Source organism: Mytilus trossulus, chromosome 6, assembly GCF_036588685.1.
Source record: "Mytilus trossulus isolate FHL-02 chromosome 6, PNRI_Mtr1.1.1.hap1, whole genome shotgun sequence".
NCBI lineage: Eukaryota > Metazoa > Mollusca > Bivalvia > Mytilida > Mytilidae > Mytilus > Mytilus trossulus.
In genome coordinates this window covers 69,746,746-69,818,834 of record NC_086378.1, presented here as the reverse complement: position 1 = coordinate 69,818,834, position 72,089 = coordinate 69,746,746, and the positions used below count along the sequence as shown (strand labels likewise).

Here is a 72,089-nt window from a genome sequence, read left to right as displayed (position 1 = left end):
TACCAGAACATCCCTATTATTAAGATAAATTTATACTTTTACAAACAGTAAATTGTATAAGATGACCATATAAAAATATAAACATGATAAAACTGAAGTATTAAATCATTACAGGAAACAACCGAAATACATATCAAAACCTGACAAAATCCAAAACAAAAAAAGACACATCAAAATTAGTCAAAACCTCAACGCCAAGTGACGTCATATCTGAAATTGTAAACAAGGGGGGGAAAATGACGTCACATTTGAATTTGTAAAACACAACATCAAAAATGAAAAATGACGTCACATTTGAAGCTATATTTGTACTAAATACTGATATATCATTAAATAACAATGCAAATTGCAATACTGAGGTAGCAAATTGACAAATACCTATATTCTTTATCCGGTAAATTCAAAATCAAACTGAAACCGTAATGCATTGTACAAATTACGCTGAATCAAATCAAATTTTATAAATTTTATTTCACATAACACATGAATATAACCGAAAAGACGTCAAGACATTTGACATAATCAAATGAGAATTAAAAATATAACATCAACATTAAATACATGTACATGAATTTGGGATAGACAAGTACCGTAAACCGTCTTATAACAATGCGAATTCACATTCAGCAAAACAGTCACAATCGGGATCAAGTCACGTTTGGTAATTAAAAGATAGGATGACGTAATGACAAGCTACAATCTAACAGGTGGTAAAAATGTTCTTAGCTGGTTTTGTCAAATATATATTTTAAATGTCCTTGAAATTGAAATACAACGATCGGGTAATGAGTTTTTTGCTGGACATTGTTTCAAGGAATCTGTCATTTTCTCCTCACCCCTACCTTAACACTTTTTTTCAAATGGACCAGTCTAGTCTATTTATTGAATCTACATAATAATTGATGCTGACTGTAATCGTTATTACTATTTCAGTATTATAGTCCAAACTATGGTCCTCCAAGGCGTTACAGAGGTGGCAAATATGGCGGATACCATGGGTATCCCAGCGGTTATGGTTGGAGTAAAGGCTGGAACAAAGGCTGGAATAAAGAATATGGACGAAAATATTGGTAGAGGAATAAATAAGCGGTCAACAATTATTTAAATAATAGATCATAAAGTTTTCTTAATTCCATTTTTGTGTACTCTTAATTGTTGTGATTGATTAATTTGTATAAGCACCTTGTCACGTCTAATCTGTGATTTGTTATATTTCTATTTGTATCCATCTGGTTAGAAAAGCCTATTTCAACTTATTTCATTAGTTTGCTCTTTCTGCTGGTAAAAAAAAACATAGTTGTCTTTTAATTTATTTTTTAACTTCTAGTAACAAATATAACTTTCAATATATGTTTTACAGTATGTTTAGTTACAAGAGAACAATAATATTGGTTTTTACTCATGTTTCTTGAAAGAAAACTTAACAAAATTGTGTCAAATATTTACCTAAGGAAAGTAAAAAAATCAGGGCTCCGATTATTTTCAACATTGAGTAAAGAGTTAGATTACCGTAAACAATACTTCTACAAGAATTGGGATATTCTACTGCACGATAAGAATACGAAAATGGAATCGAAACAGTGGCTAAAATTTATCCAAGATATATGGCTGATAATTATGTATGCAAAATGCTCTTTTCGCCTGCATAAGACTCAGCAATGATTTTTTCATCAAACGAGTTCGAATCTAGAAGAATTCTTAATCTATATAACACACACACACATAGATGTTTTCTATAGCAAAGTGGGATTTCTTTATTTTCATTATTTTGATATTGAGCTTTTTTCTTTGATACCTTTGATAACTTTTTTGTAATGCACGCTAACGTGCATATATTATATCAATCTTGGTATCTATGATGAGTTTATTTATCTATGATGAGTTTATTTATCCGGTAATGATGGTTGAAAAACCTGAAATATCTTCTCCATGACGGTCGTAAGATGTGTTTCAATTGTTTCCTAGTAAGTAGCAACTCTATATCAAGGAAATCTTGATAGGAAAGGAAAGTTCTGTAAGGTCATAAATTATCCCGTTGTCGTATAGTTTAGTTCTTTAACGATTTTCATTGATGATCACTACATAAGAGTAAAGGAATGAGAGACGTAACTATATCAGTGGACTATTAAATATTCAGTTCTATCCAATAGATGCCTTTAGCGAAGTCACTAAATTTATCAGCAGCAAATACTGCAAGAATAGGTACCAAGACTAAAACCATGTTTGCTTATACTATAGGTAATTACTTTATTGCTTCGTTTTTAAAACAGAGATGATGGTGTCTTAACCCTTTAACGTTCCTATCGGTCAACCTGACCGATAAGCCAAATTTTTGGAGGATTAGCTTGCATGAAGATTGGTATCGTTGACATTTTTTGACGTACATATGTGGTTGGGGACTCAAATTAATGATCAGAATACCACCAACTTGATTTTTGGTGTCTGAAACCAACAAAATGCAATGCATTATGTCAATTTGCCCTATGTTGACAAGAATATATTTTGGGAAAACAATTTTATTTTTAATTTTAAATAGAATATTTTCACACAATGTCACAAGACAAATTGTTGCTGTTTTTCGTTTTAACATGACAATTTTATAACTATGCCGTGATCATTTACAAGAATACTATCAAAACTGTAAGCAAAACCCATACACATATAAAAAATCTGATTGACAGAGTATCAACACTGAAACAAAACTCAAATCACAACGAATGTTCATGTTTTGTTTTGTCAGTTTTTAAAGCAAAAGAGATAATAACATCTAAAATGTCTTAAAAAGTGTTAGCCAAGTCGGAATAGCAATAACAAATCTTTGTTTCTTAAGTGTCTGGTTATGAGGATGTTGGATATCGTATCGCTAAGATATAGAAATAGTGACATATCGACGAAAAAACCGAACATTTCTGAATAAGTCTCTTACATATTTGCTTGAAAACATAGTAATTTTCAAAAACTAGCTTCATTAGAAAAAGAAGTTGGATTATGTTCTCCCAAACATAATTTCTATTCTTACAGAGAAGGTGACTAAAATGCTAAAATTTCATTTGTTTTACAATGGTTTCTGTGGCTCAGTGGTAAGCTGCACAGTCTGACACCAGAATGAACGCGTGTTCAAACCTCACTGCCGGAGGGTAAAAAAATAAATTTCTATATTAAATGTAACTAAACTTTACTTTACTTTCAATTTCAATTAAGATAACTGAAATACATGATTACTTTCAATTTCAATTAAGACAACTGAAATACATGATTAAATCAAAAAGAGAAACTTACCCCCCCCCCCCCTTTTCTCCTCTCTCTCTCTCTGTTTTTGTTACATTCTTAGCCTGGGCACTCAATAATACCAGATTTTCATTAAATATTTACACAAAATTAGTTCCTAAAGGCTCATTCTGTAAGCAGTTATGAATAGTACATCTTTAACATAAACTTGGGCCAGCAATTTCTTTGACTTTGACAAAAATTCTCAAAAAATCCACTACTTTTCGGTGTTTCAAGTCTTATATTTCTACCTATCAGACAGGTTTTGCATCTTTCTGCAGAAAGTTTTCACCGATAACGTTTCCAAAAGTCTTCGTGCATTAATTTAACACTAAACATATGTTCTATTTTTGTCACTAAATGTCTGTACAACCGCTGTTCCGCATGAATTTTACTTTTTTTTACTTTAATTCAGCGTGTCACGTGACTTTTTGAGAGATATCACGTGACCAACGTAAAAATATTTTTTCTTAAATCAAGTTTTCTTGAAACCTTGGTCAATTATCTATCAGATGAGTCTAAATTGTCCTTTGAGTGAGCTTTGTATCGAAATGTGCAATTGATTAAAAACAGATATCCTTTATTCGGGTAGAAAAGGTAAAAATCCTTGAATGTTAAAGGGTTAAGAAAACGAATGTTCACGGAAAAATTCAGGCTAATTATGATTTCAAACACGGAGATGAATGTTTGACTATCCGTTATTTTACAGAATGAATGTAATGACATAAAATGAACATCATGAATATGGTTTCATTTCAGTGCAAATAATCCAGTGTTTAATATGTAACAAACTTTTCAAAAGGAGATTGCTATGAAATTATCCCTATTTGTATGATATCTTTTTCAAGTTACATTTAAACCCACTCAAAAAGAAAATAACAATAAGTAAACTCTTTAACTGTTCATATAGGTATTCCTGTCACATTGTATATTTTTGTCAAGCGTCATGAACCTTAATTCAGTAGTTTTTTTTGTGGTTTTTTTTGTAGGGGGTGTTCTGTAAGACTTTTGTTTTTTTCGTTGACTGTTTTGTCTCTGGTGGAGAGATGTCTCAATGTCAATCATATTACATCTTCATGCTTTTATTTTATAAATTGTTCAGATAGGACAATACTATACGTCGAGAAACATAAATTCGTTGGTAAGGTCAGCAGTAACGTCAGACAGGTCGTGAATTTTATAGTTCAGCTTACTTGACCAAATGTATAAGTGTGCTATCTGTATAATTTGACGTTCATCGACCGTCGCCGTCGCATATATATATATATTTTTTAAATTATCATTTTTGAGACTTCTTATACAACGAAACCAAACTAAGCCAAAATAACCGAAGGGAAATCTCAATTCAGAAATGTGTTTGAAAAACCTGTCAATTTACCAACAAAGGTGACATGGCTAAAACAGAACAAACTTTTAAGGTTCAATAGTTCATGTGTATTTAAAATCTTGAAAACTGCTTTAGATCGAGAAAATCCGACGAGCAGATATGTTCAAACTGTTGCTGCGGTCCTAGTGTCTCATCTTTTTTTGCAACTTTGTTTAGAAGCGATTTTGGTATAAAAAAGTATATTGAAACTTTAAAAGATGGAGAAAAATAAATCATGGCAAAACTTGACTACAAGATAAGATCTACAAATAATATAACCGAAATCGTCTCATTTTCGGTTTTTGAAAAAAAATATGATTTCAGCTTCCAAATTTCCCCAATTTTCGATGTAGAATTTTTCCAACAGCACCTGAATACGAACTACAAAGAAGCCAATAAAAGAGTGGCAAAAGACACCAGAGGGACAGTCAAACTCATAAATCGAAAATAAACTGACAACACCATGGCTAAGAATGAACACGACAGACAGACAAACAAAAATACACATTACACAACATAGAAAACTAAAGAAGAAACAACACGTACCCGTCGTGTTACTTACAAAAAAATGTATGCGATAACAAATCCGGTAAATAGCATAGTTTGGTAGGTCACATTTATGAAAAAGAAGGGGATAGTATTTAAATGATAAACAATTAACGACTCCTTAAAGAGAACATGGCCTTTAAAAGACATTTTAAGAACTGTTTTAATATTTGCAGATAAAAAATCATTTTTATATTTTGGTATTTCAAAAATTCTTTATTTTCATGCTTGCATCTAATTCGACAACGAATAAAGATTATGTCAATGTGTTGACATTTTAAATCTAATCTTATTGTACTAGGAACTCGTGTGTAATTGTTTTTTTCCTCTCCATTTGCAATGGATTAATTGAACAATGTATATAAAAGGGAGATAATTATTATCCTGATTATCAGCTTTCGCCTTTCTCTTGTGAACAGTGTCATTGTAATAGAAGCAATGAACAAATTCTGTGTCTCAGTGTTTGTGGCTTTAGTCCTTCTTGGACTATTTTATGTCAAAAGCGGTGAGTAAAAGTTTGATTTGTATATATTGTACATCATATTTTATTCTCTAAAAAATATCCATTAATTGTCAGAAAAAGACTTTTGAACTGTTGAAGTATAATGTATGTCGGATTTTTAAATAACGACGGAAACAACCAAGCTATCAATTTCTTTTGAGAAGGATTCGTCTTTTTTGGAATAACGCTCAAGCTCTTTGAAAGACTAAGAGAAGTCTTGTTGTTCAACCAAACTAGATAAGCAGAAACATTAATAAATAGAAAAATGAAAAAGAGCTACACCGTTATAATATTCCTTATTATTGTTACTGTTTCGTCTTTATAGTTGGTGGCACATAACGAATTGTCATAAGAGATTTACTTACACTTTGATTCGGATATACATTTCGTTTTCAAATATCAATGTTCATTTGAAGGTGAAAATTTCAGACAACAATAACAAATATGTTTTTGAAGACAAAATAAAGATTATGAATATTTAAAATGTTGGGTTTTTTTTCAGATGCAGGTTATGTAAGTTTTCAAATACCTGAAGTCTGATATATAGTTTATATATTCAATAATTATTTCTTAATTTAAACTGTTAGTTTTAGACCAAAACAAGAAAAAAAACCTGTAAAAGTCACTTAGGATGCAGTTCAATTCAACAATCAACTTAAGTTATTTTAGGTACGCAGTTTTCAAATTTTCGTTTTATCTCAAACTTTATACCGACTTCACACATCATCATATAGCTCCGACGTACGCGTGTAAATAAAATGTACGCATGCATTAAACCTGTCAATCATATCTTTAACGTGTGCACAACGAGCTTCAAGCGTGTATTTGGCGTACGAGAAGCTTATGTTGGTGAATGTCTTGCGTTTTTCTAACGTAGATGGAATGCGCGCTACGAAGGAAATAAGTTTCTTAAATGTATTTGAGACACGTCTTGGACTTTCTATTATGGGGTCATTGTTACATACACCCGCATACGATTTAGTTAAAGTCAAACGATCTTGAAGCATATACAACCTGCATTAAACGTATCTCAAACATATCTGTAGCGCGTTTAACGCGGTTGTAGCGTACAGGTTTACGCTGGACACACGCTTGAACTTCTTTTGCTGCATCAATATTTTCTCAAGTCGTAGCGTTCACCAAGCGTATACCTTTGTATTTCGACGTACTTCAAACTTATGCAACGCGCGTTTAACGATTGCTTAGCGTTCTTCTGGCGTGCAACAAACGCATACCGACTTTATCAATTTTCTCTGTACGTTTGGTGCACACTGGTCTGTATGCCAATGTGTGACGCCAGCATTACAAAGAGGATATATTATTTGTAATTCAATTTTATATGTGTATATAATAAAGTGTAAATCATATATTCTTTTCAATATCACTCCATGTTTCAACCCCAATCAGTATAATCCGTCAACTGAAGGCGGTGATGTTGAAATAGTCATATATTATTATCAATAAATGTAAATATTTCGAATTGAGAGCTAAGAGCCATTCTATACTGTAAAATGTAATTACTAATTACATAAATGAATTGTATCAATTAAATCGATGGTTATTACGCATTCCAAATATTTCCAAATACACTGGGGTTTTTTTTTTTTTGTAAGTTAAATATATCCTGTACTTTTACTGTAATAAGATATAAGATTTGTAGGTCGTACTGTGACATTTCGTTGTTCCCACTCTCGTCCTTTGGTCTTTTGTTGTAAATGGTATCACCCTGTAAGCATTCTTCATCTCCATATTCCTTTATTAGGCATTTGTGTTGCAGTTAAAATAGATATAGCTTTATGTTCAACTGTCGGTCACAAATGATAGAAGCAGGTGCAGTAGGGTCGACTTCGATGAAGGGTTTGACATCAACGACCCAGACCTACTGCGCACATAACCACACACATCGCCCGTCATTAACACAAAATCGAAAGATGCAATACAAACAGCCATGCTAGAACAAAGACATGATACTCCGTACCAGCAACAACAACGCAGTTGGAGTAAAATGAAGGCCAAACGACAAACAGACACCAGTCTGTAAAATAGTTTTTCCAGTCCGCAATATCCAGACAGGATAGCCGGACGTGAAACATCCTCACTGTCGGTCCCAATTCGTTATCAGAATCATCGTCAGCGGTTGATAGTTACATATCTACATTTATACCTTAGAGTGTTGTGTTTTATACATTATTTTGGCGTTCTCGTTTCAATGTTGTACATTTAGCTTTGAGTTGGTTTCGTACTTTACATAATGATATGTATATAGATTGTTCAATTGTAAATGACAGTATTTTAACTACTTGATGTCCAGTTTGTTACTCTAATCATTGACGTTTAATGAACATCGGTTTTAATGAACTGTTCCGGACCATATGAGTATTTAGACCATGCACGTTTGGTCATGACCATATGGGCATAAACTCATATGGTTCGACCGTACGCGTATGGTCAGGCCTGGTATTTAACAGGTTTACTTTTATACTTTAAAACTCGTCTTATAACCCTTATAGTTGTCACGTCTTTAAATAAAAGACACTACCAAAGGTTATTTTTTTATAAATCTATTGTTAAAAGAATTAATAATAAGATTTACTAAATAAAATTCAGTTTCACACTGTAAATTTAATCACTAGTCAAAACGATAGGTAACACATTTACACCTATGGTCATTTATAAATACCGATATGTTATTACGAGTGAATCGCAAAATATCGACTTGGGAAGATAACTTCTAAAAATATATGTTACAAAAGAAGTAAACTGTTTTCTTATAAACTGACCTAAGGTATGGTATGGTGTGAAAGTAAATGTCATCCTACGCATACATGAAAGAACACAATTAGAAATGAAAACTAATTTTGGCATTAATATTTTTTATGTAGATATAGGAAGATGTGGTGTGAGTGCCAATGAGACAACTCTCCATCCAAATAACAATTTAAAAATTAAACCATTATAGGTTAAAGTACGGCCTTCAACACGGAGCCTTGGCTCACACCGAACAACAAGCTATAAAGGGCCCCAAAATTACTAGTGTAAAACCATTCAAACGGGAAAACCAACGGTCTAATATGTCTATGTATTGTAAATAAAATATTTTCATGTAGCCATCATTTTTTTTTTAGTTTCTGTGTGTTGCATTGTCGTTTGGTATTTTTTTCGTTGCGTTTAAGGGTTTCTGTTGATTCGTTGTTTTCCTCTTATATTGGATGTGTTTTTCACAGCTTAAGTTAGTAACCAGCATTACTTTTTTCTCAATCGATTTTTTTCTTTTCACGTCATTGTCCGTTTTTCCTTATGAATAATATCATCATTGCCATGGATATTTCATACACATTTTGTTGTAATAGATGCATTTAACAAAGTCTCAAAATATATAAGCTACGAGGAAAGGTAGCAAGACTAAAACAAAAATCATGCTTGCTGAAACTATAGGCACTAACTGTATTGCAAAGATATTTTTTATACACTGTTGGTAACTAATATAATAAAATTTCAAGAAACATTCAAGCGGATTGTAATTTACAAGATGTATGTGTTCGCTTGATTTCAGAGTATGAATATAATGATATAATATTTACATCATGATTATTTTGCATTTATATTTATGAACCCTGTATTGTAATAACAATGTCAGATTATTGTTCTACAAGGAAGTTGTTCAAAACACATGCTGACTAGGTTCACTACAAATGATGCATTTTTTGTACTTGTAATTAACGTAACGAGACTCAAAAATACATAAGACCTTGCAAGAAATATGGCCTTATTGCATATTCACAATATTCATTTTCATTTACATTTAAACCCATCATAGGTTTATATATGCTTGCCTGTCACTCTCCGTATGTGCCTATCCCAAAGTCAGGAGCATGTAAATCAGTGGGTGCGTTTATTGCACTACCAGTATATGATTTTTTTTTTTATTGTCATTATGTCATTAGGTCTTCGGTGGGGGATGTTTCATTTGCACTGATACCACGTATTTCTATTTTACTTTATTATACGATTTGAAAATACAGGCCGACAAGAAATACTGATTTTCGTTAGAAACGTCGCACGAAACTGGTGTCACCTAACTTTACACACTCAAAGACGTAAGACAAAATAAAAGCGTTGGAATGCATGTTGTTCAGATGGCTTTTTACAATAAATTTTAAGGGATTGATTTTTTTTTCCTAAGAAAGGATTTTTTTCTTAGATAAAAGAGATTAAGTTTTAGTTTATTAACAAATTAAAAATAAAAAAGTAACTTGAATTGGAACCATTTAATTATATACATTTTAATTATAAGGGCAATCGATTTTTTTTTATGGATAAACTATGCAGTTGCAAATGCATTCATTTTTGCACTCCAGAATGTCAAGGCAAAGGGACTACGGCGTATCTAGCATGGCAGTTCTGCACAACTTGAATATATGCAATGGAATTAGCGGGAACAATTATTATAGCTGTTTTTCTTCTATTAATTTGTATAATAGCGGATCCGACTATTAAAGTCCGGAAAACACTTCAGTTCCGCGAGGAAATCTCTCTCCCCACCCCTTCTTTGTGAATCGGTAGAGCTTCAAAATAAAACATTAATCTTAAAGTTTTCTTATTAAGCAACAAAATAAAATAGCCGTATTCTAAATCGTCTGTGAAAACTGCAATCATGACAATTAGACGGAACGTTAGAAGCATATTTTATTAAATAACGTCAAAATCGTATGTGGGGACATTGTATCGGACATTTTAGTTTTATCTGATATCTTGTATATAAGATTTAATGTATGGGAATTTCATATTAAAACAGAGATAAATGTATGTACTTTTATCCATTATAAAAAAAAGAATGTAGCGAATGGCACTGTATTAACTAAACATCATGAAAACATAGAAAACATAACCCTACGTTTAATTTGGTTTGAAGGGGACAAAGTGTCGGACATCGCTAATCAACTTGGATAAAAAGAATTTGTTTTAAAATTTCCTGTTTATTGCATGAGGTAAACGTGTGATCTTTGTACAAATTACTAGTATAAGAATTATTTACTTTCGACATGGGGATTGCTCTGGAATTCCCTTTTTGGGACAATTTAAAAAAAAATTAAGGCAATCTTTCTTGCATGGGACACATAATTTGTATCATCTTGATCACTTTTTCTTATATTTTCGTCTTTTCGAGAGAGAAAAATCGACATTACGTCATCGCCCACTTATAAATTGCTTGTTCTAGACAGACTTTTATATCGTTTGGAAAAAAAGATTATATGTTTTTTACGGTATTCAGAAACTCACAAAACTAAAAGTGTAACGCGGGACAAGGAAATCACATTGCAAAATAAAGGTTTTATTGAGTTTTAATTAATGGAAATGGTCTGTTACATAAACAAAATTGCAATAATCTGAAAGAAGAGTTTAAAAGATTTAAAATGATATACAACACTTTATAATATCATTGTTTATGTTTAAAAATTAACAAGATGAATGTGTCTTGTCCGTGATTTCACCAAAGTAACACCAGTAGCGTGCCACGTTTCTTAGTTAAAAAAAAACTGTAACGCTAGATTAGCTGTGCATTTCATTTTAAAGCTATTTTGACCAAATGTTCAAGTGTGCAATTCTCAAAATTTTAAAGCCGTTGTCCGTCGTTGTCGTACATTCGTTTGTTTTTATCTTCATCTTCATATTTCCTAGGCTTATATATATGTTACAGTAAATAGGTGAAATTAGGAAATACATGTAATCACTAAAATTTAGGGATTACATGTAATTCCTGATGCACTTAGTATATACATGTAATTCCTGAAACTGCCCAGTTATTACCAGTAATAACTAATTTTGAAACGAATTTATACAGCTATTTACTAACTGTTGAAAACAACATGTATTCTTCCATTCTTTTAATACTTAAAGCAAAGAATGCTCATCTGCACAATAGTATGTGATTCAATAATATCAGTTTAAGGTGGTACCCAACACCTTGACTAAATTAGTTTGGCTCGTTTAATATTCATAAAATTTTGAATAAATATTTACTTTGACCATCTGACAAAAAGATAAAAATTTCAAAAAATTTGAACCAAGCATTTTATCAGAAAAATTACACTGGTTATATAGCAGTTTGGGAAACACTAATTTTGATCATTGAAAAGCTTTTGATTCCCTTACAACACAAAGTCATTAAAACGTTTAGCTGATCTTACAGAGTTATCTCCCTGTAGTGTTAGGTACCACCTTAAAAAATATTAAAAAAAACAACATAATGTACCCTTGCCAAATAAATTAAAATATTTGAAAGTATCTATTTTTGAAAATGTTTATTGTGTGACTCGTAACTAAACATATACATGTACAACTAAAAATTGCCAGAATCTATTTAGGGATCGTAGCTATCATAGAGGTAACCTGATCTTCTATCTAAAATATCTGCAAATGGTTAGAACGTTGTAAGCCAAAGCTCTGTGTTGAAGGCCATACTTTGACCTAAAATGGTTATTTTTTACAAATTGTGACTTGGAGGGAGAGTTCTGTCATTAACACTCATACCACAACTTCTTGTATCTATAAAACAAAAACCTTGAAAACAAATACACTGTTATTCCAGTACATTATAACTTTCACGTAGTTTTCAAAATTTGAATGTTGAAGTGTTAAAAATTAATTTTGTTTTATGAAATGTTTCTTCTGGCAGATTCAGTTTGCATTTCTAAAAAGTAAAATAATAAGAATACCGAACTCAATGGAAAGGAGTAGGTTCAGTAAGACCCCTTTTTGCCCCAAAATTTAGCAGTTTTACAAAATTGTTAAAATGTAAACTTTTAGTTATTTATTGGACAGTAAAATGCTTCTGCTAAATAAATATGAGTTGTTTTTGACGAGACAATGCACATGCATTGGGTACTAGCACCACAAAGTCGTGCTAAATTACTGAAATCTTCATAAATCTAGCATTTTAGTTAAATTTTAGACGGTTTTCGTGTAAAACGAAAGTGGTCGCATTCGTGTTCATCCTTAATATTGAAATGTAAGTTGTATTTTATGATATAAATACATAACATATATATAAGGTTGAGGATGAACGCAGATGCGGCCACTTTCATTTTTGACAAAAAACCATCTGAAAAGTGACGTTTTTCGGTATATTTGGTAGATTTGCCATATTTCAGCTTGAATCTGTACGTTTTATAAAATCAGTTAAAATCTTTCACATAAACTAATTGATTCAAATAAAATAGACACTGAAGTGTTTAAGAAGTGGTCAAAATCAATCGTCAGATGAACTTGAAATTTGAGGCCAAAATTGGCCCTAACCGTACCTACTCCTTTACAGACGGAGAGTCCTCTAACTTTTACCTCCAACTGGTAAATTAAAAAGTTGAAACATATCATATGGTTAACCATAAAATTTCTGACTTGGTACATGCATTTCCCTGTGTAGACAATGGTGGAGTAACTAATTCCAAGGTAGTCGGTGCTACAAGCAGAGCAGAATCTGCTAACCTATTAGCAGCACATATGGTCACCTACATACTGCTGTGTGTTCCTTAGTCTTTAGTTATATGTATATATTTGACTCTCCAGTCTAATAGCTTAAGACTTGAGATTTAGACTTACGGCCTTTCAAAAATGACCAAGGCTTTAATATTTGTTCCAGATAAGAGAGAAGTTTGGTACCATTCAAACGTTTTGCACCTGTCCTAATAGTCAAAGGTACCTTAGTCAGGAATTTGATGTTCAGAAGTTGTCGTTTGTTGATGTGGTTCATAAGTGTTTCCTGGTGGGTTTTTTTAAAATAACAGTTGGTTTTCCCGTTTGAATGGTTTCATACTTGTCATTTTTTGGGGCTCTTTATAGCTTGATGTTGTTGTGAGCCAACTTAGATGGATAGTTGTCTTATTGGCACTTATACCACATCTTCCTATATCTATTAAACAAATTCAAGTATGTGAAAATATTCAAATATTAAGATGATGCTTATGATTTTAATGAAATTACCGCTTTTCTACCTTGCTCAGGTCAGTGTTTCTGAGTTTCAAAAAGTACCTTTATAAATCATAATCAACAGTACTCTTACATTTCTTAGTTACAAAACCCATAATCAATGTGAAATACATTACCATCAAAATACCATTCTTCTTCTGCCATTGCATAACAACCTAGATTCATAATAACATAATTTGTGCGATGGAATTGTTAAACTCCATTTACGAGTGTACAACGAAATTGTGTCTAATAAAATTGAAAATGAAAATGTGACAAAGACGTAAAACTCTATCAAAGAGTAAAAAACAGCCACTAGCCACCATTGGGCGATTTTAATTGTATACCAGTACCTTTTACAGAACCAGAAAACAATTATAACATCGGCATACATAAATAAAGGCAATCCACAGTACATCATGTGGCGATTTACCATTGCTTAAAAATTCCCTTTCAAAATCATTCACATACAATGAAAATCTTATTTTATATTTTGTCTCTCTTGAAGAATGATTTGAAGTGATAAAGAATTCCCAATTAATATTAATCCGGATTTTATGAAGTAAAAACCATGCATTAATTTTTTTATAAGGATTCTTGAATTATCATCAATATGTCAAAAATATCAAAACATCAATACCAAGTCAGTAAATAGCTGTAAAAATGACAAAATAAATCAGCAATTACCTGTAATCACTGAACAAATCAGTAAATACATGTAATTACTAAATTGACTAGTAATTACAGGTATTAACTGAATTGTACAGTACTTACATGTAATTCCTAATTTCATCTATTTACTGTAACATATATAAGCCAAAACAATCATTCGTAAATCTTAATTCAAAATGTGTCCGAATACACAGGCTTCTTACTTTCATGGGTGACATGGGTAAAATTAAACTTACGATTTAAAATGTCGTTAGCTTTATAATTTTGAAAAACCGCTATGAATTGAGGACATTTGACGGACACAAATGTTTAATGTGTCCTACTGTCCATTTTATATCACATCTTTCTGCCGACGTTTCATAAAATAAATTACCTTTTTTTCATTTTTAACTTTGAAATAGAAACTTTATCAGCAAGTCAGGATCTACAAATTATCTGACATTAACAGTCGTTCATAATCTCCTTTATTGGGATTATGTATTTAGAGTAGATAGGGTGTCTTCCTCCACTTTGGATTTTGAAATACCAGAAAACAAGATCTAGATTTTTGATAAAATGTGCAAATTTTGAAATTAGTATGTAATTCATGTGTAATTTTTTTCATTATGATATAGAAAATGCAATGTTTTATCATATTTATGGTTGTTATTTACCAAAAAAACAAATACTTTTGTTTCGTTCATTTTTTTCCAACTTTGCCAAATAAGGGGGAAACAACTCATATACAAGGGCAGATAATTCAGATAGTGTTACTTTTACAATAGAATGTGTTAGGAATTTTCCCATTTTATAATGTACCAAGAAAACGAGTCCGGTAACCCAATTTTTATTCTTCTCATCTGAAAGAATAATATTTGAGCTATCTTCTCATATTTTATCTCAAAATTCTATGGTGTAGATTTAATTTTAAAACCGAAAATTGGGTTTTCCATGCATAATCTATACAAAATTTGACAATTTTGCACAATCTGTAGTGTGAAATTACATTCTTTTTATTAATGTTCATAAACAAGCAGGATATACATTTTGGCAAATTATTAAGAAACTCTATGGATTATAATTTAGACAGCCCATATACCTTAAAAGCGATTTTTACCATTTTTTGCGTGATTGTCTTTTAACTTTTCCTGCATAAAAAGATTTTCAGATATAAGGCGGCAATATCAGCAAGACAATACCTACAATTGATTCAATGACCGAAATTATAAAAAAAAAATTCATTGCCACTTTGTTTGTAGAAAAAAGACGGAGAATCTAATCATAGCAATAAACCACGTATTAGATTAACGACACCAACGAAACAGCTATATATTTTGAATATTTCATTAACACGGGTAGTAAGGTCGTCATATCGAGGAGCGTTTAGTACAGTGGTTTTGTCATAGTTTGGACAAGTTTGACATGACGGTGTTAAGTCTTTTTAATGACAATCAATGCAAAAATGTAAACATTGGGATATTTTGTAAACGGAACTTCTGATCATTAATTCAAACTGGTTGGTACCTTTGTATAAAGTAAATATGTTAGTAAATCACAATTTGTATCATATGGTTAATGATTTAACACAGAACAAAGCTTGCGTATGTCAAAATTTAAAACTTGCTAATTGGTTTATCGTGCACAAAAAAAAGTTATTTTCTTACAGTCTGGTACATCACATATATGTTCGTGATATAACACTGCGGTCAATTATTCTGAAAAATACCTACTTTTGCAATAAATTCAAAATAACTAAAATATCTGTGTCATGGTTTGGTTCATTCGTGTCATGGTTAAGTTCATGTTCGACATGGTTCAGTTATGTAATTCGTGTCGTGTATAATGAAGAGTTACTATTAAAATTAACAAAAATGGTTGCATTTGAAACACAAAAGGACATAAGAACGCGTATACAATGTAGTAATATGTTATAAGTAGATGCAATATGATTTCCAATGATATAACTATCCATCTGAGATCAAATGACGTAGATGTTAGCAGCTTTTTGTCATCAAGAGGCCTTCAACGTTCAACAATGAGCAAAACCATATTTCTTAGCAATATATAAAAGGCTGCGACAAAATTCAATGTATAGGAATTCCAATTAGGAAACCATCAGCCTAATTTCTGTCCAAAATAAATAGCAATGAGACAACTATCCACAAAAGACCAAAATGACACAAACATTTAGAACTATAGGTCACCGTACGACCTTCAACAATGAGCAAAGCCCATACCGCATAGTCAGCTATAAAAAGAATCGATAAGACAATGTAAAACAATTCAAACGAGAAAAGTTACGGTTTTATATATGTAAAAAAATGAATGATGCATTTATACAATATTAAATGAAAATGTTGCATTCATACAATATTACAAAGATTTTGTGATCTTTCATATTTTAAATTCGAACTTTGAAAGTACTTTTTATTGAAATATCACTTATTATTAAATGATATGAGCAAATAAGCCCTAATACGGATAAATCTGCATGTGCAATACTAAAAACGTTCCACTGTCGATATAAATCAAGATTTAATATTTCTCTTCGAATAGGGCAAATACGGAAAAAAACCAGGGCCAATACAGAAAAAAGCGGAAAAAAGGCCATATTAGCTAATACAGGACGATCACTTCCGGTTTTCAATTTTCTTACGCCATTACTTAACTTTGGAAGTATCGTTATGCATAAAAAACATTTGTATAATATTTTTTAAATTAAAGTCATAAAATAAACAGGCTAAATGATGTGCAATGTTTTGTAACGTCTTAAGTTTTGAAACGGAAAAACAGGGCCAATACAGAAAAAAGCGGGGAAAAAGCTGTATTGGCCCATGGGCTAATACGGGACGTTCACTTCCGGTTTTTAATTCTCTTATAATCATTTAATAAAAGTGTTATGAACTGGCTGTTTCTGTATTGGCACTGGTATAGATTCTCGGTCGGCTGTATTGGCCCTCGACCCTACGGGTCTCGAGGCCAATACAACAACAGAAACAGCCAGTTAATAACACTATATTATAGTTTTAAAACCAATACGTTTTAAAACTGTTGTCCATGTCATGCGTAAATATTGGGTTTCGTAAATGGTTAAAGACTTATGATGTCCTCTTAATATCTTTTGGTTAGTTTTGTAGTTGGGTTACTGTATCATGGACCTATAACCCCACATCTCCTTTTATTCATCTTAAACTGGTTCAAAATTTAAAATAAAGAAAAACCAACAAATGTATAGTTTTCTAGAAAAGAAAATGAAAAACAATAATTACTTTTTGACTGGCTGCCATTTTTGAGTAGCCTTTATCTATTTGACTAGTGATGCTGCTCATGATATCCCCGGCAGAGTCAAGCATGGACATATGGAGAAAAGATTAGGCTATATGTGAAACAAAAGCAACGCTTTGTCTTTTTTTTGTAAAATTATATCGAAAGCTAGTTTAAAAGAGCAGTGACTTTTAAATTGATATTGTAGAACACTTACGAAAAGTAACATCACATGTTTAATCTACGCTTTGACGATTACACCCACTAAATTTGGTTAAACAGGCAGTTTTCTTCTCAGACAGTTAATATATAGTGTAACTTCGTCCAATAACAGGCGATATCAGTCAAATTATCAGTAATAAAGTGGAACACATATATATTTATTTCGATCTAAACCATGACAATCTTGACCAAAACCATGACGAATTTCTCGACTCTTAACCGAACCATGTCAATCGCTTAACCAAACCATAGCAATTCCGATATCTTGCTTATTCTGCGTTAATTTTGAGAAACAACGATTCCAATATAGATCGTTTTACCTCCAATACAGATTCAAGCATCTTATTTGCTTTTTATCTGCTCGTGTGACTAGAACTGAGGCAACAGTTTGGGAAAGAAACATAAATTAACCATGTCAAACTTATCCAAATTATGACAAAATCACTGTGCTAAACGTTCCTCGATATGACGACCTTACTACCCGTGATTAAGGAATGACGGAAATATTTTTTCCTGTCTATGAAGAAATAACATAAAAAATTTAGTGCATACTAAATAATGCGCTGAGGGGGATATTTAACAGTGTGCACCACATTTTTTATGTTATTTCGAATAGACAGAAAAAATATTAAAGTCATTTCTAATAAAATAATTCTAAATTCCATTTTTTAAAAACCGTAGAAAACTATGAAAAAACGTTAATGACGTCACGGTAACATGACTAAATTATGTCTATGGGCTCATAACAAAATAACGTCAGCCAATCAGAAGACACGTTACATCCGAAATTAAATTATTCAAAAAATAATAGTTAGGTATAATTTTGCCATGCAGGACAGAGATAATTATGCTTGTGGTCAACAATGACAACATCAGATGCAACAGACACCAAATGATATCAATAACACATATGTGCAGACTTTGCGTAAGAACGATGTTCATTGTGTGACAATGCATAAGTTACGTCTAGTTAAAAAAAAAATTAGGTGCATACTGAATAACCTGCGAATATGTTTATTTTAAAGTATTTATCCCATTTTTTATGTTACTTCGAATAAACAAAAACGACCACGTGACTTAATTATGTCTTTGATACGATAAACAAGTCAGAAATATGACAGTTGTCATCCATTCGTTTGATGCGTTTGAACGTTTGATTTTGTCATTATATAAGAGACTTCTTGTTTTGAATTCTTCCTTGTAGTTTGGTATCATCAGCCCAGTAGCCAGTACTTCGGTACTGGCATGCAAATACGGAGTGTTTGTGTTATTAAAATTTGCTGTTACAAAACATTAGAAATTATTATAAGTTAATGAATGTATCTCCCTCATGCAAAGCTCTGATTCCTTCCACGGATTTGGCTATACTGTTTGGACCTTTTGGATTATAGCTCCTCATCTTTTATATAAGCGTTGGATTTCAAATATTTTGGACACGAGCATCACTGAAGAGATATGTATGGTCGAAATGCGCATCTGGTGCAAGTAAATTGTTACCGTTAATTTTATTGATACTTTTGGTGATATAACTTTTGCAAACAAAAGCAATGTGACTGGCAATTGTTTTAAATGCTTTCTTTTGAGTTACCAGGAGAAAATCAATTATCTTATAATGTACCGTTCTAGAAAACCTCTACAATCGTCAGTTTTGTTTGTGTTTACAAATGTTCCACGATTTCCAGGACTGTTGATGACCACATCAACAGCACATAAAAAGTAAAATCCCTAAAAATAACTGAACTCAGAGGAGAATCCAATCGCAAAGTCCACAACTTTCACTCGCAGGACAACACTCCACACCCTGCGCTTTTTAAATAAGATTTGTTCTATTTTAAAGTTGAAGAAGTAAAACAAAGTTCAGTTTTAGCATTGCTAATGTTTAAAAGTTAAAACTGTTTAACATTTATAACATCAGCAATATTTCTCTTGAAATAAATCATAATTTATGATTACTTCTTTTTCAATTTTCATTCTTGCATAATTTGACTATGTAAACAGATTATGCTACGTACTAACGTTGTATTTAATTATAATCTTATTGTAACAGGAACATGTTCTTTTCCTCTTGATTAACTTATCTGTAGAGAGTGGATTGAACAAAGTATATATAAAGCGCAAAAAATCGTCAGATAGATTAAAGGGTAATTCTCAAATTATCTGACAACAGTTTGAATAGAAACAATGAATAATATCAGTGCCTCAGTGTTGCTGGTTTTAGTCCTTATTGGATCATTTGCTGTACAAAGTGGTAAGTAAAAATATGACTGACATAAAATAATTGTTAACGTTTTTCATATTTATTTTATTCTTTGAAGATTGTTTGTTTAGCTGCTGCAAGTTCTTTCAAGACTTTATATGCAATGCCAAACAATTTATTTAAATTTATTATATGATATTGAATTTTAGTAACTGCAAGATAAGTTGAAAACGATATTCACGAAAAAGTTGCTTGATATTCAAACTGAAAAAGGAAAAAGAAATTATATAGTGTGTTTTTGCGCATTATTCATGTGATATTTCTCTTATATCTTAAAATTTTTGATATCCATTTAAAACTATGACGATGCAATTCTTGCCATTGTTTGAACATTACTAACTTTTGGCTTTGAACGTTTCAGTAACTGGATGTGGCGTCATTGTATGTGAACACAGGTCTGCGTACATCACATGTCCATATCCGTTGACAATATCGGTACAAGCTGCAGTATATGGGCGGTCCACTGATGCATCTGTATGCCCTGGGGATATCAAAACAACTCATTGCGGATCAGCAAGTTCAAGCCTTATAGTCAAAAAGCAATGCGATGGCAAATGTATTTGTAAATTGACAGCAAGCAATAGTATATATGGAGACCCTTGTGTTCAAACATATAAGTACTTAGAAGTGGAATACGAGTGCACTCAGGCTTATGCTTAGCTTTACAACTACTTTGTTACACGCCGTTAGTGTGTTGAAGATATAAAACCCATGCTTTTCTTTTGGCAAAGTGTTTTTCTAATAATGTGTACCCAACATTAAAATAATATTGTTTCGGTCTCTTATTAAATGTTGAATTTTCTTTGCTTTGTGTGTATATTAAAACCATTAACGTAAATCAAACCGGGGAGAACGAGAGAGAGAACAATATATAGTTATACACGTATCAGTATTGGAGAGACACAAACACACAATAAAAACCCTTGATAAAATACATGCGTCTGGAACAATTTTCTCGTCTTATCTTTATAGGGAACGTTTTTGCCCTCGAGCAGCATTATTTATAGTTACTGTATAACTAATCGCCGTATTTGAATTTGATCATTAGCTGCGGTACAATAAGTACCATTTATGTTATATGTATTTGGTAGCTTTTTGCTGAGACAATTCCGTTAGATGAAATAAGGGTAGATAACTCTGCATGAATAAATTCTTCACTTCCAGTTTTCAAAACCTGTAAGTCCAATCAAATTTTGTCAATTTACGTGCATACAAAAATAGAAAAGAGGTTAAATTCACACTGGACTAAAAAGGTTATGGTATAAGCTATATCTATATGTATGTATAATGGTGGGAACTCAAATATTTTGTGTTAAAACTGGCCTCACAACTTTGTCATTCCGTGTAGTCCAAGTTTGATTTATTCTTTATTTAAGATTTCTTATAAGAAGAAGGCCAAATGTAACAAAGATACAGACAACCACTACTGAATAACAGGCTCCTGACTTGGGAAAAGCACATACACACATAAGTTGACGGTGTCAATAATGTTGGCGGGATCCCAACCTTCCCCCTAACCTAGGACAGTGGTATAACAATACAACGTGAGAACGAACTATAGAAATAAGTTGGAAAAGGCTTAACTTATCAGATGGACAAATACAAGTGGACGTGACCGGGTACCTGTACATCCTAACAACAAAAAGACAGATCTGAGAATACTTGCAGCTAACTGACAGCTAGTTCAAAGCCAGAAACAACTAATAAAAAAATCATGCATCTGATATTATAAATACATAATATATGAATAACAAATACATTCCAAATTGAAGTTCAAAGAAAAAGTTAACGTCGGTCTGTCTGTCTGTCTGTCTGTCTGTCTGTCTGTCTGTCTGTCTGTCTGTCTGTATGTATGTATAATAATTGTTAATAAATAATACAAAGACAAAATTAAAAAGACAAGAGCAAACAATAATGAAATTAAAAAAATCAAATAGTAAAAATGTCTCAATGGTTAATTGGACTTCAATTTCATCGAAAACTACCTTGACCACAACTATAACCTGAAGCAGGATAGACAGACGAACAGATCGACTGACGGACGGACGTTTATAAGGACACAAAGACGAACAAAATATGCCCAATATATAAAAAAAAGAAGATGTGGTATGATTGCAAATTCACAACTATCCCCAAAAGACTAAAATAACACAGACATTAACAACTATAGGTCACCGTACGGCCTTCAACAATGAGCAAAGCCCATACCGCATATTCAGCTATAAAAGGCCTCGATAAGACAATGTAAAACAATTCAAACGAGAAAACAAAACCAAGTCTGGTCTTAAAGGGGCATAAAAAGAACAACTTGTATATTGTTGTGGAATATGGTTACAATGGTTAAATATCGTTGAATCTAGTTACTAAGTTCATTCATAAAATATTACATATATAACAAGTTTTTATTTAGTCTTAGATGCACGCTTTTTTATGAGTTGTTTTTGTCTTTGAACTAGTTGTCAGTAACTGCGAGTACTATTAGATCTGTATTTAATGTTTTTGTGTTGTTGGGATATACAAGTACCCGGCTACAGCCACTTGTGCTTCTGTTTGCATCCATCTGCTGAGTTAAGCCTTTTTCAACTGAGTTTGATAGTTTGTTCTTATGATGTACATTCTATTGATATGATAAGTCAAGATTAATTAGTGATCTTTTTACGTTCATAATGAGCCGTAGGACGTAATAAGACCTGAACGCATTGGGAAGGAATATCCCACAAAGTCATCCATAAAAGGCATCGAAATTACAAATGTTAAACAATTCAAACAAGATAAATTAGCAACCTGATCTTTAAAAAAACAATGAACGAAAAAACAAATATCCTATACTGCAATAAACGACTTATTTGCAGGTTCATGGCCTTGGGATAGGCACATACATAATAAGACAGACAATCCCATATAAACGGTTGATGGGTTTAAAGGAAAATGAACAAAGATAGTGGAATATGAAAAAAGACCACATTCCTTGCAATGTCTTATAAATACTAAAATAGTCCCTATACGTTAATTACACATTCAACAATGCATTATTTGTAGCAAACTTAAACTATGCCAGCATATGTTTTTTACAACTTCCTTGTATAACAATGATCTAACAATGTTATCAAAATAGATTGTTTATAAGTTACAAAATAATCATGATGTAAATATTAAATCATTATGTTTATACTGTAAAATCAAGCGAACACACACACATGTTTTAAACTATAATCCGCTTGAATATTTTCGTGAAACATTTATTATATAAGTTACCAACAGTGTATGAAAAAATATATGCAATACACTTTATTTCATATCGTTGAACACGCATGGCTTCTTTTTTAAAGACTTGCTACCTTTCCTTGTAGTTTAAGCAGCTTATAAATATTATGACTATGTTAAACGAATCTGCCAATTAAACTGTGTATGAAATATCCCATGGCAACGAGGATATTTTTCATACGAACATACGGACAAACGTGTGTTAAAAGTTATCGAACGTACCAGGATTATAATTTAGTACGCAAGACGCGCGTTTCGTCTACATCAGACTCATCGGTGACGCTCACATCAAAATATTTATAAAGCCTAACAAGTGCAAAGTTTAAGAGCATTTGGGGATCCCAGACAGTTTTGATACTAAATTACAAATCTTATATATGTGTTGGTTGCTACAAGTTTAACCCAAAAACAGCCTAAAATACATTTCATCCGTGCATTATTTACTTTCAAATAATTTTCTTTTGATTACGATTAGTCTTTTCATCAAATTTTGCAAAAATGTCAGTTTTGAAAAATTTTTATATCTGCATTTTATTTCACTTAAAAATGATATGTCATTTTGTTATGTGAAACTTGCACTGTATTATTGGACAGATTAAAAAGTTTACTAATGGAATTAAGTTCTTTATTTGAAACAAAGAAAATTTCTGCACATTTTTTTGAAAAAATGCCAATCAAAGTTCACAAAGGCTAACGGGAAAAAAACGATGGCTGTATTACTCCTACATGTATATATGAACAGTCATGAGATATTTTTATGTTAGTTGTTCATTTTTGTCGTCCCAATCTTTTGAGTAATTTTTAAGCCAATTGTAACTGAATTTTGCCATTCGTTTTTATGTTGTGCTCAATGTTGTACAACGCAACCTAACTCCATTATCACACACCATATCATTAATTGATTGGTATACTAGTATGTAACTGGTAAAGCAGGATTTGGAAAAAAAAACTACTGAATTAAATGTATTTACTTTTCATCGGTCCTAACTAACTGGGTTATTAGTCAGATCATGAATGCTATGGTTTTCTTTATACAAGCAGACACTTTCTTCTATTTTAACTTCATGACTTTCTAGATTGTTGTCATGTTCTTTAAGGTTAAAACACCAAATACGTTCTACCAAGGGCACCATGAGACAGGATAAAAACGACAAAATACTGAGGACACCAGTAAAGTAGTAGGATGCGGACCAGGAACCAGTTGTATCATCTAACCAACCTGCAAAAAAATACGTTACATAAAAGTGCTTGTGTTCGTCTTCTGTGTAAAATAGCATTATATAGATAAACAATATGTTTAATGATTTTACTATCAAGTATTACTATGCTATTTCTTCATACGTTTCGCCAACTTTCAAGCAAGGACCGAAGCTCATCAACTCAGCAATCAAAAATCGGGAAAGTCCGGGGAGGTGAAAACCTTGCTTCGGAAGTTCACCATCACGAATATGTTAACCGATGTACCAGTATTCGTCCAAACTAATTAGTGATTATGTTTTCAAGTTGTTTTATATCTAGTTTCATAAAGTCGTCTGAATTCAAAATTTACTGATAACGTCCTATTCCCAATTGCGTCGTTTTGTCTGAGTTTGGGTTAGCAAGGCAGTTGACGCATACAAAGAACGATGGCCTTGTCCCCTTAGGCGCACGCAGTGTTGCTTCTTTTAAAGTTCATGCTATTCCCTCATGTTGAGTGTTTAACTTTCGTTTTATCTGACGAATGGACTAATTAGATTTGAATAAATTAACAAAAGTTGCCGCGAATTTATAAATTATCTCTTGTAGACAGTAGACCGAGTAGTACTCCAAAGGGTCATATAAACTCTCAAAAATTGAAAATGGAAATGGGAAATGTGTAAAAGCGACAACCCGACCATTGAGCATGCATTTTGATACCTTGTAGTAATACAACATTCTTTATTTCTGATGTATTGAAGTATTCATAGAAATTTAATAGCGCAATCTTTAGAATTTCGTTTGATGTGTATTTCATAAGTTTACTTTGAATAATGCAAGTTTGATAATGATCATCTTAATTTTATTACAAAAGTTAAAAAATTTGACAGACTGCATACATACTTAATGTTCATCTAACAGTTTACCTTACTACACTGAGGTTGTGAGTTCAAACCCCGCTCATGCGGGCGCACTCGGCTCATTTTTTATATTGAAGGTCGGTGGTTTTCTCTAGAAACTCCGACTTTCTTCATCAACAAAAACTGGTCGCCACGAAATAGCCTAAATGCGGTGCTTAAAAGTGGCGTTAAAACACCTAACATCAAACATCAACATACTAGCATCCTTTCTAATTAACGAAAGGAACAGTAAAAATGTACTTCTTATTATCAACACCATAAAATGCAGAAAATTACAAATGGAAATGGTAAATGTGTCAAAGAGACAACAATCCAACCAAATGCATTAGGGTTTTTTTCTAACGCTTTTGACTACTATATACTTACCGGAAAACGGTTGGCTTATACAAAAAGCTGTAGCATTTATTAATGACATCAATCCAAAAGCTGGAGAATAATTCTTTATACCAATACAGTCAATAATAAGCACACCCATTAAGCTCCAAAATGATCCTGAAAATGATCCCACAATAACTGCATATGTGTATATCGCTGGTAGATACGGCAAGAACGGCATAAAGAAAGGTGTCAGACCACTCACAAAAGAACACATCATGAAAAGGTGGACTCGTTTAACAATATTTAAGTCGGCAAACCATCCTAGGAATGCTCGCGCAAATATTTCAGATGCACGTACTAATGAGACAGCTACAGTTATACTCTCTTTACCAAATCCCAATGCTCTAGTTTGTCCAGGTAAAATTAATTCATTAGATGCAAAATTAGCTACTTGTAGAAACATTGCCATTAGATAAATGGTAAATTTCGGATTTCGAAAAAGTGATGGCTTAAACATTCTCATAAGTATTTTATGAAAAGAACTACAAACATTAATATCTGGTTTGCGTTTTATTATAGCGTGGTTTTCTGCAGATTTCTTCTTCTGGTAAGGAAAATGTGCTGGTTGTATAAGAAACAGAGAAGCAGCACAGGTGTGAAAATAAATTCCTCCCATAATTAGAAATGTTCCATTGAGACCATATGTGTCAACTAACAGTCTTATAAGATATGGAAATGCAAACGCTCCTATCCCACTAACAGATACAACAATTCCATTAGCTAAACTCCTCCTTTTTTCAAAGTAAAAGCTTACAATAGTTGTCGAAGGAGCAAACATGAGTCCATATCCAGTTCCTAAAAAAAGTTTTTAAAAAGATAACAATTGCATTACTATAACATATCTTGAAGGCCGTAGGGTGACCCATAGTTGTTAAATTCTGTGTCATTTTTGTCTCTTGTGGAGAGTTGTCTCATTGGCAATCATACCACATCTTCCTTTTTATACTTATACAAGCCAGGGATTTTTACACTTAAAGTCATAAGAAACCTCAAATAAATAAAAAATAATGCATATGTTTTTTATTACTCAGTGGATAGTTTTCATTATAAAACTTATGTACATATACTTTTTTCTGAAGAAAATTCTTTAATTTATTCATATTTAGAAGAAGTTTACTTATTTGAATTGCTTCCTTCCAGCAAGCAATTCCCCCCGACAAATTTTCCGTATGCAAGGTGACCTCAGTGTGACCCATCTCGTAAAAATCCGGTGACCACAATACGCATGGATGTCCTTAAAATAAACTATTATCTGAATTTACATGTTAAACACGTGCTCAATTTCCATGCTTTTTTGTTTATTTTTCGTCAATTGTTGACAAACAGGTGACAATCGTTAAACTTCGGATTCAAAACACGAACTTTAATTACCTGCCATATTTTAACAACAACACTGACCGATTGAAAAAAAAATTGACGATTTTACGAAATTTACCCGAAAAAAATGATAAATTCGAGCACAGAAGACTTAGTTTATGATGTTTGTATGCATTGGTTCAAGAATTGGAAGAACATTATTTTTCATCGGTCACTCGTTTCTTGTGACTTTAATATTTTTTTCAAATAACTTGGATAATGGTCATATATAATTTGATATCTTATATATGCACAGCAATTATTATTCAAAATAAAGTTTAAAAGTTAAAAACAAGCATACAACAGAATGAGAAAACAAAAACATTCAAGTATAAAATCTTTGTTAAAGTGAATTAAGAGAATGAAAGATTTTATAATCATAGCATTTCCCCAGTTTTCCGCCAAAAAAACTTAACATTATGCTAACTTAAAGGTTCATGTATGTTTATATGATTAAGTTTTTACCTGAAATGATCCCATACGTTATATAAAGATACTCCATTCTTGTAACGAAAGCACTCGCTGTGTATCCAATTAGATTTACGATACTTCCAATAACCATTATAAAACGATATGAATATATTTCCCCAAGATAATTAGAAATAGGCCCTGCAAATACATTATAATATGCTTAAATTATTGATTAATAATATATCTAAATAATTTCTTTTCTATTCGACATGTAAGTTGTTATGCGTGCGATTCCTCTAAATACCGTTACAAGTATTTTTGTGGTGATCATTCCTGAAACAGGTGTCAGGCATTTATGTTGCAAAAAAGAACGTTTCCATTCATAGGTCTTGATCCTTGTATGAAAAACTATTTTGAGCCTTTCTAAAGAGTTCATCAACGACATGACACTGGCGAGTGAAATCTTGCAGTCAGGATTATTTTTTAACTAAATATCGAACATTTCTCAGCAGATTTTTTTTTACGGGTATTTTTTTTTCAGGCTCCGGATACAGCTCTCAAACGCAATGTTAGCGTCATGTATTGTTTTTCTTTTACTTATAATCTTCCTTTTGTTATTTATTATTGAGTTCCACATTTTATATGAAATGTTCTAGTGTCAATGACAAAGTCGCACATCATCACATGCGGCGACATTAAGGCAATTTCGATTATATTTTGTCAGGGGGTAACCGCATAAGGACTTAGTCTACATTAAATATGCATCTATACATTAATATTATAACCATGATCTGTCAAAATGAATGTCTAGTGCAGTAATTTATAAAATTAGAAACTTTGATTTAACATTTTAACGAACAAACCTCTTGTTTTAATTTGTGTGGGCTTTGGATTTACTTTTAAAAAGTAAGCTTGTAACAGTTGCCATTTTTTTTATTTTGTTATTTTTATTTTTATTTTTTTTATTGAAGCATCTAATGAAACTCACCAAGACCCATCATTAGGAATGAATTAACACTTGATATCCATGCTGTGTTTCCCGCCCCATCATCGTACCGGTCCAGTAGCTCAGTATACAATACTCCAAAAGACTTAACACCCCCAGCAATGATGAAATAGTTGACACTACAAACTGACAGGTACATTTTTTAAATAAATTAATGTATCTAATATTGATAACAGCAACTATTTCCATCCTCTACTTGTATCCATAAGAATGAGACATATATTTTAAAACATGTATAAAGTGTCATTTATGAACATTGAGGAAAGTATCATTATTTAACTACAATAGTATTTAAAATTATTAGCATATAAATAGACTTAAATGTTGCTGAAAAACATACTGATTTTTTCGTTTATCGTTTTGTACATCAATCTGGACGTTCGTTTTTTTAGTCTGCGTTGATTAACATTTGTCATGTCGGGGTGGTATGGGTTTAGCTCAGTGTTACAGGCAATACGAAGACCTATAGTTGCTTACTACTAGGCATACATTCTCAATGACAATCTGCCATCACATATTCTAATTTTTTGGGGTATATTATGAGGTACACACTCTTCCGTACTGGAAGGAGATAAAATCGGAAAAGCTGGAACAACCTTCATCAAATACAATGTATACACCCGAGGTGGAAATTCAGAATTTACTTCTTGTCCGAAAGAAGAATCCCTGTTAAATGTCATCGAGATATTATGTATGCTCCCATGCACGCTATAGTTAAAGAAAAACACACATATTCAGTCCGATGACCTTTTCTATAAAACGAGATAATACAAATTTTATCAATGTTTGCATGTTGAAAATTGACAACATAAACTTACAAAACAGTACTATCCAAGCATAACCATGATCCACATCCGAGTTCTTCATATTTCTATTGTTTTAATTCTTCTATCACGTTAACAAACTTTGTTTCATTCTAGGATACATGTAACAAAAAGTACAACATATTAATTGTTTTATCATGTCACAATTCCTAGTGTTTATAATTCTATTTCTGGCACACGTTTAATTATAACAATGGCTTGTGTATGTACAATGATCTACAATGTGTACATGTATGATCAAAGATTAATCTCCTTTAAAGACCTTTAAAGATAAGAAAGTGAAGATCAATTTTTGGTGTGTATTGAATGAACTGCACTTTAAATGGAATGTGTTGTCGTGATAATAAATTGTATTAATACTTTGAGATACAGCAACTATTAAGACTATAATTATATCATAGATGTAATAATTTATGATTATATGCAAATAACGAGATGCTGTATCATGGTAGACAACTATCCACTAAAGATATCGATTTATTATGGGGTTTTTTTCTCTCTAGGGTTTTAAATTTGTTCTTTCAGAATTCTACTTCGTTAAAATTATCTTCAATTTCTTCAAACCGTTAAATTGGAGATGAAGCGCTGTCATTTTATATCTAGAAAAAATTTAACCACATGGTAATAATAGAATTATAACGGTCCATATATCACTGTGTATCATCGCCACCGGAAATTGGGTACTAACGAAGCGGAGAGAAATAGAAAAAAAAGTAAACAAGTTAGGAATTCGTTCAATTTAAAGCATTTCCACTCATCTGATGAGGGTGCCGCTTAAGAAATGATTTTCTGATATACAATTCTTTGAATTATTAGACCGATAAGTACAAAATAAATACAAAATTTTGTGTAATACTCCAAAACTTGCCACTTAGTACCGGAAAATTTCGAGGTCTATCGTCCTCTGTGGCCCCATTCTCAAGATATTAAACTGTTTTTCATTATTTTTCCAGACACGATTTTAGATTATTATAGTGTGGCATCATATTTAATGAAATTTGTTGTCAAAAACATGTTTTTTTAAGAATATGGACAAAAACATTGTTTGTTTGTTGTACGGCGAATTGCAGGACGTTGTACGGCGAATTGCAAAATAACAACTTTTGTCTGTACGGCGTTTTGCAATATATTTTAATTTTAAGAGGAATTTGATCACTGTTTAGATAATATCAAGTGACGATATTTTGTTGATATCAAAGCTTTACAGGCTTACTAACATACAACATGTCTTACTTATGAAATATTATTAAATATATGCCGTTAATTCAGTTCAGGAGGCCTCGTTGACTTCCGCTTTTTGATTTTGTAAAAAAGTTTTTTTTTCAACCATATTATCCTAAATACATTAATATATATATATCGTTATACTACTAACGACTGTAAATGTTGTCTTATTTGTTATTAGGGTGAAATTTTGTAAGTTCATTAAAATAAACCGTCCATTCATCTTTTGTTGGTGCTAGTTTTTTTTTTGGTTTTTTTTTTTAGATAAAAACAGTTAAGATGTGGTATGATAGCAAATAAGATAACTATCCATCAGGATAAAATAAACTCTATGTAAGCAATTATCTGCTATTGTACGGCCTTCAACAACGAAAACTCGTCCCTTATAGTCGGCTACCTGACAAAGCACCGACCGAAAAATGTAAAAGGACTCAACAAGAAAGCGAACGGCCTAACTCAAAACAAAACAATTTATGAAAACAACAAATAAGATAGAGATGAAGCAACGACAACCACCGAACCACAGGATCGAGAATTCTGACAGACACATAAAATTGTTTAATTATTTAATTTCTGAAATGACTCATTTGTAAAAATAAACTTTGAATTAAGAAAATACTTTGTTTTCATCGAAAGTAAGGTGAAACAAATCGTGAATTGCATTTCGAATTAATTGTTTTGTCTGTTTCTATCTAATGCATTTTATCTAATGCATAATTATATGAGGGAGGGTAGGGGGTCTGTTAACATGTTAACAACACCTCGATTTTGGCAAAAACACTGTGTAATCTCCATCTGAGTTGATATAAAGAAGCATTGGTCTATCTTTAGATTCATTCTGAATTTCTTAGACTAGCAAATTTGATTTCAATTTGAGAACCAATTTCTATTGTTTTTCGGCCTCTTCTACCAGGCCACACTGTTCAGTTATTTTACGGAGTGCAAATTGAAAAGGTACTTTATTTTTCACAATTCCGTCCAGGTACTCTGGGTCGATATCACATATCACCATTCCATATACACGTGAATTATTTTCGTCATAGGACTGACCAGGGATTTAGCTGGATAAGAAGTGGCCTTGCCTATTAACGTTTTGGATACATTACAAATAGAAGCCATAAATAACTACATGGGTTAGACGTATAAAGAGGGGCATGAGATATCCCTAAACATGTTTAACACTGCCGCATTTGTTGCACCTGCATGATTCAACTTGAGTCTGTAACCTTTGCTATAAAGTCTTGACTGTATTTATTTCATTTTTAAAATTTTGATTCATTTATATGTTTCAAGAAACAAACATTGAACTGCGACCCCCTTTTGTAGTTAATGTATTGCTCACTTAGGAGACAGCTTCAGGTATACCATACAAGTTTAGCTTTGCATTATAGCCATGGTGAATTTTCTAAATATGAACGTTTTTGTACAATTGAATTGATTTTTAGATAGTTGAATAATAATATAGCCTTCCTAGTGGGTTTATATGAACATTTAGATTATTTTTAGCATGTTTTATAAGCCATTGTTCAGTTTGACCGTCCAAGCGTTCCTGACCGTACCGTCATTTATTTTGAAAATTTTGTACTGTTTTTTTCAACCAAGATTCGACGCTCGATCTTTTCAATTCAATTTCATGGGAAAAAAACAGCAGAAATGCATATGATTTTTTTACCTCTTGATAGATATATGTCTATGGTTTCAGGAAAGGTATCACTCTTATTGATTGAAATTTTCCTTTGGACCAAATTTTTAGATCTTTGTGACATGTTCAACCCCCTATTTTGCAATATTTGGTATCAAATAATTGCTCATTGTTGCCATAGTTACAACAACAAAAGAGATTATATTTCACCATAATAACTGTTGGAAATCGCATCTATAGACAATTCTCTTTCCATAAATATACACATGCATAACTCAAATATTAAGCCTTATATTTTAGGAAGGAAGGGAAAGAGGAAAAAGGGTGTTTAAAAATTATGAGTGTCAATTCTTAGGTTTTTTCCTATCTGTGACTTGACACCCACCCTAGTGCATAATTTTCTCGCTGCGTTGGGTTGTTTCTTCTATTTGGTCGGGCTTCTGTTTCTTTGACATTTTCTTCATTTCCATTCTCAATTTAATTAAGGATTTACTATACTAACTGAAGATTTTTTTAAAGACATATACAGTTACATATAATTATGCTGTTTATGTTACTACTTTGCGGAAGCAAATTTTAATGTGATTCTTGTTAATAATAGTTAAGATCAGTTAACAGAGAAAATAATGTCAAAAACAGTGAACACTTTAAGCATAAAGTAACAGATAACAAGAATCTCAATTTCGAATGAACAGTTAGCATCATTGCAAATTTTAACAAAACAAATTACAGACAGTAGGTCGAAAACAGTTAACAGTTTTTAAAATTTATCAGTCAAATAACAGTTTTAAACAAATTTAAACCTTGAAAAGGACAAAACAGTTTAACATAAAAAGACCCCCCCCCCCCCCCCCTTTAGATATTTGAACTTAATACTTTATTGTCTTTGAAAGGACGCGGTAAATAACTATTCTAAAATTAGCAAGTTGCCATACAGTTGAAAACAAGTTGCCATACAGTAAATTTATCAACACGAGCAAGTTGCCGTACCCTAGACTTTATTTTTTATGGTCTATATTCTTTAAAATGCATCTTTTTGACAAAAAAACTTCAGTAAATATGATGCCACACTATAATAATCTAAAATTGTGTCTGGAAAAATAATGAAAAACAGTTCAATATCTTGAGAATGGGGCTACAGAGGACGATAGACCTCGAAATTTTCCGGTACTAAGTGGCAAGTTTTGGAGTATTACACAAAATCTTGTATTTATTTTGTACTTATCGGTCTAATAATTTAAAGAATTGTATATCAGAAAATCATTTCTTAAGCGGCAGCCTCATCAGATGAGTGGAAATGCTTTAAATTGAACGAATTATTATGCGGGAACTTGGTCCCGACTTTGTGATTCGTGTTGTAGTCTTTCTTTCAAGATTTTATCGATTCTTTTTACGGGGAACTGCTCACATAGATGTTACATTGTTTGGGAACTAGCTTGGACTCGGCATGACAACGGGACCTTTAAAAGACAATCCAGTCTGCTAACTACATTTTATTCTGGTTCACAGTCTAGTCATATATTTACAATAGTTACAATAAAGATTACATAACTTTTCCATCATAGTTATACATCAAATATTTCGCGATATCAATCGAACAATAATACCAAAACCCGACAATAGTATACGCGCCATAAATGATCAGTCGTGTAATCTGTTATCTCCCCTTATTTCGTTTACTTTTAATATTCAATCAAATATCAAATTAAGAATTGTATTTTCAAAAGTTATCTATACGAATAAGTTAATTACTTTTTTTATATGTTAAGAATATTTTATACAAATCATTTACCTAAATTTTATATCAAACTTTGCCTCTTATTTATTTAAACTGTACCACGATCTTACTTGTGAATGTGATTAAAATTACTTTACTGGAAAACATCTTTTAATTCTTTAAACTCGTTTCTGCTAATATTTATAAGATAAACTATTAAACAAATTTAACATTTTTACTAACCTTTAAAAGACAATCCAGTCTGCTAACTACATTTTATTCTGGTTCACAGTCTAGTGAACCAAATAGTTTTGCACGACTTTATATAGCAGACTGGACTTAATTTGACACGTAATATTTTGTTACTCATTACAACAGCTTTCTCTGATCTCTTTTAATAAACAATGGATTTCGTCGGTTAAAGGCATAATTACTTAATCTTAATTGTTCAATTCTATTAATTTTAAAAGTATATACAATTATCTTTACGCCTTCGAAGCTGACACATTTATCAATTAGCTGGGGGACATTTTTGAGACAACGTTATCAAATATGCTTAAAAGATTAAATACTTTACATTTATATTTTTAGGAAATTGTTCTATAAACAAGTTAAACGTTCTTTAATTTATTTTATTTACGTTTATTTTTCTGTCATTTACAATTAAATGACAAATATTCTCTTTAACTTCTGTGTAATTCTTCCATTATTCACGAATGCTTTACTTGTAATTTATTAATAAATCTTATCTTTAAATATCACGCATTTTTGCATCATTATAGAATTCCTAACTTGTTTACTTTTTTTTCTGTTTCTCTCCGCTTCATTAGTACCCAATTTCCGGTGGCGATGATACACAGTGTATATGCCACTTGTATTTTAAAAGACAAATGTTTCTAATAGCTATTAAGCATCGTGTTAGACGCTCGAAAAATCAAGTTAAGCAGCAATAAGCCTGATGCACAGGCACATAAAATGAATGAACTGACAAAGGCAGTTTAATTTAACAAAGTTACCATTCTGATCCGTTACAGTCTGAACTGTCTCTAAAAGACGCCTCCTTTTATAGTTCTACAAAAGTGACCAAGATTTAGAAAAAATATTATTAACTCTTGAATGGCTGTATGTAAAGATGTCACAACAGTGGTCATCACGGAAGTTCATTCAATACAAAATTATATGCGTCAATTAACTGACCACACCCGATGACAACCCGCATTTCTTACCCAAAGCCAAAGCATGTACTAGGTCAAGTTGTAGAGGTGTACTTGTTCCCATTTCGTCTTAGCTGTGCTAGATAATAAAAAAAAAAGTTAAAAAAAATACTGAGGCGATATGGTAATTGAACTAAGGCGAAATGTGAATTTAGATGAAAAAAATAAATAAACAAATTAAACCTCTGTGTTTAATAACAGTACAAAACATGTAATTCGGGATTTTTTTCTCTCTTGGATTATTATTTTAATATATATTTATAAAAAGACACTCTATATGATTTAAAAATTGTGAAATCAGAAAAAATCAATTAAAATCTTTAAAAAAAGTTTTCATAAAACACTGCAACACTGCAAAGTGTTACATTCATTTACCGTACTTTTAATCCTTAAGTCAACCTAAAACTACTGACTAATCAGTTGTTTAGGGAGGAGGTAGATAAAGTACATGTAGTTCTGAAACAAATTCTAATTAAACATTTCGTGGAAAGGCAGACGAAATATTTTCGAAAGTCGAAAGTTGAATTCGAATTACCCTAGATGGTACTAAAAATGTATCGACGGAACTCATGCCTCTGACCAAAAGAGAGCCACATGTGCTTATATCTACCACAATTCGACTGTTTTGCTAAAATTTGTCTTTGATTAAAAGTTTACAAATATCTCGAAGCTCCATACTATGATTTGATATAACACACGTATATAAGATGCATCAATTTAACTGTTTAAGCCCATAAAATAGATTTAAACAATCTAAACATACCAGTTTTCTATGGTTACTTTCTCTAATAAAGGGTTCCATTCCTTTATATTGTCAACTAAATATCAGTCTGTTTTTGATGCAGCATTATATAGCAGGTTGCGAAAACTCGTTATTTAAAGTTTCACATGTTGATAGCCTTGTGTCTGTTGTTAACGGATGCACATTGACAAGTAGAGTGCTCTTTTGATTTTATTGTTTGCCCAAAACGAATACAATATAAAGGTCAATAGAGCGGTGAATTAACACGAATTTGACATGAGGACCGGGATTACGGTACTTGAACGCTTACTAGACATTAGAGTCAGAAAAAAGGTGCATGAGCACGATTACGACATTAGAGCACGATTATGACATTAGAGCACGGATAATGTTACATGAACAAAAATAAGACATTGCAACAAGGATAACGACGGATGAGCGAGAAGACACATTCGAACTGGGAAACCATGCATTGACGAAAATAAACGTATATTTTAAAACGTCATTTAAAATGAACTAAAATTCTTTTTAGGAAAACCAACTTTGAAGTCCCTTATTTATTCATTTCAAAACTGTTTTCTCTGCCTTTAATGCTTTTATAAATGAAAGTTCCCGTTTTTATAAAACGTAGTAGCTCCAAAGGGACCATGATAAGTAAACTATCCTAGGCTTATGAAGAGTCGAAATGGTTTTCAGAAAAACATAAACTTTAGACGTATACATAGTTGTCTTAAATGCCAAGCCATGCAGTTTTGCCTAATTGCAGTGAAAATACTTACAGATAAGATCAAATCTGCCAGGAGAACTGTCATCCAGACACCTAGGTAAATCAGTTCTAACCTAGAACTGATTTGGTCAGTTCTTAGACTAGATCTGATTTAGACAGTTCTACCCTAGAACAGTTGTAGACAGTTCTACCTAGAACAGTTCTATGGCTAGCACTGTTCTACGACTAGAACAGTTCTACGATTGCAACTGCTTTTGGCAGTTCTACGTCTAAACTGTTCTACGACGAGAACAGTTCTGCGATTAGTACTGATTTTGTTTTTTTTGATTTTTATCACCAAAATTAAATATTGATTTATGTTTTTGGTGTTTAAAGTCACTTTCTATACAATAGATATTTTGTGGAGACAGCGGAGGAAGTTAATCGTCACAGGAGAGCTTCTCGGTAGATTAATTGACAACCTAGCCATGATTGAATTTGTTGGGTGTTTAATGCCACTTTCTACAATAAAGAGAGTAAAAATAGAGAACTACCAATCTTTGGTAGATAAACTGAAATCATAGTCAATTATGGTTGGAGTCACACACACTTTCCGCAAAGGTTAAATTTTATGAAATTTTAAGCAATTATTGGTTACTGTACGGCCTTTTGCTAAAAACAGACTGAGTAGTCAGCTATAAAATAACCCGACATGAATAAATTAACAAAAGGTTCAATCGAAAGTTCTTACAACCTGATTTTATTAGGTAATACAATAACAGACAGCAGTTCAATTATCATATTTACGAAATTTGCCTTTAAACTAAGTTCAAACACAAAAGATTGCCAACGAATGAAAATGACTCTTTCTCGGGTTACTAGTTTTTACAATATCGACTATGGACAAATACTTGAATGAAATAAAAGCTAATAGCGAATTTACAAATAAATGAAAAAACAGCATTTCGGGATAATGTTTACTTAAGATAGAACTATGCATGGATAATTGGTTAGTTTTTTAAAATACAATGTTATTTTCAATTTCATTTTTGATTTTTATATAGATATATAAGAAGACACAATTTATAAATTTAATTTTAATTTCTTGTGTATAATTCGGACGTCCATTATCACTACATACTAGTATGTATATTTTTAGGGGACAGCTGAGGGCACCTACGGGTGCTTGAATTCTCGCTACATTGAAGACCCATTGGTTGCCTTCGGCTGTTGTCTGCTCTATGGTCGGGTGGTTGTCGCATTGACACATTCACCATTTCAGTCTATGGAAGGTGCGATACGATAAAAACTTTTCTTATATCAATGAGCGATATTGTCTTATATCAACGAGTTGCATTGTGGGAAATCTCAGACGAATGTTTACATTTTTATGAAGGAACGAATATTTTTCGGTATAAAGTAATGATTCTTTTCTTAAAACAGGATGACATTTAACACGACATACGTCTGCTGTATAATTTCCATGAATTATTTTATGTAATAACAAGCAAGGTGTATTCAAACGAGAAAATTAAATTGTTGAATAAATGAAACATAATTGCACGATTTATCATTTGTAGGTGAACACATTCAATAAAAATCATGTAGCAAATTCAGTGGAATGCAATTGAAATGAATTCAATTGTTTACTAAGCCAAAATCACCTATAAGTCAAAGTTACTGCTATATTGTCTAATATCAATGCGATGTTTGTCTTATATCATAGCGATACTTTTTTAATATCAAAAAATTATGAATGCGATACTTTTCTAATATAACTGCTATAGTTTTCTAATATAAAACGAATACGAGGAAACGTCACAAGGAATGTCAAGAAAACCGCAAACATAATTCACAATCTTAGTTCATGACCGGCTTAATATTTTAGGATCAATATCACTAAAATTTCGTTTCTGCAACAAAATTAACGCTTACATGGACTTATCTTTTCGAAAATGTTGCTTGACCCTACTGTTAGTTGAAAGTGTTAACAACCTGTTCAGTCTATTGTTTTGTAATCACATGCAGCGACCCACAATTTCTATTTGAAGTGATGATGCAATGGCGGAATTTGAATGCGGTTGTAAATAGTCTACCGACCTATTATATTCTAATATAGGTCCAGTGGCGGATCCGGAAGGGTCCGGGGGTTTGAAACCCCATTTTTGGCCGATCAATGCATTTGAATGGGGACATATGGTTGAACTCTCTTTATCCTTGGTTTGAAACACCCCTTTCAGAAACGGCTGAATCCGCCCTTGAGGTCACACTCCTATAGCCTATTCACATGGGTAATATCGAAATAAAAAAAAAATATCAGTACTTAAAAGATAAAAAACTTTCATTCAAACAATCTTATCCAATACAGCTCCAAATAACAATGAATATCCAAATGGTAAAATAAATATTCCAAACAAATTAAAATGTACAAATGCTGATGTCCCGAACTTTGAAGATACCAACTGAATAGCCTCAGACTATAGATTGAACAACTTCAGATCGAACGAAAATCAAAAATCTTGTGAAACAGAAAATGTATTTATTATCAACATGGACGCTTATTTACGGATTTAGCTATACTTTTTGGACCTTTTGGATTATAGCTCTCCATCTTTTATATAAGCTTTTGATTTCAAATACTTTGGCAACGAGCATCACTGAAGACACTGCATTGTCGAAATGCGCATCTGGTGCATGAAAATTAGGACCGTTAATGTTTTTACTACCACTGGGTCAATGTTTCTGCTGGTGGACTGTTAGTTCCCGGGGGTATCACCAGCCCAGTAGCCAGTACCGGCATGTAAATACGGATTTTTTTGTTTTATTTAAACTTTCTGTAACGAATTTTTTGTGTTATTTAAACTTTCTGTAACGAATTTTTAGAAATTATGATAAATTATGGAATGTATCTCCCTCATGCAAAGCTCTGATTCCTTTCACGGATTTGACTATACTTTTTGGACTTTTTGGATTATAGATCCTCAACTTTTATATAAGCTTTGAATTTCAAATATTTTGGCTACGAGCATCGCTGAGAGACATGTTTTGTCGAAATGCGAAATGCGCATCTGGTGCAGGAAAATTGGTACCGTTAATGTTTTTCCGCTGTATTGTTGCCAGAGATTTGACCTTAGTTTTTTACTAGTAACCGATCGTATAAATACGCTAACATTTCTTAGTGCAAAATAACTATCCGTATCGCTTGTTATAAATTCATTTCTACAATGAATGCTAAAAACAAATGTTTAGAAAACAAATAAATAAGATGTAAATGTCTGTTGACGTTAGAAATAAGCTCGTCATAGATATATATATGGACTAAATTTTGTATATACGCCAAACGCGCGTTTCGTCTACAAAAGACTCATCAGTGACGCTCGAATCCAAAGATGTGTACATCTTTTCTATATTTAAGAAATAATTCAGGGAAGCCATAGATTGTTGGAAATTTACACATGGATTGGGCCGTGATAATCGAATTTTATTCTGTTGATTTCTCCGAGCTCTTGTGCATTACTTCTTTTTATTATGCATCTGAATAAGAATAACAGGTTTTTTTTTAATTGCACTTTTTAAAACAATTAAATCGGCAAATAGGTTCCAATGCATGTAGATTTACGCGGCAAGTATAGTGTACATAACAGACATTATTATGTATACCTATCGAGAATTTTGTCACAGTGATGTTTACAAAGCGAAAGAGACACGTCATACTAGAATTATAAATTAGATCTATCAGTCTGTTTATTTGGTATTTTTATTGACGTAATCGTTCTTGTACTATCATAATCTGTTGTCATCGTTAAAGCTTTAGAAGTGTGCTAGTTTATATTGCACTGTACAAAAGATTCAGCACCCAAATGGCGTTTTTGGAGGTGTGGAAAGCAGTTATTTATAAGGGGATATTTTAAAGATTTATAGATATAAGAAGATGGTGCATGATTTCGAATGAGACATTTTTCCACAAAGTATAATGATTTGTTTCAAGTAAATCATTATAGATCAAAGTAGGGCATTAAACACGGAGCTTTGGCTCATAGCGTAACACGATATATAGGAACAAAAAAAATACTAGTGTTTAACCATTCAAACAGGAAAACCAACGGTCTAATTTGTATAAAAAAAGGAGATTCAAAAGTATTTGTCAGATTTTGTCGAATCAATCTGAACGAGAACAGTATGATTCATCTTTGTCACAAGTTAGTTTCATTGTTATCAATAAAGAAAGTCTTACGTGCGTGCATTGCGAGCATATCAGATATATATTATTTCGGTGCGTTCATTATAAAATTTCTAAAAACTAATGTTATATGGTATGTGAACAATAATTAGATACTTAGCTATTTTAATTATTACGACATTGTTTACTAAACCCCATCGGTACTGGCATTTTTATATTTGAAAATGGTGGATTGAACCTGGTTTTATAGCGCTAAACCTCTCACGTATATGACAGTCTCATCAAATTCTGTCATATTTACAACGTTACGTTAACAAAACTGACATAATGGGTAAAATTGTAAAAATATGGGTACAGCAGTCAAATATTAATACTTATAAATACTAATATTGATATAACAAAAACATCGCTATGATATTTTAAAAGTATCGCATTGATATTTTAAAAGTATCGCTTATTGATATAAGAAAAGTTTTTATCGTATCGCACCTTCCATAGACTGCATTTCCTTTCTCAATTTTAATTTTACAATTTATAAAAGTAAACCATTTGTGTGTATACAAAAGATTATGATTGTTTCAACACAATAATAACTTTATTAAAACAAAAATAGCTGAAACAATGAACAAGCCGGATATTGATATGTACGAATCCATTAAATTGACACGGCCATTTCGGGATGTTGTTTACCTCTTTTTAACTTTATTTACATATCAGATATAGTCTAATTAAAATCGTTATAAATCATTTAATTGTTCAGTTTGGTATAAAATTAATTTAAAGTACAATTGACATCTGACGAATTTAAAGTGTAATCCTCACATTTTAACATAATGTTTCTATACAAAGGACACGTTCAAATGTGTGTATTAATTATGAGTATGCCGGGTAAGAAAGCATTTTTAAATTCTTAGTCAACCGTTTCAATAATACAATAAACATTTTCTAAAAAAAAAATGGTAACATGAAAATGTACTAATTTTATAATTTAAAGGCTACGTAAACAATGAATATAGATGCCACAGTTAGTTTTCATCGGTAATTGCATTCTTAGGTGTATGCTTAGTGTGACATTAACTTCCACACGGTACCATAGCCTTCCGCGTTTGCACGTCTTGGTTGTGCACGATCCTTTGCAGTTATACTTTTGCTTTGAGTGAATATCTGGCCTTCTTAGTCCGTGCGTGCAGTGATATCGGTTTTTTTTTCAAAGAAGCTCTAGATCTAAAATATCGCCACATGACTGAAGTACGCCATATTCACTAGAAAACTTCAATGAATTATGTTCCTTGTCGACTTCTTGTGTAACAGTTCATAAAGAAGTTATCTTCCAAAACCGACATATTTCCATACACTCGTAATAATAAATAGGTAATGACCATAGGTCAATAGGTTTGACTAGTGAGTAAAATTTACTGTGTGAAATTGCTTATTTCATTTAGTTGATATTTAATCATAATTATTTAATAAAATGACCTTTGATAGCGTTTTTTATTTAAGAATTGAGTGCTTCTTTTTGTAAATCTATTCGGGGTAAAAGCGTTGACCGTGGTACATTTTGTATGAGAAAAAAATCCCATTGTAACAGCATTTGGTTGATGAGGACTGCAGGCAGTGTAGAGATGCAGCATTGATTTGAACCATTTATAGCTTCCTGTTCGTTTTTAAGCCGGGGCTCCACGTTGAAGGCCATACCTTGACCTATAATAGTTTACTTTTATAAATTGTTATTTGGATGGAGAGTTGTCTCATTGGCACTCATACCACATCTTCCTATATCTATTGATAGACTTTATTTTTTGCAGGATATGTCGTCTCGTCTATGTATTTTGAAAACAGTCTTAAGAAAACTTGGCGTACTGCTTATTCTGATTGTATAGACAGAGGAATGGAACTGGCTATCCTTAACTCAGCAACTTCATATAACACGGCTAAAACTTTAATTGAAGGAAGGTAAAGTGTTATTTTTCGTTGATTTAAAAACTATATATATTTATACATGAATACAAGTAGAATTTGTCAATGCTCTGATATCGATTCAATTACGATGTAGATACATAATTTGTACCTAATTTGTCTCATTTCGTCCAAAATTAACATTCTCCTGGAGTTTTTTTTGTGTTAGATAATCATACCTATCGTAAAGCAATGATCAGATTTATACATCCCTTTTGATTTTAAGTCATTTCATACTAATAATGATATAATTATTTGGTTATGAAATACATCCTACGTTATGGTTATATGAATGATTCGGCTTACGAAGTAATTTCCACACTTTATACATGACGTCAAATACTCGATCTCTTACAAAGCTGTGAAAAAAATAAAAAATTGAAAGGTATTTCCTTTTTCTTTTTTTTTAAATTTACACTAGTTCAGAATCTTTTACAGTTATTGAGTAAATCCGATAACAAGCTAGGGTCAAAATCTAAATCACGACTTTGACCTTTGACTTTGATGCATTTTCATGGTCACATGAATTGATAATCATTGATGAAGCCTTGTTAGTTCAAATTGTATGTTTGCTTAGGACTGGTATTTTCATAGTGACAAAAATATTACTTCCAGCATCCTATTCAAAGCATAAAGTTTAAAACAAAAACAGATAAGTGGTTGCTCTGTTCTTAAACGTCGTTGGGACAAGAATGTCACCTCCAATATTTAAAAAAAATTTCATCTTTAAATTATTCATAGCTCTCTAAGGTTAAAAATATATGATTGCTAAGGTTTTTATGTCGTTTTTAAGGACCTTGACCTCACTTTGAAGTTCAAAGAATGCTGAACATTTTTTGCAATTCAAAGTTTCTTTCTATTTTTAATCTCGTTTGATTTATAAGCAGAAAATATTCATTTCGGACATTCATTCCGGACACCGAAAAAGAGTTTTGGTGCCCTAGGTTCATAATAGTTGGTCTAATAATTTTAAACTTAACACAAGTAGATCTCGAAAAGTCTTTTGAAAAGACAGAAAATAAAAGTTCAAGAGCAAATTTATTGTTGCAAGCCAATGATTAACCATATTAAGCCAATTTCCGCAACAAAAAAAAGCACCAAAAAAAGTCATCTTCAGGTGAAATTTATTTCATTTAAGTAAATTTTATATCAGATAAACAAACATTTTGCTCCGCATCATTGTCAGTCTGTTTGGTTCAAATTCTTTCATAGTATGAAATCTTTTCTTTCTTAAAAATAAGCTATTTAAACAGGATTGCGCGAATTCCCCGGACATTTCAGTAACCCTCACAGCAGGGGTTCTCTAGTTTTGTACAAACATTACAAAAAATCTTAAGTGTGAAACCGTACATACAGAAGATTTAATGAAAGAAAGTATGTTATGAATTGGTTCACACAATATTATCCGATTACTGGTTTCATCAGTTTAAAAAAGGGAAATCATAAGTCTTCGGTGCATGAATACACAAGACTGCACCGTATTGTTATTTTCAACAAATAGTTTTTTTTAACATCAATTTTTCTTGGAAACCACGGTTTCATTCATGTTCATCGAGTAGATATATATTACAGCGAGATTTCCATCGAGTATTAATATATTACAGTGCCTTCACTAAAGTGCTTTCGTAAAATACGAAAGAAGTATCGTCAACATCTTCAAACATAGGGGAAAAAACAACAGAACCAATAAAATACAACTTTATGCATATTATATATCTTCAGGTTTTAACTCATAACTGTTCTAAAAGGAACAAGGAAATAATACTGATCTATGTAGAAAACTGGTTTATAGATTTTCAATTTTGATTTTTTATCCAGTTTTCGTTCTGGTGGAAACAGGAACGCTGATGTTTGGATTGGGTATTATTTTAAAGACGTGTCAACGAAGGAATATGCTTGGATAAACGGTGAAAAATCTAGCTATGAAAACTGGAACCCGAGTGATCCAGATTATAAAGAAGATTCTTGTGTTCGCTTAAAACAACGAGGTCAATATAAATTTGCTGATTGGGATTGTTCAGGAGAGCATTTTTACCTGTGTACAAGTAAGTATTATAGACAATTCCGACCATTCAATCAAAAATGTAAATGACTTCCGCATTAATTAGTGACTTCCGCATTAATTAGTGTATGCTCCCAGATAACTATAAAATGCCTTTAATTCTTAGTCATTTTTCATTATCAATATTGATTTACTATGACAATTGTTTGCTTCAGATAATATATATTATTATGATAGTCTTTATATGACCTTGAATATTCTTTTACAACAAAGTATACGATTCAAAAATTGCTAATGTATGATGATCTTTGATGAGTTGACAGATAACAACATTGAGGATGGAAATGGGGAATGTTTCAAAGAGACAACAACTCGACCATAGAGCAGACAACATCCGATGAAAGTACTTTTATTCGTGGGGTACCAATTTTCGTGAATTTCGTGGAGTTGCAGTCACATAACTACAGCATGCAATAGTATACCTATTTAATCTTTGATAACCCTAAACTTTACAAATTTTGATCTTTTAATTTTCATAAAAAAATATTTTTGATCGATAAAAGTCAAATTTCCGGTATTGATATGTTAGTATGATAAAGTGTTCATTTATATCCTCATAGTTTTCGAACATATGCGGGTAATAATAATTTCATGCTGGGCTTGATTTTGATAAGAATTACCTATTTGACAATCCAAGATACGTTTATAGCATTTGTTTATGTTACTGTTTTCTTAAGGTGACATATTTATGGCATAATTAACACCTAATCTGTTGTTCACTTTACCATGAGTTAATTAGTTGTATCACTACGATTTACACAGTCAATGTTTACTTTTCAGTTTCCTTCAATCCAGACTATTTTTAAACTTCGTTTCTACAATTTTTCAATTTTTGTTTTTAGAAAACTAAAACCCACGAATTTAATAACCCACGAACATGTAAATATTGCTCAAACCACGAAAATTGATACCCACGAATTAAAGTACTTTCACAGCATTTGTTTTTTTATACATTTAGGTGGCTCACCACCAGTAGTCGAAGATACAACAAACGCAATAGACACTACCTTAGGATCATCTGTATCTTTTGACTGTAGTTATACGTCACTATGGGACACAGTAGTACAATGGGTTCATATCACACCAAACCGGATAAGAACCATAAATGAATCATCAGAACCAGTATTGTACAGTCAGTCAATACATTCCGTCGGAACATTTACTAAGAGTACATTGCATATTACGAGTTTTAATTCATTTGATGTCGGTTCGTATCAATGTCAAGTGACCAATCAGTTTGGTACAGGGATGGGTAAGAACAATACTCTGAAGAAACACAAAAGTGAGTTCATTTACATTCTTACTTTGTATTGTATATTTCAGAAGAGCTTAAATCTTTGGGGTTGTTTTTTTCTATGTCGTGTTTGGTATACTGTTTGGTATACTGTTAGTCCTATGTTCTTTTATCTTTTATTGTTTCGGCGTTGTTAGTTTATTTTCGAATTATGAATATGAATGTCCCTTTGGAATCATTCGACTCTCTAAAACTTGATTTGAACATAAACTTCGATTATAAATCATCCAAAATTTTTTGTAAATAAAGGATTTTTTTTCAGAAATCTTGTGATGAATCATTGTCCTGTACATAAAAAGGGGCGAAAAATATCAGAGGGACAGTCAGAATGATAGATTGAAAATAAAGTGACAACGCCATGGCTACAAATTAAAAGAGACAAACAGACAAATAATGGTACACAAAACACAACATTGAAAATTTAAAACTTAGCAACACGAACTCCACCAAATAATGGGGGTGATCTCGGGTGCCCAGGAAGGGTAAACAGAATCTGTTCCACATTTGGCCTCCATCATATTACTTATGTTATTACAAATCCGGTAAATAGTCTAATTCGATAGGTCACATTCATGAGAAGGGAAGGGTATTGTAGTAAGGAACTTATCCGATATTATCTGTGAAACGATTATTCCATAACGGTCAACCAATTCGTGATGGCGTCTGTAAAATTTGCGAAGAGATGATTTCAACTTCACCATTTATAACTCTTTATATTATACCTACCTTATGAGCAGCAACCCTCTATCAAAGAAATCATGATATGATATGCAAGCACGGGAATATCGTATCAATTGGGATTTATATACCCCGTATGCAGGTGCTGCTAAAATATTGGTTCTTAGAAATGGAAAGTTCACAATAGGAAAGCTAAAATCATCTCTTTTGTCAAGGTTTTGTTTTCAACCGACCCTTATTTTCAATTTCTAGATGTAAATCAAGATACGAGTCCGACTTTACTATATCTGTTTGGTTTTTTTATCTCTAGATCAATGGGATAGATGCGTTCACATAGTCACCAAATTTTGAATTATTAATTGAGAGAACATCATTTATATAGCGGAAAGTAAAGTTAAAGAAATATCTAACTTCTTGTTTTTCTTCTTTAGAAGTTCATGTAGACTAAGTTTTAAAAAAATTCCTTCATTTGAAACCAATCTGTATTCATCAACGATATTTGCAGATTTTCTCTATAGAGATGGAGATTACACTTGGTATGAAGCTAAAGCTGGCTGTAAATCATTGAACATGGAGCTAGCTGTTTTGTCAACAACCATTGACCACAAAGATGCAGTCGACTATTTGTACAGGTAAATACGCTGTTATAATTTTTTTTTTAGGTATTTTGTGCACAAATGTGTTACTATCCCAATCTCTACAATAATAAATCAAACTTGCTATTTTTCTGCGACAGATTTCTTTACTTTTTTCTTTTATTACAGTAATATATTATTATTTTCATAAACAAAACTAGAGTATTGTTAGAGGTTCATAAAAACTTAATCTGCAAGTTAAACATAAAAACTGCACAAACTTTAAAATTACTTTTCATTTCCATTCTCGATTTTATGTAAACCATTTTGGATGAGATCGACCAATGCTAAAAAATATCAATCAAATTGAGAACAACTGTCATATTCCTGACTTGGTACAGGAATTTCACTATGTAGAACATGGTGGATTTAACCTGAATTTATAGCTAGCTAAATCTCTCACTTACATGACAGCTTTACAGCACTCTATTTAATCGACAGCAATGTGTGAGCAAAATAAAATTAAAAAAGAATGAAAAATGGGATACAACATTCAATTTTGTGATATAATTTTAACAAATAACTATTCAAACAAGAGGAAAAAGGGCATATATACACTCTATAGTGAAACATATCAGGACAAATTTCCATATCACATTTCACTGTCCGCTTCTCAATCAAATGACCATCTTATAACATATGTACAAACTATTCAACTTTTTTAAGGGTTCTAGGTATAGTCAGTGAATTCTGGCTCATCATTGTTGTAAATTCTTGCAATATTTGTTACATGTGCTAGGACCAGAATATCCAAACGTCTATCATTCCCAAATTATTTCAATGGGCTAGTTCACACGATTAATGTCCACACTTTCCAGGAATATTAGTCTGATTCCCAATAGAACCTTCTCTGCTCTACATCCTATATACTATATGTTGCATGCTAGGTAAATAAGCAACGCGTTATAATTACCATTTATATTTTATTACCTGACAAGTTGAGCACGCTAAAATAACACATTCACCGATGCGGTTTCGGAAAATTACAAGTAGCTAGAAATGCTTATGGTTTTTTTTGAACTTATATTTGTAGTAACAATTTTAACCCTGATGGAATATGGATTGGCCTGTATAGCGATTTAAATTACAATACCAGCCAATTCGTTTGGATAAATGGTGTTCAAGTTATGCCTTTAGATTGGGATGTCAATGAACCCAACGATAACCAGATCAGCAATCAATCCACCTGTGTTCGCATGAAACCTAGCTACCAATACTCACTTGAAGACTTTAAATGTACAGACACATCACCGTATTTGTGTACGGGTGAGTTTAGATTTTTCAAAGAGCGTATTCTGTGTTTATATTTTATAAAACAAAAGTTAGTTCAATGCATCTAAAGAAAATATAGATTTGTCGCAACAGATTTTGAGGAATGTAAAATAAAAATATCAAGATGTTGGACGAATGCCAATGAGACAGATATCCCACAGAGACAAAGAGCGAGGAGGTTCACGTCTGATTGAAATCTATTATACTGTGCACACGTTTCGCTAGAACAAATATTTGATTGACAAAGAGACACTATATTCCTTCTTATTAACTAAATTACACTCGGGATCCCTGGGCTTTGTCGCTATGATGCCCACCTTAGATTAATAAAAATTTGAAATTTAATGAATGATGTAAGAACTATATAAACAAAAAGTTGAATAGAGTGTTGTCGGATGCTAGAAAGCCGTCTAGTTAATCCTCCCACTTGTTAAACAGTGGTTTATAGTTCCGCTGTGATGACAAAATTAATTGAGCAACTGAAACAGACATTGTTGGTTAGTTTTACACTCATTTTGGTTGGGTTCGTGTTGCTTATGCTTTAGTTTTCTAAGTTGTGTCATGTGTTCTATTGTTTGTCAGTTTATTTTCTATTCATGAGTTCCTCTGGTATCTTTCGTCCCTCTTTCATTGTGATCCATCTTTCAAAAGAGCAACGCTGTATTAAAAATTCAAACAGATAAAAAATATATATGACAAAGACGCCATAAAGAAATTGCAGTTATATAAATTCAGTATAACAAATATATCTTGATAATGCTAGACCTGAGTGTTCATCTTTTATTTCTGTGGTTACTTTCAAATATCAATGCATAATTTGATTATTTTAATTTTCAGAGGGTTCTGCTCCTTCAGTTTTCACTACTCAATCGTCTATATCATTACCAATAAGAACGGTCGTTTTGTTGGAATGTCCATATTTTACCTTATGGAACATCACAAACATACAATGGCAAAGACAGACTTCTCAAGAGACCGTTATCTTAGACCATGCGAAGGATTCTAACATATATAGGGCTGGCACAATATATAATACCTCACTTGTAATCACTAGTTTGGATGTTAATAATGATGGTCTCTACAGATGTTTTGTTGAAAACAAGTTTGGGCTTGGGAGAGGAGAAGATATTACAGTCACAACTAATCCAGGTTGGAAAATTTTGTGATCAATATTTTTGGGTGGAATAATATTAAAGTGGATATACTACTGCCAGACGTTAGATTGATATCTTACAAAAAAAAAAATGATATTATGTTAGGATTCAGAGATCTTCAGAAAAAAATATTTTTGGTATTTATTATTTTTTCAATTGAATTAATACATATTTAAAATGATATTATACTTTCAAACTCAAGTATCTTTCTAGATATTTTTACACAATTCTTCAGTCATAGCAACAAATTTATTTTTGGAATTGTAATACTGAAATCATGAACACTATTTGTCTAATCTCATATAGTTTATGTATCTTTATAACCAAGACTGTTTTTTCTAGATATACCAACGATAGTTCCGACCACAGTAATTTATAGAGTTAATGAATCTGCAAATATAACTTTAACATGCGAATCATTCGGGTATCCAAATATTACAACTCAAAAGTGGACAAGGAGCCTGCATGGATCCACATTAACTCTTAAGACATCAAGCATGTATCTAGACATAACCAACGCCTCTGTAAGCGATAGTGGTAACTACACGTGTTATGTGGAGAATGCTGAGGGGTCAACTAAGCTTGTTTACAGTTTATATGTGAAAGAAGGTGAATATAGTGCTATTCATTATGTTCAAATGTTATCGTCTTTTGCTTTATACCTTAGTTCATAATTTCAAAGAAAAAAATGTGTTTATCAGTATTTTTCGCAAACTATTTGTTTTTTCAGAGATGAGAACATAAAAATTTAAGCTGAACAAACAATTGTTTTTTATGCATTTGTAACCATCCGTACAAGAGGTTAGTGCTTAGGGTACCATCGGTCTAAGTAGCTAGTAAAATATGTAGCATACAAAACAGTAGCCAGTACATTATGGTATCATTTGTTAATTAGCAAGATTTTGTTTGCCATTTGTCCAAAATGATGACAAGCTTTTGTGTTGCAACTGTGAAATTATATATGTTTAGTTCATGAATGAAGTATATTCCTACACTCAAAGGCACATCATCGATATCGAATAGGTAAAATTTGACTTTAGATATTTTATGTTTACAATTATTTGTTTTGCATTAAAAGCTTTTTAGTCTCTCCATAAGTACTTGATAGAAAATTATTGACCGGCAATACCGACATAGTTAGATAATACAATAATTCAAATAACATAATTACAAACCTAAACTTGATTTATATCCAAATTTTAGAAATATTTATTTGAAGTCGTTGATTCATTTGTGTGACGCATAGTTCGTTATTCTATTATGCTGTTTTGCATGCTGTTCTAGATTATTTTGGATATTCGTTATTCTGTAATTGACATGTCGAAATATACGTTACTTTTATATATATATATATATATAGATTCTTACATTGATACCAGTGGATTATCAGATTTATCCAATCGAGATAGTTAAATTATCAATTTTAAAGTCCGAGCCGCTTCGGCGAGGACTTTAAAATTTATAATTTAACTATCGAGATTGGATAAATCCGATAATCCACGAGTAGCTATGTAAGAATCTGTTTCTCTAACGATTAAAAAGACATTTTTTTTTTTGTTAACCGAAAATCCCCTTCGAGTGCCTTTCACATTGCACGAAGTTGTCAATTTCATTAACACCTGTTATCGTATTTTGATTCATTCAGTTAGCTAAAAAGGTCATGACCCTCAAAATTCTCCAATGATCTTTTGAGATCACTAGCAACCACACGTTGATTAAATTTTTTTATACAATGGGTTCGGAAAGGGATAAATTTCCATAGAGTTAGAGAAATATATATATATGTATTTCTCTGTCCTTTGTGCTATTGCCTATGTTTGTGCTGTATCCTTGTCATGTAGGGTTGTCATTTTGGCTGCATATTTAACAGTGTCATAAAGCGCGAGGATTGGCTAGAAACAATGCCATTTTTCTTTAAATGTCATAAAGCAAGTCAGGAATATGGTAGTTGTTATCTTATAGATCGTTTCTATGTATGTTGAACTGTAGTGGGGTTGGGTTTTCACTTCGGTGTTTCTGTTGTTTCGTTGTTTTACTCTTGTGGTTTGTGTTTTTCCCGCAGTTTTGATTTGTGACCCATCTTTCTTTTTTTCTCCATTTGTGAATTTGAACAGCGGTAAACTACAGTTGACTCTTTTCACAACTGATGCCATTGGAAATGCTTATCTTCTGATAAAAATATGTTCAAACAGTTTAACAAATAGATCGTTGATAAATCTAATCATTTCATCAGTCTTTACTCCGAAGAATTTGACTTTCAATCGATTTGGTTTCAGAGATGTTCCTTAAACCATATAATCACAGAATTGATTTAGAAAAAAATGCATGAATCTTTTGAAATGAACCTTGTGGTGAATAAAAGTAGAAAAGCAATGGTATGTAAATCATTTCATAGAAAAATAAATTAGTAACCCGTACATGATGGTTCCCAACAAAAAATCGGAGGTAATCTTAAAGGGTTGGCAGATCATGCTCCACGTGTGGCATCGGTATGAAATCGGGTAATCCCAGTTTTAGCATGTCAGCCTCTCAGGTCACTTTTTTTCCATGTACTTGGCTGTAAGTGAAACATACCAATTCTGATATACGTTTAGTGAATATAATAAACACTTCAGTAATTTTCTCGTTAAGTAATGACCTAAACTGAAACACTTGACAAACCATTCCATACACCTTTCGTTTACTTCGACTGCAGTTTTAGGTATGATGCAAAGTTGATAAATTTCAGATGGTACTGTTCCTTTAGTGTACACTACTCTATCCAATGTGTTAGTGCCAGTAAAAACGCAAATTTTGTTGGAATGTCCGTACTTTTCCTTGAGGAACATTACAAACGTTCATTGGCAAAGAAAGACTCCTAATGAGACGGTTGTTTTAGACCATACAAAAGATACTAACATGTATAGTGGTGGCACATTGTATAATACGTCACTGGTCATCAATAGTTTGGATGTTATTAATGAGGGCGTATACAGATGTTTTGTAGAGAATGAATTTGGGCTTGGGAGAGGAGAAGATATTACAGTAACAGCTAAACAAGGTTGATAACATTTATTATAACTTTAGTATTTTTGAGAGAAGTGGTAAACAACTAAATGAGATAAATTAAACGATTATCAACAAAGCTATTAAAGGAAATGTATCATTCAAATCTATAACATAAATGATTAATAAGTGTAATTCCAACAAATTAAGTCATGTATCCTAATAACTAGTACTGTTTTAATTTCAAGGCATACCAATGATAGTTCCTACCACAACATTTTACGACGTCAATGTTTCTTCCACTATAACTTTGACGTGTGACGCTTATGGATATCCGAGCATTTCCAATCAATATTGGACAAGGAGTCTTGAAGGATCTACAGAAATTCTTAAGACCTCAAGCATGTATCTAAACATAACCAAAGCCTCTGTAAGCGATAGTGGTAATTACACTTGTTATGTTGAGAATGATGTGGGGTCAAGAAAGCTTGTATACAGTGTTTATGTGAACGAAGGTAACTCTTGTGTTATTCGTCCATTATCTTTGACACATTCCCCGTTTCCATTTTACATTTGCAATCATTATGGTTCTGATTTATCTTTCTGTTTTTATAACTTCAAAGAAAACATAATGCTATCAACATGTTACAGCTCAAACCGGTGCTAGGAGCTGACTTTAACCTGCATTGAAAGAGGGTTTTTTTCTTGCATCACTGTGACTTTGCAATGAACTCTTAAACACTGTTCCTTCTGCTCTATGTGTGTAATTTTTTTTGTCGTGATTGTACTTATTATGGATGGATACCCCATATCCTTCATATAAGTTACTTTTATTAGTACATTTGATTTTAATGCACAATAATGTGATACAACGTTTTTACGAATAAAAGGTCATGTGTTATTAAAGTCAACGAGTCAACAACCGGATTCTATTTAATGTATTAAAACGGGCAAAATACATATAGTAAAAAGTATTCAGTAAAGAGGTAGTTAATTAAATTGAATAAAGTGAAATGACATCTTGCATTTAAACTATATCTGTAGTTTTATTGGGTTTTTTCATCCTTTCGAATTAGTTCGTTGGAATGGATTTTTTTTATTAAAATTTCATTAGATTAGAAACTTATTTTATGGATCAGTAGCAGTTAAGTTTTCTTTGTTATGCATGTGAAGATTTAAAAAAAATATCATTAGAAGTGAACTAAAATAAGAAAGATCAGAATCTTCATTTTATTTTAAAGCACTGTAGAAAGAATCGTAAGTTACTTCTACAACTAATAAATGAAACCTTTATTTTTCAGAATGTACTTAAACACTCATAGAATACAAGAGTTTAGGGATTAATTACGTGGTCAGCCATTACGTGGTCAGCGTTTTCTTTTATTTTAATGACGGCTTATTTACAAATGATAATGTTAAGCTCAAAAATACTGATGTAATAGACATGCCATTTTTCACCAAAAACTGCGGAGACACATTTTACTTTCAGATAGTATTTGCTGCTTCAAAACTGTGATTGATTAATTAGTAAAAACGAAAATATATAGCTGTAGATTTTCCCAATATATATCTTCACATTTTGACCGATCATATTTTTCGAACGGCGTTTATAGAACAAACAAAAAAACGCCTATATCTTTATTGTATGTAATCATTTATGAATTGAATATTGTCCTATATATAAATTTCATGATACAATTCTGTTATCTTTATTTATTTCAGCTGAGACTTTGTGTCCATGTGTTTGTGATGGTATAGACAATCAGAACTTGAGTCATTATTCTTTTGAGGAATTAAAGATTATACTTGCTCCAGTAACAGATAAACTTCAACAAACATTATCTGTCGATACATCAACTTTGTCCTCTACAATATACAAACGTACTTGTATGCAAGATAACAGGCCATCTTCCAAACGGATTGGTTATTGTGGAATTGGATTTTTATGTTCAGTGTTCTCCGTATTATTTCTCATTGATATTACATCGTTCAAATGTTTTGGGACTTTCAAATAGATAGAGACTATTTGTACAATTAAGTAATTGAGTTTTCTATCTGGTTTCCCTACGTATAGCTTTCTTCGCTGTTGGACAAAAACATTTTATTTTAATATTTTAACATATGAATAATTTCCTGTGATTAAAACGTCAGTTAGAAAATCCATTCATGAAAAGTAAAAAAATAAAAAGTACTTAGCCTGAAGTTTATGATCCTACGATACTTAAGCCATTTCAATATTATTATTATTCATTTTTGGCGGCATCTTGTATTTCGGCCTCATTTTTGTCTTTGAAATACAGTTTTTTCGGCTTATGTCACTACCACCGCTCCTGCTTATTTATAACAAATAAAAAGTTAGAATCTATTTTTGAGGCTGAGTTGATGAAAAAAGTGTTTAATTAGTTATCAAAGGTACCAGGATTATGATTTAGTACGCCATTCGCGCGTTTCGTCTACATAAGACTCACCAGTGACGCTCATATCAAAATATTTATAAAACCAAACAAGTACAAAGTTGAAGATCATTGAGGATCTAAAATTCCAAAATGTTGTGCCAAATACGGCTAAGGTAATCTCTGCCTGGGATAAGAAAATCCTTAGTTTTTCGATAAATTCAAAGTTTTGTAAACAGGAAAATAAAAATGACCACATTAATGATATTCATGTCAACAATAGCACTTACCTAGGAAAATGCATATTTGACAATATCATATTGAATTTCGGTATCATTGCATTTTCAACCTACATTGAGTTTTGTAACGACGTGCTTTAACCAATCAAAATCCTAGAAATATACTAATGTTTGTGTCATTTTGGTCTCTTGTGGATAGTTGTCTCAATGGCATTCATACCACATCTTCTTTTTTATAAGCCGGGAATAATTATCTTTGACTTTTTGTGGATTTGACCGTTTTTCGTTTGTATATAAATTTTCACATGTTTTTTTATCCAACAACTATCTTGGTGTGCCGTAATTGTCTTCAGGTTTCTATTGCTTCCGTATGTCATCAAGAGATTGTAAGGTAAAATCCTATAATATTTATAATGAGGTTTGATTTTGAATTTTTTTTTTAGATAACCTTAGGTCCACGTTCTACAGTAAACACTTGAAGCGTTCTGCTGTAGGCAAAGAAACCAATTTAAACGGCCAGTTCTTGGTGCCTTTTCGAATTTGAAATTTCATTACAAGATTTTGTGTCATTTAAGCCATAAGCTCTCTTTTCGAATACCAATTTTGATGAAATAGAAAAAAAATCCACTCCAATAAGAATGCCATACGAAATTTTATTGCTGTGGATTTGTCTTTCGTTTCTTTTTATCTGATGAAATAACAGTAATATTAACCTACTAGATGCAAAAGTCTTATACACTTTTATATTTGTTTACTATATGGAGGATTGATGCAAAATCAATAAATTATGGAAACTTTACAAATGTTGTATATTTTTAGAAATGTGGAAATCCTTATAAAAGTTATCAATGCATGCAATCTGCGTTTGAATTTTGTATATCCTGTTTCACTGTGAGTTATTTTTAATAAATTGATACATAGAAGGTTACAAAATGTCGCTCAACAAAGATACTGAATATACAGAAAGTCTCTCCGTTCATGGGAATTAAACGCATCATGAAAACCAAACACCTTATGATGATAGTGATACAACTCACGTCCCGTTTCTAACTGATGATAGTATCCAAAAGTCCGCACAGAAAGAGGACGTCACTGATAAGGGATATGCTTGGTTTATATTGATAAGTATGTCTTAAGTTATTTCTATAGTTAGATTACTTTCTTTTTTATGAAGTTAAAGGTACTTTAAATTGTGTAACAGGATAAATACTTTTTTAAATTTACTATGTACAATAAAATGCATTTATATACGTTATCATGGTCTAGTTAAATTCATCTTAAATTTCTTAAATCTTCTTTTATCTAATGGTGCGTAAACATGTAATTTGCCTGTATGAATTATAATTTGCAGTATGTATTTGATCTCAGAAGAGATATGCATACATTTCACTATGACTAAAACTATTTTAGAATTAGTTTTCACTTTTTTAATTGGCTACGGTCGAATTTAGTTTGAATATTGTTAACCTTGGTTTTTCATGGCACATACGGTTCGCTTTTGACTTATTAAATTGACTATCCATTTGTTATCTTCAGCTTCTCTTTCACAAATCATCAGCTGAAGGTCTATGGTTCTCACTGGGTAATATTCGGATTCCTTTATGAATAAAAAATTACCGCGGCAAAATAGCATAATAGGGATAAAAGTGGCGTTAAACACTAACCAATAAATCAATTCAAACATTAAAAAAACTAGATAAAATGCAACGGATCATTATAAAGGACATAAAATTCGAGCACATTATTTTTTATGTGATGGTAACGATGTCACGGAGGACATGTCTGATGAGGTATCCTTAGTTTGTTCCAGACAGTATAACGGCTAGTAGTTTTTACCTACTATTTCAACTTATACTTCTAAAATCGATGAAATATATTTTGATATTCTGAAATTGATACATTTATAATCAACAAATGTAAAAAGAAGTATATAGTGATACACAATTATATGTTAAATAAAACCGATTTGTTATCAAATAAGCAACACGACGGGTGCCACATGTAAAGCAGGATCTGCTTACCCTTCCAGAGCACCCGAGATCACCCCTAGTTTTTGATGGGGTTCGTGTTGTTTATTCTTTAGTTTTCTATGTTGTTTCATGTGTACTATTGTTTGTATGTTTGTCTTTTTCATTTTTAGCCATAGCGTTGTCAGTTTGTCTTCGATTTATGAGTTTGAATGTCCCTTTGGTATCTTTCGTCCCTCTTTTAAATAAAAGGTTTTTTTACATTCATATCAACGTTTTATTCAATATACTTTAGTTTATAAAATAGAAATTCATAGAAATCTGAATTTATACCCTAAGTACAAATATTATGTTATTGAAATGCTCATTTTGAGGGTTTTCCTGTCCTATAACAAAGGAGGACAGAATACCTCAAAAAAGATCTTACTTATTTAACGGTCAAACTAATTTGAGATGTTCTAATTCTGATGCGTTCAGGTATTAATATGCACTTATAAATCTAGTTACAAACTTTTCACTTATTAAAGGGAGAGGGTTAGCGCTATAGAACCAGGTTTTATCCACCATTTTCTACATTTGAAAATGCCTGTACCAAGTCAGGAATATGACAGTTCTTGTCCATTCGTTGTTGATGCGTTTTGTTATTTGATTTTGCCATGTGATTATGGACTTTCCTAATTGATTTTCCTCTGAGTTCAGTATTTTTGTGATTTTACTTTTTTCATAATCCAGTTACAATAAAAATTATCACTGCTGCATGAATTAAGACACATATAAATGTAATAGTGTATTAAAAATATAAGTAACTTGATAAGTTATTGTATCAAATTTGTTTATAAAAAGGGTATGATATGTATTATCTATATTTATTCTTTTATTTGATAACTTTTTGGCGGAAAAGCTGACTCTTTTTCAACAACTTGAACTTGTAACGAACTATTCAGATAAAATGTTTTCTTTTCTTTGTCTTGCAATATAATTCTTTTTTAAACTAAGAATCTGAATCAAAATATCTTAACCCTCCCCACTCCACTATAAGGAACCTGCCTGACATTCTATATAAAATAAAAGTATTCGGTCATTTGATTATTTGATAGAGTAAAAAGTATATATCGATGTAAAACGTTAAGAACTGGCATCAAGATAGCACGAAATTGTGTTAGATCTGCATGTACACGAAAACAACTATCCTTAGGTGAGAGCATGATTTCTAATAGAGTTTTGATCAATAATATTTTCAAAATCATACACACGAATGTGTTAAATACAGCTTAGAGTAATGAACAAATTTTCGTTATTAAATTCATATCCCATTATGTTCCTTTAGCGTAGCGAAAAATGATAAAAACTGCACATTAATTTTTTTGAAAGTTAATACTTACTTTATGACTGAATATAATTGGGTTTATTACAAAAACAGGATACGTATCTTTAAAAAAAGATTATTGTTAAACAAGAATTTACGTTGAATAATCAGACTGTACAGATTTTATAAAAATCAGAATGGCAGTTTCAGATTAAAAAGGTATTTGCTGATAAGTGACTACTATCTTGTTAATTAATTTTTTAAAAAGTTTAAAAAAGAACATCAGTTGAAGAAATTTGAAAGTTGGTTCTTATGTATATGGAAAGAAAAAAAGAATAAAAATGTTCTAATATAATAGCTATGTATTCATTGTATTTGCATACTTTTAGTTAGTTGTATCGTCTACATTATTGTGCCTGGTAGTGTAAAATCTTTTGGTGTGCTATACACAGAACTGCTAGACTACTATGATGGCGGAGCTGGGAATACGGCAGGGATTCCGGGAGTACTTTTATTTCTCTATTTTGGACTTGGTAAGATGTACGAGAAAATGTGTCACTTTTATTTCCTTTTTTGGAAAATTCATCTCATCTGTAATTTCGTTTTAGATATACTCATCATAGATATCAGAGTTGAAATTAAACAAGATTAGACGTAGTTGTTTCTTAGTTAATTACTCAAGATAAATTGAAGACATTATATTGGAAATGTATTCATCTTCTCAATTATAATCTTTCTCAATTTGGTATCAAATATCTTGTCCTGGAGGTCATTAACTTTAATGCGTATTTGGTACAGTAGCATTGGTACTGTTGATGTTATAACATTTATTATTGGTATTTTTTTTATATAAGCAAAATTACTATATTTCATCATATTCAAATCTATAAGCTAATTTCATTATTCATTATTATTATATGCCCAGCTCCTGTATCCAACTATCTTGGTGAAAAATATACATATAGAGTGGTAATAGGGATAGGAAGCTGTTTAGTACTGATAGGTCAGACTGCAAGTGCGTTTGTGCCTAAATTAGAATTCCTTTACATCACCTACGGAATAATTACAGGTAAATTATATTTCATTTCTTTGTTTTCAAATTTCAAATTAGGATTTGAAGGTCAAACTATAAAAGAACACTTTATTATCATATGTTCATTCCATTCAGATAGAGTTATATAGGTCTAACATCATAAATAAACATACTACACTACATAAAGCCCCGCATTTTTTAATTGTTGAAATTGTTATCACTTTCTTAGGAGGTAGCATTTAAACATATGCTTCTGTGACAACTTAGTAAATCTTCTTCCACTGTGTCCTGCCACATAGCTTCATTTCTTTAATAATTTACAATTGCCTTATATGTTTTCCGTAGAGGTAATCTAATTACACATTTTTTACACAATTTATGGTTTCTCTATCTAGATGTGCCAATTTGGATTAAAAAAAAATTGGTTAACTTTGTAATTTCATTATCTATTTTTATAGGAATGGGATATGGATTAATCTTTGGTCCGTGCTCTACTATGCTGAGTTTTTATTTTGACAAAAAGCGGGGTTTAGCAACAGGAATAATGGCATCGTGTAGTGGTATAGGCAATATGTGCTTTCCGTATATGTACAAGTATTTGATAGAAAATTACGGTCTGCCAGGCACTATTTTAATAACTGGAGCAGTTTATTTCCATGTTTGTCCTGTTAGCATGTTTCTTAGACAACCGATATATGTAACAAGGCAAATAGTAGAAAGGCAAGAAAATCAATTCGGAAAAGTCCATAATCACATGGCAAAATCATGATAGTGATTAACTCAACTTATGATCGAAACAATTTGTAATCTTACAAAAACACCTACATATAAGAAAAGCTATTGATTGGCAAAGTCTTCTACTACTGTTTCGCGGGTCAAACTGCCTGGCAATTTTAATGGAATATCAGGAATAGGGAAAAAAAGTTGTATGCATAAGAAAAGTTAGTGGCTTCCATCGAATGTCATAAACGATACAGTGCAATGTTCAAAACTAAAACGGTAAGGATCATGTTTGGCTCAAGCAGAAGTCAAAATACATTCAATCTATAATCAGTAAACATTTTAGGAGAGGAGTAAAATAGCATGCAAAACATTGCATGTTTGTTGGTTTGAATATACAATTAAGTTGAATTATTTTTCAACATTACATAATTTTCCAAAATATTAAAAAAAATACAATTACAGGTAAACACTCTATTCAAAAAGACATGCAACAATAACAACAATATTTTCACAGAATATTATGGATCAAGTAGCACTAAACCTAACAATATCCGAAGTGAAATAATGTTTTCCGGTAACAATGCATTTTGTCACTAACAGTAGCTTTATATTCCCATAGATATCTCGGAATTATACAATCTAGAAATGGTGGTTTTTGACCATATCAGTGGTTATAGATGGCACAGCTTTCTCTCACGAATAATCAGAGCAAGCATAGGAAAGAGTTAAAATTACTAACCATTTAACAGCTAATAAATGGACTATTCTTGTTTGTTATCTTATATTATCGAATGATATGTGTTGATTTTTACTAGTTTCATTTTTGTTTTTCAAAATAATATTGTTTTTTTTTTAATGTAAGAATTTGATTATTTTACACAGGTTGGCTGGAAGATGCAACTGGATCATGGACTTCATCATTTTATTTCGTTGGTATTCTAAGTGCACTTGCTGTCGTGTTATGCTTACTGGAACGTCCTATTTCACATATCTGGTGCTGTCATCGAATAGTACCAGACGACATCATTGATGTTTCCTTTGATATTGTCGATAAGTCAATTCCTATGGCTTATAAGTTTAACGGACAACATGAGACATTGGAGAAAGAACGGACATCAATTGATAGCAACCCTTATGTCCTAAAATTAGAATTGCAAAATGAATATGTTCCGTTAACACACAATTGAAAAAGAAAGCCCTGTTCTCAGAACAAAAAAATCAGACATTTAAATGCAATTTCAAGATATTTTCCACAATTAAAATTTTCGATTAACATCGATTAGCGATAAGTTGGAATGCAAAATGAAATAATAAAAAAACAAGCAAATTATAAATAACAAGGATATACTATTACACAATATCGAAGATATATATTTTTTTTGTCATTTGATTCACCTCGATTTACACATTAGCAATATTTCAGAATCTATGATGAAATTCCAAATTACAGGTATAAACCAATCTTCCGAACTGAAAGATTATTCCTATCAAATGTCTTAACAAGTTTGGTTTAATCTTTCTTGCCTTTATATGCATTCATATAATATAAAAATTCCTTTATAAACAGGAAAACAGGAGGAGGTTAAGCAAAATATTTTGATCACTTTTCAGTTATTAGAAAACAAATTATTTTTGTAAATAGAATATTAAATATCGCAACCCAGACTTGTTCTGCCCGAACTGGGTAAACATATGATTGGTTTAGATAAACGACATATTGGATCGTGAGGGAAATTTTAATCACCATAAAAACAAACAAAATTTCAACAAAGAAAAAAGAAAATTCATAGGTAAAAAAGAAAGACAAATGTAAAATAAAAACGAGCTTAGCACAATAACATAATAGGCAGAATAGATAAGTACCGAGCCACGTCAAAACGATATGATCGTCTCGTTTGTCATATATTCTGGTACAGTGATTACCGTTTATGTTGAATTCGAGGTTGAGGTAAAAAAAAATGAGACGATGAAGCCGTGTCTGTCTTTCTGCTATTTCTAGTTCTGAAGGATATATTTAGGAACATAATAATAAAAGATAAGGATATAGTGCATCGAACAAAGTTTAAAGTGCGGTGATGTTAGACACAATAAAATGACATTGTCATATTTGAAGACAGTATTTATTTTATATATACAAACATCAAATTATAATTGTCATTGTTAATCGTGCACTATTGATTAAAAATAAACGAATGCCTAATTTAATTTGCAATCAACATCTACGCTTTATCTATAAAGGCATATATTTATTTCTCTAATTCTATGGAAATTTATCCCTTTCCGAACCCATTGTATAAATAAATTTAATCAACGTGTGGTTGCTGGTGATCTCAAACGATCATTGGATGATTTTAAGGGTCATGACCTTTTTAGCTAACTGGATGAATCAAAATATGATCACAGGTGTTAATGAAATTGACAACTTCGTGCAATGTGAAAGGCACTCGAAGGGGATTTTCGGTAAACAAAAAAAAGAAAATGTCTTTTAATCATTAGAGAAACAGATTCTTACATAGTTACTCGTGGATTATCGGATTTATCCAATCTCGATAGTTAAATTATAAATTTTAAAGTCCTCGCCGAGGCGGCTCGGACTTTAAATTTGATAATTTACCTATCTCGATTGGATAAATCCGATAATCCACTGGTATCAATGTAAGAATCTATATTTATTTTTTAATTCAAAAATATATTGTATGCTGTTAACATTTACTTTATTAGTCCATGGCCAGCATTCTAGTGAATGGTCTCTTTCTTGTTGCATGAAATCCAGGGTTACCTTCTGGTTATCAATTTTACATTACAATTTATCTAAACTAAATCATAATCTGTTTTTAATCGTGAATTAATAAGTATATATGAAAAAAAATATTTATCGTTATGTATTATCTACCATGTTTGGTAAAAAGAAAGTTTCCGAAAATAGTTCACACTTTCTATTATTAATTTACTATTATTGTAATAATATCGATTCCTGGTTTGGAAAGTACCAGTTTACTAGTGACTTGAATATGATTATAAGCTATACACAGTATAGTAGTTTCGATTCTAAAATATATAAGTATGTAAATCTTTTCTTCTTTTGTTAACGATAAAAAAAATCACGCTTATCGGAATGGCCACTTTAATATTATAGTTCGTTTCTGTGTGTGTTACATTTAAATGTTGGGTTTCTTTTGTGTCGTAGTTCTCTTATATTTGATGCGTTTCCCTCAATTTTAGTTTGTAACTCGGATTTGTTTTTTTCTTTGTCGATTTATGAATTCCGAACAGCGGTATACTACTGTTGCCTTTATTTATCGGTGATAGATAAAATCATTTCTCAATGTAGCGCAGGCGTGGAATGAGACAGCAGCTTTCCTAACGACCAGCAAAAACTTTTGAATTTAGCTACTTACACTTGCTACTTGACTACAAAACTTCACAGATGTATAGATGAACTCCTTCGGGAAACACATAAACTTCGACATTTGCATTTCATCAACTTTTGAAAATTTTATCAAAAAACTTTAAATTTGTGTACAATTGATCAATTTGGCGCTTGAAAAACGTCAAGAAGACCTAGAATAACCATCACTTCCTGTCAAACGTAAACATCATGAAGAAACACATTTACATTCTCTTGTTGACAGTTATACTCATGAGTACAGATACTTTTTGGTTTGTAAATCATATCCAGAACATTAATATAGATCACAGTGATGATAACATAACAGAACCTAGAAGTAAACATATTAACATTCCTAAACTTACGATCGTTTTTGAAGGAATACTTTTATCACCTAATATCAGTGATAATGTTACCCCATCAATAAACATTCTTTATTGGCTACTTCACGTAAGAAATAATCATTTCCTTGATAAAAATGCTACAAAACAACCTCGTAGATTTCTTCTAATTCTCCTTTTGCTGAGCGGTATTGAGACTAACCCCGGCCCATCAACTTCAGCCAGATGCCCATGTGGTATATGCGAATTGGAAGTGGAAGACATTGGTCAAAGAGCTATCGCCTGCAATGGCTGTGACACATGGTCACACAAATCATGCTTAGGGATGAACTCTTCTACTTTTAATTATTATGCAAATTCATCAGCGCCTTGGAGTTGCTTGAACTGTAACACAGTAAATCACTCCACCATAGCATATGATATACCATTATCAGATTGTAGTAGTGTGGGTAGTACTTACACAAGCGTTCATGAGGGTAGTGAATTATTAACACCAAATAAGTCGAGCAACAAAAGCAATACAAACAATCGGGATACATCAACATCATCTTTTGGTAGTCCTGAATCAACTTCATCACCAAAATGCACCAAGAATAAACAAACATACAAACCATCGTTACGTATCTTGAACATTTACTTTCAAAGCATTAGAAAGAAAGGCTTAAACATAGAAGTCCTTGTTGACACCACCTCACCAGATATTATTATTGGTACTGAGACATAGCTTTCTGATGATATAAAAACCATCGAATTTTTCAGCAATGATCTAGGTTATCAAGTTTACAGGCACGATAGAAACATAGACCCCCATGGGGGAGTACTTATTGCTGTCAAGGATAATTTGGAATTACTGAATGTTAAAAAGAGCAAAACTGTCGAACTCATATCAGGTATGATAAAACTACCAAAAAACAAAAAAACTGATTATAGCAGGATATTATAGACCAACGGGGAGAACTTATGACCTTTACCTAAGCGACTCACATAAGGAAATCACAGACCTGAAAACCAACAACAAAAAAACAATCTATATAATTGGAGGAGATTTTAATGCTCCAGATATTTCATGGGAAAGCAACTCAATTACAGGATCAAAACATTATCCACTTAGAGTCAGCCAAACATATCTCGACATCTCACAGGATATGGCATTAGAACAAATGGTAAAATTCCCAACAAGACTCCAAAACACACTAGATCTGATACTTACAAGTCATCCTTCTTTTATGATACGCTGTAAGCCACTTCCACCTATTGGTCTAAAAAGCGATCATGATATAGTACTGTACGACACAAATATACAACCAAATCGAGTTAAGCCAACACGAAGAAAGATTTTCTTGTGGAAAAAAGCTAACATGAAAGCAATTAAAATTTCTCTAAAGAACTTTGGTGAACAATTCTGTCAATCGAAAGACCAGACAGTGGAGGCCATGTGGAAGGCAATTAAAACAATCCTGGAACAACTTATTGAAAAGCATGTACCAACAAAACAAACAATGAACAGGCACACACATCCATGGATAAACACCCAGACGAGAAGAGCAATGAGAAGAAAACAGAGAGCTCACTCCAAAGCTAAACGTTCAAATAACCCAAGCGACTGGGAAAAGTACAAGAAACTAAAAGCAAACACCCAAAAGGAGACAAGAAAAGCTCATAGAAAGTACATCCAAGATGTTGTCAGCAATGACTTCAAAGAAAATCCTAAGCGCTTCTACACATATGTAAAAAGTAAGAAACAAGAGTCATCAGGTGTTTCTGCTCTTACCAACAAAGACGGATTTTTACATAGTGAAAGCGCTCAAAAGGCTGAAATTCTAAACGACCAATTTCAATCGGTCTATACTAAGGAAGACATGACGAGTATACCAAGCAAAGGCCCAAGCCCATATCCCACCATGGGTAAAATCAACATAAACAGAAATGGAGTATACAAGCTATTAAATAACCTTAAACAACACAAAGCTACAGGACTCGACAACATTCCAGCACTTATACTTAAAGAAGCAGCAAATGAGATGGCTCCTATCCTTTCCCATCTTTACCAAACCACCATTGACAACGGGCAAATACCAAACGACTGGAAAGAAGCAACAATAGTCCCACTATTCAAAAAAGGAGAAAAACATATAGCAGCAAATTATCGACCAGTTTCTTTAACTTCTATTTCTTGCAAAGTTCTGGAACATATCATCCACAGTTCAGTCATAACTTTTTTGGAAAAACATCACATCTTGACAGACAGCCAGCATGGTTTCAGAGCTCGGAGATCATGCGAGACACAACTTATTTCAACAATAGAAGGAATTGCCAAACAACTAAAATCAGGGAAAGATCAAGTGGATGTAATCTTACTCGACTTTGCTAAGGCTTTTGACAAAGTCCCACACTGCAGATTACTCAACAAACTGAACCACTATGGCATTAGAGACGAAAACCTGAAATGGATACAAGCTTTTTTAGAAAACAGGAAACAACAAGTTGTAGTCGAGGGCTGTAAGTCAACACAGGGAGATGTACTTTCAGGGGTCCCACAAGGGACTGTGCTAGGACCCTTACTCTTCCTAGTATTCATCAACGACTTACCAGAAACAGTTCAACATTCAACTGTCAAACTATTTGCTGACGACTGCCTACTATTCCACCATATCAAGAATTCCCAGGATGAAGCCAAACTACAACAGGACCTTTCAGCACTAGAAGACTGGGAAACCAAATGGCAGATGAAATTCCACCCAGAAAAATGCACTGTCATCCGCATTAGCACCAACAGTAAATCCAAAAAAGAGACATTCTACAAATTACATGGCCACACTCTCGAAACTGTACCAACCAGCAAATATTTAGGAGTAAATTTCAGTGAGGACCTACAATGGAAACATCATGTTGACGTTACTGCCAAAAAAGCATCCAAATCCATCGGATTCCTTAGGCGTAACCTTCGAGAATGCAGCAAGAATGTAAGAAATGCAGCCTATATCTCTCTGGTCAGACCAACACTAGAATATGCTAGTGCGGCATGGGACCCTCATACCACTGAGGACATTAACCGTTTAGAACAAGTGCAAAGGAGGGCCGCCAGGTTTGTAACCAACAACTACACTGATAAAACACCTGGATGTGTGACAACTATGGTCAAGACACTAGGATGGGAACCACTAGCTAACAGACGAAGCAACCATCGACTCGTCATGCTTTACAAGATCCAGCATGAGCTAGTGGACATTGATGCCAGTTCCATCTTGCGTCCAAACGATCGGCGTACTAGAGGCAAACAACGCCTATATCAACCACCAGCAAACCAGAGAGTATATAAGTACTCATACTTTCCACGGACTATACAAGAGTGGAACCACCTTCTAACAGCTACAACTGAAGCTCTGACAATAGAGGGGTTTCAGAGTGCACTAGCCAACAATAGTGCACCCAAGAGACCAACACCATAGACAGCAGCCAAGTGTACATAGTTTTAAATTGTATATATTCGGAACGTTTTATTTGTAAATAGTTACAGGAGAATTGCTGTCTCATTCTCCGTCTAGTGGACTTGTAACATTCTTTTAAGAATCCAGTCCTAAGCAAGGAAGAAGAAGAAGAAGAAGAATGTGTGTCACTGTTAATTAGTAAACGTAAGAACATTTTGTAAAATGATTCTTTAAAAATATATTTTTCATTTTCCTTGTATACCCACCATTGTTTTGTATTGTTTGTATATATGAAAATATTGTATTTCTCTTCCTCCTGGGTACACGTATGTATTGTGTCTGAGTGATCAAATACAGTTGAAAGTTATAATCTAATTCAGTTCCGGATCTAGAATTTTTATGATTTATAAACCCTTTCCTTTTCTGATTTGCTAGATTGTACATTTTCAAACATTAAAATTATTACAACAATTTGACAACTTTATCAAGAAGAAATTTATTCTTGTTATGTACGTTTAATAGTTGCCTGCATTTTTGTAGTTGTACATGAATTCTGCTTTAAACACAGAATATACACCCAAAGCTTTTGTTTTCCGTTCAGACATATAATTTGACCTGTTTATACAAAACATTATAATTGTAATCAAATAATTAATTTCCTAGTATTGCTCGTCATTTTATTTATAACCCTATACTTAATTCTTTAGTGCAAGAATATTATTAATAATACTCTGTTTTTCTAGGATTTTCTTTTTCTCTTTTAAAGCATAAAATATAAAAATAAATAATGACACAATGATAAAAAGAAGACTAGGGTTTTTTTATGAATTTCAATTTAAAATATCTTCAATTTTTGGGGTTTGAAAATTTTAAATATTTGTTCCAAAAACTTATTCAAACATTTTTGACCGCTTCCCTTTTCAATTTATTATTAGGATTCTTTGTACCAATGATAATATAATAAGATACCTCATATGAATTAAGCACAGAGCTATATATGTCATTAACAAATATTATTTTTTAATTATCCTTTTCATATGACTTTAATGATTGGATCATGAAAATATTATGTCATGGAAGTAAATTGAAACACAAAACTCTTAGTATTTTATTCCGACTTCCATGATTGAATGCATTTAATTGTAGCCGGTCAACTGAACGATCAAGTCGTTTTGGTGTTTCAATTGAAATGAACAAGCAACAAATAAAACTGAAGGCGTTAGTTTGTGTGAATTCCTCATTGCGAGATTAAACAAGGGTCTTGGATCCGAGAGTCGTTTTAAATGAAGCTAAACGGGTTGGTGGTATATTTTTTTTTATTTTTTTTGAGAATTGGTATTGTTGAAATGTCTGGGATACCTTTAAAGAAAAAAGTAAAATAACAAAAATACCGAACTGAGAGGAAAACTTAAGCAGAAACTAAGTCCATAATCAATAAATTAACTCATCGAAGATACCCGGATTAAATTTTGTATTTACGCCAGATTCACGTTTTGTCTACAAAGGACTTATCAGCGACGCTCGAATCCATAAAAGTTAAAAAGGCCAAATAAATTACTAGTTGTAGAGCATTGAGGATCAAATGACAAAATCAAAAGCTCAAACCTAATACACGAATGGATTACAACTGGCATACTCCTGATTTGCATTCTTTTAATATTGAAACTTTAAAACTTTGATGACATGCAACTGATGTTATCTGGGATGATTTTAAGCTTGAAATATTGTTAAATGGTATGTTTATTTTTAAACTCTGTTTAACTTTTAATTGAAAGATCTATTTTCATCTCTTTTTCCACCTTTTAGTGTCCTGATGGATTGTTCGATAGTATATTTCTCAAACAATGCGGCTTTTTTCAAATATATATTTTAATCCGATAGACTATGCTGTTTATTGTCCAAATCAAGATTGATCAATTAACTGGTCAATCTGACATTATTTTTACCTACGATTTTGTTAATTTGTCTTCGCGTTTGCCCGTTCTAATATCTGTCCCTCCAGTATAGGTTAGAGTTAATCTTTAATGTAAGATATGGTGTTGGTTTTGGTAGCGTGCGATATCGTCAATATAAATTTAAGTACAAGTGTTTATTATTAGAATATGAACTGCTCAATATCTGGGTAAAAGAAGAATTTCGATGCATTGTTCATTGTTCGCTGAACATAGAAATGTGATAAGTTAAAATTTTGATAGTGTGGTCATATGAATATGAAAATTAGTTCTTATGATAAACGTTCATTGATAAATGATTTTCTGGGTATCAATCTACAATTATGACTTTTTACCTTTATATCAACAGTAAAAAGAGATATCTTAAGGATGTATTAATCTGACTTTATAGTTTCGTTCAGTCTCGTTGAAATCTCGTTCTTGAATTATTTCCAAAACATGTGATAAAAGTGGAAAATATCAATGAATTTTAAAAATATTATAATCAAACATGAATCTGTGAAAAAAAAAATATATGTACAATGAATGGTTTTTGAGTAATCCAGTTTTCAAATTTTACGACAAGTTAAGTCAGTATGTTTAGCCAAAATTTTGAATAAATGGATGAGGGATACGAAAAATGATTTTACAAGAATCATGTACATCCCATATCATTTTAGTCTTTTTAATTTCTTAGATATTATTTTTTTCAATCATTCATAAAAAAAAAGTTGAAATAATAGGATTTTTTTTCTTAAAACTGAGAAAAATCACAAAAATACAAAATTGACAGCATGGTAAATTTTACACAAAAAAGCATCAAAATATGATAAAACTTTCTTATATTAGAAATATAGTTTTTGTAAGTAAAAATTATTCAGATTGGTTAACTTCATCTTTATAGAAAGTATGAAAAAGTTAAATTTAGAACTGTGATTTTTGTCACGATAAAAGCCCAAAAAAAGGTAAAAATCTATGTAAAAAAGAAAAATCATCAAAATTAGGCATTTTCAAAGGGCTGAAGCAAAAAAAAAAGAAGTGCACCACCATATGATTTTCTTTTCACCAATTGTTTTGTTACAGTCTTATAAACCCTAAAATCAGGTTAAAAAAAAGTCTAATTCTAGAAGTTTTTGGTTCTTCAGAGTTGTACATCCTTATAAAAAAAAAAGATTGTCAAATATTTTCAAATCAAAAGTTGTGTGGTACCAAATAATCCATAGAGAATATCATCAGACAAAGACATAGTTTGGCAATCTAGCTGTATGCTCGCTCACTTCAATAAAGACCTAGGCAAAAATCACCTGTAGTGTTCAGCACGATTTGAAGTATGATACAATTATTCTTATATGATTTGTTATCTATAAATACTTGGATTGTATTGGTCAGTTAGAATATTGATCCATGGTTTACATAAATATTTAATATATGGTCATTTTCTTAAAGTAACTGTTTGTAAAATTATATTTTTTTCGAAAAAATAAGATTTTTTTCATCCAAGACATAGATTATCTTAGCCGTATTTGGCACCATTTTTTTTGAATTTTTGGTCTTCAATGCTCTTTAATTTTATACTTGTTTGCATCTGCAAACGAAACGCCCGTCTGGCTTTTCAAATTATAAGCCTGGCACCTGTCATAATTATTTACATCTCGATAAACCATGTTTCCGAAACTTCTTTCGTAACCTTCACTGGGATCTATTCATACGCGATACACATGCATGCAGTGATAATGGGATTCTCAGCAAGTTGAAATTGAAAAATAAATATATAACAGTTGTATATATTCTAAGGCGTATATGTAAGAAATAAAAAAAAATAAGGTATTAAAGTTTCGAAAAAGTATAAAATTAAACATGTCGAATTTATCGAACATTGATGGATTCTATAAAGTCAATATGGCGGCTTACTCCTTATTTATGACCTTATTATAATTACAATAGTCACTAAAAACAAACAAAAATAATTAAAAAAAATCGAGAATATTGGCTTAATAAAGATAAGGACTTAGCACAGTTTTTCTAGGGGTTATTGATATGTAAACCGGGGTTCTAACCACAAACTCATCATACAAGTCCTTCGGATATCTTTAAAGTGTGTTTAATCCTATAACGTTTTTGCACCAAATTGTCACTAGATATACCATTTAGGGTATAGATAACTAGGTGGACAAAAGTGTTAAAACATATCGAAAAGACGTTATATTTCCCTTCCAACGAAGTGGCCTCTTTCAAACATTTAAACTTTATAAATGTGAAAGATATCAGGCTCTTTCAAAGGTAGATTTGAATGGTAGAGTATATATTGTAAACATTTATATAAACACTAAATTGCCAGGGTCATCAGGGTTGTCATTGAGAATGCATATAGATTAAATTAAAGTTTAAAAATATCGATCGTCTGCATAATCGTTTGATTGCTTGTTAATTGAATGCCATTTTTTCTCACTGAACATAGGATAATTCAATATGGAGCACATTAACAGATTGAACTAAGCATTGAT

General features: G+C 31.9%; 3 protein-coding genes across 4 annotated transcripts; 2 read left to right on the top strand and 1 right to left on the bottom strand.

Annotated features, from left to right (window-relative positions):
* Nucleotides 1–19,877: 19,877 nt before the first annotated feature.
* Nucleotides 19,878–20,729, top strand: LOC134721756 (L-rhamnose-binding lectin ELEL-1-like). Its single transcript, XM_063584956.1, has 2 exons — nucleotides 19,878–20,031; nucleotides 20,402–20,729. The coding sequence occupies exons 1-2, from the start codon at nucleotides 19,965–19,967 to the stop codon at nucleotides 20,698–20,700; spliced, it is 366 nt and encodes a 121-aa protein (XP_063441026.1). The 5' UTR covers nucleotides 19,878–19,964; the 3' UTR covers nucleotides 20,701–20,729.
* Nucleotides 20,730–24,260: 3,531 nt separating this feature from the next.
* LOC134721754 (monocarboxylate transporter 12-like) lies at nucleotides 24,261–34,605 on the bottom strand. 2 transcript variants are annotated; one of them, XM_063584950.1, is made up of 6 exons: nucleotides 33,702–34,605; nucleotides 29,370–29,467; nucleotides 28,534–28,677; nucleotides 27,600–27,743; nucleotides 25,767–26,573; nucleotides 24,263–24,523 (listed from the first exon to the last, which is right to left on the bottom strand). In XM_063584950.1, the coding sequence occupies exons 2-6, from the start codon at nucleotides 29,416–29,418 to the stop codon at nucleotides 24,288–24,290; spliced, it is 1,380 nt and encodes a 459-aa protein (XP_063441020.1). In that variant the 5' UTR covers nucleotides 29,419–29,467; nucleotides 33,702–34,605; the 3' UTR covers nucleotides 24,263–24,287. The 2 variants fall into 2 exon arrangements, with proteins under 2 accessions (XP_063441021.1, XP_063441020.1); XM_063584951.1 differs by lacking the exon at nucleotides 29,370–29,467 and having other exon boundaries at nucleotides 24,261–24,523.
* Nucleotides 34,606–41,653: 7,048 nt separating this feature from the next.
* LOC134723711 (contactin-3-like) lies at nucleotides 41,654–55,330 on the top strand. Its single transcript, XM_063587265.1, has 10 exons — nucleotides 41,654–41,688; nucleotides 42,606–42,753; nucleotides 44,575–44,801; nucleotides 45,777–46,100; nucleotides 47,296–47,422; nucleotides 48,459–48,691; nucleotides 49,535–49,846; nucleotides 50,194–50,460; nucleotides 53,085–53,351; nucleotides 54,559–55,330. The coding sequence occupies exons 1-10, from the start codon at nucleotides 41,661–41,663 to the stop codon at nucleotides 54,849–54,851; spliced, it is 2,226 nt and encodes a 741-aa protein (XP_063443335.1). The 5' UTR covers nucleotides 41,654–41,660; the 3' UTR covers nucleotides 54,852–55,330.
* Nucleotides 55,331–72,089: the final 16,759 nt, after the last annotated feature.

Coding starts and splice junctions, on each gene's coding strand:
- LOC134721756 (XM_063584956.1), top strand. CDS start 19,965: ATGAATAATATCAGTGCCTCAGTGTTGCTGGTTTTAGTCCTTATTGGA. Junction 20,032..20,401: donor ATCATTTGCTGTACAAAGTG/GTAAGTAAAAAT, acceptor TGAACGTTTCAG/TAACTGGATGTGGCGTCATT.
- LOC134721754 (XM_063584950.1), bottom strand. CDS start 29,418: ATGAAGAACTCGGATGTGGATCATGGTTATGCTTGGATAGTACTGTTT. Junction 28,678..29,369: donor TGCTTGGATAGTACTGTTTT/GTAAGTTTATGT, acceptor TGTACCTGTCAG/TTTGTAGTGTCAACTATTTC. Junction 27,744..28,533: donor ATTCCTAATGATGGGTCTTG/GTGAGTTTCATT, acceptor ATGTATTTGCAG/GGCCTATTTCTAATTATCTT.
- LOC134723711 (XM_063587265.1), top strand. CDS start 41,661: ATGTGTGTATTAATTATGAGTATGCCGG. Junction 44,802..45,776: donor GCATTTTTACCTGTGTACAA/GTAAGTATTATA, acceptor TTATACATTTAG/GTGGCTCACCACCAGTAGTC. Junction 46,101..47,295: donor TACTCTGAAGAAACACAAAA/GTGAGTTCATTT, acceptor CGATATTTGCAG/ATTTTCTCTATAGAGATGGA.